General features: G+C 61.3%; 2 protein-coding genes across 2 annotated transcripts; both read left to right on the top strand.

Moving 5' to 3' along the window:
• Positions 1-1,321: 1,321 nt before the first annotated feature.
• Positions 1,322-1,960, top strand: LOC309590409 (noggin-2-like; the record flags this gene model as incomplete). Its single annotated transcript, XM_082311555.1, has 1 exon — positions 1,322-1,960. The coding sequence occupies one exon, from the start codon at positions 1,322-1,324 to the stop codon at positions 1,958-1,960; it is 639 nt and encodes a 212-aa protein (XP_082167681.1).
• Positions 1,961-33,510: 31,550 nt separating this feature from the next.
• NTN3 (netrin 3) lies at positions 33,511-57,504 on the top strand (the record flags this gene model as incomplete). The annotated part of the gene is made up of 6 exons (XM_082314484.1): positions 33,511-34,477; positions 41,275-41,463; positions 48,173-48,322; positions 49,214-49,267; positions 56,827-56,901; positions 57,176-57,504. The coding sequence occupies 6 exons, from the start codon at positions 33,511-33,513 to the stop codon at positions 57,502-57,504; spliced, it is 1,764 nt and encodes a 587-aa protein (XP_082170610.1).
• Between the last annotated feature and the right edge of the window lie 11,248 nt (positions 57,505-68,752).

Here is a 68,752-nt window from a genome sequence, read left to right as displayed (position 1 = left end):
CCCGCTCGCCCCGGGCCGGCGGCGGGGGAGGGCGGCGGCAGGACCCGGCGGCGGCCGCGCGGGCGCGGCTGTCACTCAGCGCGCGGCGAAAGTGACAGCGGGGGCGGGGCGGCCGCGCGCCGGGCGCGTATTTAACTTGGGCGGCGAGCGGCGGCGCGGCAGCGCGCGGCGGGCGGGCGGCGGGCGCGAGGGCGGCGGGGAGCTGCGCGGCGGCGCCGGGCCGGGCTGCACCGCACCGCACCGCACCGCACCGCACCGCACCGCACCGGGGAGCTGCACCGGGGAGCTGCGCTGAACCCGGCCCCGCCGAGCCCAGCCGAGCCGAGCCCAGCCGAGCCCCGCCGGGCCGCGCTGCACCGCGCCGAGCCGAGCCGGCAGCGCAGGGCGCGGAGCCGCGGCTGGATGCGCTGAGCGCGGCGGGGCCGACCGGGCCCCCGGAGCAGCGGCAGCAGCAGCATGGGTCGCCGGGGCTGCTGAACGGCGGCCGAGCCCGCCCCCGCCCGCCCCCGCCGAGGAGCCGCACGGAGCGGCGGGCGCCGAGAGGGACCGCGCCGGGAGCCGGGGCGCGCCGCCTCGCCGAGCCGCGCCGGTGCCGGGACCCCCCCCGCCCCGCCGAGGATGCCCCGGGGGGCCGCGGGCCGCCCCAGCCGCTCGCCATGAGGAGGAGCCCGGCCGGGCCGCGGGCGCTGCCGCCGCCGCCCGCCGCCGCCTGAGCCCCGCGCCCCGGCGGTGGCCGCGCAGGGGCCGCCCGAGCGGGCCGCGGCGCCGTGACCCTCCTCCCCGCCCCCTCGGCCGGCTCGCCCGGCTATAAAGGAGGGTTTTATTCTCGGGCTCCGGTCTCACGCCAAACCCTGTCACACCGTCTAGACAAGCTGTCGTGGGGCTCGGCCCAGCTGTCACCATGGCGATGGAGACGAGTCCGCTGTGAATTTTGGGGGGGGAGCGAGCGAGAGCGGCGGCGGAGGAGGAGGAGGAGGAGGAGGAGGAAGGCTCGGCCGCCGCCGTGCCCTGCCCTGCCCCGCCGCCGCCCGCGGGGGAGGCACGGACCCCCCGGCGCTCTCGGCCGCGGCTGGAGCCGGCCCGGCGGGGAGCCCCGGGGAGCCAGCGGCCGCGGGCGCGGAGCGAGCCTCAGATGCGTCTGTCACACAACGCCGGCCGAGCTATTTAAAGTAACGGGCCTCGCCGGACTTTTGTCTCTGCCTATTTATGAGTCCCCCGGAGCTGGCAGGCGCCGCCGGGCAGCGCTAGGAGCCGAGCCCGCCGCGCCAGCCCCGCGGGGAAGCCAGCGCCGAGCCGGGGCCGGCGGGGGCCCGCCCGGAGCATGACGGCGATCCGGGCGCTGCTGCTCTGCTCCTGCCTGGGGCTGCTGCGCCCGGCGGGCGGGCAGCCCTTCCTGCGGCTGCGACCCTCGCCCAGCGACAACCTGCCCGTCAAAGACATCGTGGAGCACCCGGACCCCGAGTACGACCCCAAGGAGCAGGACCTGGACGAGAGGACTCTGAGGAAGAAGCTGGGCAGCCATTTCGACCCCGGCTTCATGGCCGTGGCCGTGCCGGGGCCGGCCAACGCCTCGGGCGCCGAGGCGGCGGCGGGGCGGGGGCGGGCGGCGCTGCCGGCCGAGCTGCGGCGGCTGGAGCTGGGCCCGCCCCAGGGGCCGCGCCTCAAGGTGGGCAAGAAGGCGCGGAGGAAGGTGCTGCAGTGGCTCTGGGCGTACACCTACTGCCCCGTCCTCTACACCTGGAAGGACCTGGGCGTCCGCTTCTGGCCCCGCTACATCAAGGAGGGCAACTGCTTCGCCGAGAAGTCCTGCTCGCTGCCCGAGGGCATGTTCTGCAAGCCCGTCAAGTCGGTCACCAAGACCTTCCTGCGCTGGCACTGCCAGGGCTGGTCCAGCCAGAAGTACTGCACCTGGATCCCCGTCCAGTACCCGCTCATCTCCGAGTGCAAGTGCTCCTGCTAGCCCCGCGCCGCCGCCTGCCGCCGTTTGGATGAGGTGGTGGGGGGTTTTTTTGAGGGGGGGGTGTTTTTTTTCTTTTTCCCACCCCCCCCAGCGCGGGGTGGGGGGGAGGAACCGGGTTTTGGTTGGTTTTTTGGTTTTTTTTTTTTTGTTTTTTTGTTTTTTTTTTTCCGTTGGACTTATTTTAATGTTATTTTATTTGAAAGGGGAATAAGCGAACCCAGGAACTGCAGGGCAGGCCAAAGGCACAGTAAAGCACTACAATCAGATGTCTATTTTTATACGTATATAGCCTTCTAACAAAAGGAAAATAAAAAACTAAAAAAAAAAAAAAAAGGAAAAAAAAAAAAAGAAAAAATTACCAGCCGTGTAAATAGAGAGATTTTAAAGGAAAGGGGGGAAATCGCAGCTGTTTTTTTATTATTATTATAATTATTATTGTTATTATTATTATTTTAAAGACATAGGACCACATTTTAAACCCATCCCCACAGAACCTGAGCATTTCCCTGCTGAAGGGCAGGGCAGAAATTTCCTGTAAAGATGATTTTATCAAAAGGAAAAGGGGGGGGGGGTAAAGAAAGAAAAAAAAAAAAGAAAAGGAAGAACGGCAGCATCCCCGAAGACGGTTGTTTCTCTGTGCTGTATTTTTTTTTTGTCTTCTTCAGACCTTGTCACTGATGTTTGAACTAATTTGCCAAGCTCTCTAGGTTTTTTTTTTTTTTTAAGTGTATAACGATTAATTAAGGAGGAAATTTTAAAGAAAAGTACAAATCTATGAAAGAGTGGAATCGTTTTGTTGTGTGGGAATACATATAGTCGTGTAGAGATGTTAAAGGAAATTTTCTGTGTACAGTTTATTTATTTTTAACGTTTGTGTATAGGAAAAAAAGCTAGAGATTATGCCAGAAACTATTGGAAATGTTTACTTGAATATTCCTTTAAAAACATATCAATGTAAATATGAGCTATCACTGATCAAAACATTTTTAGCAATAAACTCTATCTTTGAAGAAAAAAAACCCGTGCGGCACCCCAGCTCCCTGGGAGACCAGCGGAGGCTCCAGTTCTTGCTCGTGATGAGTACAGGGCTTTGGCTGGGCCCCGCTGGCGGCAACGGCGAGACGCCCCGAAGGTCGGTACGGCTCCACCGCTTCGCGCCTCTCCGGCATCCCGCTCTGGCTTGTCTTTGCGTATATAACCTGTTGGGGAGAGAAAAAAGACAGGAGAGAAGTGGCTCGTAACGCATAAAAGAGCTGCGACGTCCCGGAGAGGAGGCGTCATCTGAAGTCCTTGGGAGTCTCCTGCTTCGTGTCGCCCATCCCGGGCTCCCGCATGCTCTGCGGCTCTTGGATTCGGCTCTGCCGCTGGCAGAGGAAGCGGTCCAGGTTCCCGCCCCGGCCATCAAAGCGCCTGACACAGCTCGGCAGCCCCGTCTGTGTCAGAACAAACGTTTTTTTTTCCCAGCTGCCGCCACTAGCGCAGGAGGGAAGGATGGAGACGAGCCCCGCTGCCGCGATGGAGCCCCGGGGCTGGCATCGCTCCCCCGCGGCGTGGCCGGGTGCGCGCTGGGGTCAGGAGGAAGCGCCGATCCTGCAATGGCGCTGCGTGCCCTCAGCTTTCCGCCCTCGTGCGCCGGGGCCGGCCGGGACCCCCTGCTCTCCCGCCGGAGCTCACGGAGCCAGGGCAAGGGAGAGACGGGCCGGCTCCGCACAGGCGGGCTGGCCGGGGAGGAGGCCAGCCCTGGTGAGCGGGGGCACTGGCAGTGCAAGCCCGCTCCCGACGGAGATCTGTCTGTCTGTCTGTCACAGGGCTTGGAGCGGGGCCCTGATGGGCTGCCAGGCCATCCCCCTGCGTGCTCCGCGTGGGCTGCCGGTGCTGGAGGGGAAGGTCTGGCCGTTCCCTCTGGTGTCTGAAACGCGCCCGGCATCCCCGAGGAACAAACTGCTGCCGAAGGCCCTTGCCAGCCAGGAGCCGTGCTCCGCCAAGCCGTCTGCGGAGCAGCGGGGAGACCCCGTCCCCCTCTGGCTCGGCACGCAGCAGAGGAGAGCGGCGTGACACCGAGCCCGTGGGAAGGCGCCGGGACCCTCCGAGGGGTCTGGCTCGCACCCCTCCATCTTCCCCCGAGGGGACCGCGCTCTGGCGAGCCCCCCTGGAGCAGGCCTGAAGAGCCCGGAGGTTGCGCATGGAGAGAGGCCAAAAGAGGGAGAGGGCTTTTCTAACGGGCATGGCGGGGACGAGGCGAGGGGGACGGCGGCGCCCAGCAGCCGACGTCCCCGCAGAGCCCTGGGGCCCTCCGCTCAGCCCCGCGCCAGGAGGCAGGTTGGCCTTGCCGCGCGTTCGTCGGCGAGGGACCGGGGAAGGGGGGGACGGCGGAGGGCAGGGTGGAAAAGAGACCTCGGCGAAGGCAATGTGCAAAACATCAGGGGCATTTGGGAGAGGAAGGGGAAAGCTCATTTTGCAAGAGGAACAACATCTGTGGTGTGGGGGCTGAACATCTGTAGGAGGGAGCATGGGGGGAGGGCATTCTGGGAAAATATTTCTGACATAATCCCAACAGTATCTGGTGTGTTGGGATTTGGTTACAAATGGCCCTCTAACGTCTTTGTGCGTTTTGTTCTGCTGGTTCCAGGGGCACACAGAGACCCCTGCTTTGTGCTAACCTGGGAAATAAACCATTCGCTGGGCTCAATGGCTGAGTTCAGTTGCGCGGGGAAGGGGGGGTGGGAACGGGGAAGGCGAGATTTGTGTGAACTCCGGCGAAAACCAGCCTAAAAGCCTCCGTGCCATGTGCCGGGGGGAGGAGGGGGGCTGCCTCCCTCTCTGGGGAGAACTCAGTGGTCCCGCTTGAGATGACGGCTTGTCTGGAGGCGAAAGCATGAGAGCCGAGAGCCGAGGTGCTCGGTGCGGGCGGAGGCCGGGGAGCGCAGGGCGGCCCCGCGGGGCGTGTGCCAGCTCGCCGGGCCCCACGTCGCCAACCCGCCACGGCGCTGGCGTGCGGTCACCTCGTGCCGACACGCGGTCACCTCGTGCCGAGGCACCTCCTGCTCGGCTGGGCCGGGAGGCGATGAGTCGGACGTGTGACGGCCGGGCCGTGGGCGTGATGGCTCGCCTCTCTGCTGAGCCTCAAAGGAGCGAAAGACAAAGGGGAACAAGCCTGGTTCTTTGGTGCGGTTACTTCATTGTCTCCCCAAGCTGCCTGTGATTAAGGGACAAGCTGGGGGGGGAAAGGGGGCAGAACAGGCAGAACCGGCAGAGCCCCGAGCTGTGGTGGGTGCCAACTTCTGAAGACACGGGTCTTTCCCCCTGCACTCTGGGGTGCTGGCCCAGGAGATGGGCCCGGAGCACCAAGGGTGGGTGGCATCCTCTAGGTTGGGTCACGCTTGTCATCACGTCGGCAAGAGACGTGCAGGGCTGTGGCCACACACTGACAGGCGTGTGCACGCCCGCTCCTGGGCACCCGGCCGGTCCCTCCGTTCACTCAGTATCTGCAGGGGGACCGTGTACACGCCCTGCGAAGCCGCAGCGAGCCGCACGCTTTGCAGTCTCCCTTCTCTGCGATGAGTCTCAGGGCTTAAGCAGAAGGTGGTTAGCAGGAGGATCAGCGGTTTAACCCCTTCTTCCTTCGGGCAGGGCAGAGCGGACGTGGCGGAGGAGGCTCCGTGGGACCTGACGGCTGCCCCGTGCGCTGCAGGCACACGTCCGCTGGCACGACGGGGAAGCAAAGGCGGCTTTCCTCTCCACAGCCAGCGCTGGCCAGAGCTCGCCTGCTCCGACGCCACGTGCTGTGCTGGGGCAGCTCCCTTGGCTGGATCGCGTCCGGATCTCTTCCTTGTAGTCCCTACAAAGCCCAGCTTGGAGCAGAGAGGCCCATCTCTTCCTTCTCAGCGTCAAGGCCCTTCTGTCACCTGGCGAATCACTCTCCCGTGCACGAACCCCAGATTTAGATGATCTTGTTTGTCTTGGGAGAAAGTGTGAGCTCAGGATGGCTTCTGACATTTGACTCAGTGGTACGGAGGCACTTTTCCATTTGCCTTTCACAACCCGGTTTGGCTTCGACACCAGCAACAGGTTAACTCTTTTGTCTCCGATGCCAAAGGGTGTTTCATCCCCATTGTCCTGCGCCGCCTCGCCCCATTTAGCTCAGGTCCCCTCAGCTAAGGCCGGTCTCCAGGAATACAGTTTCTGTTGGCGTGCCGACTCTGCCAGGGTGACCCAGATTCACAGGGCCAGAGCTCGCAGATGTCTAATGCCAGCTCTTCAGATATCTGACTCAGGCCCCGGTGATGATCTAAGCCCATCACTCATCATTCCTAGAAAGGCAGGCGAATGGTCTGGAGGCAGTAACTGGCCTCCTCAAACTTCCAAGCCCAGGCTAAACCGGGACTTTCCTCAACATGCAAAATTGTGCTCGTCTCTTCGCCCGGCGTGAGCGTTTGGTGTCACTCGCCTTTGCAGCCCAGCACGGCCACCAGGAGCTGTCAGGGAAAGCTGGTCTCCCTGCACACCCCGCTTGGTCCACTAGCAGGTCCCTGGTGAGCCCATCCCGCGGCCCGCTGCTGGCTAGGAGCTCCAGGGGAGCTGGACCTGCTGCCTCCAGGCGCCCCCAGCTCCTTGTTCATCACCTTGACGAAAACCATGCAACATCGCTGAGGCTGATGGTGCCAGTACAGGCCGGGGTGGACCGTGCTGACCGCAGGCGTGCCCCATGGCGTGGGCAGAGGTGGGCTCCTGTCTCGCCACCTCCCCGGGGCTGTCGGGTGCAAGGGTGGGGGGTCTGCTTCCTCTGCACAAGACCCACCACAGGCTGCCTTTCTCTCCGCTCCTTTGCCGTTCTCCTTAGCTGCCTGCGTCTCCACGTACAGCAAAGCCAACCACATGCCCAGTCGCTGCTCGGCAGGGCTGGGCCTGGACCCCTCGCCAGCAGGCATGTGAAGGGATGCAGGGAGTATCTAAGGCTTTACTCACTGTCACTCCAAAGGTGCCGGACTGCTGGTTCATCTGCAAAAAATGTGCATGAGCCTCCCTTCCCCCTCGGTGATTAAAAACAAACATTAACAGCAGCACCATCCAGGAGACATGGTTGCTCTTCGGCGTTAGCTGTTTGGTATTCTGCTTAAAAATGTCAGACACCCCGTCAAGGAGAAGGGACCACATCATGTGGCGCCTGGGAGCCCAATCAGGGAGGCTGAGCCACGAAGAGCAAATCACAACTAGCTGGGAGGCAGCACTCACAAGCCGACCATTGGCTAAAATGGCTCTTTCAGGCGGCCGGTGAATGAATCCATTCACAAAAAAGCAGGGCTAGTTTGCAAACAGCAAAACAGTCTACATTTTTTTTTTTTTTTGCACTGGATGAGTCTGCCAGGGAGACACCCAAGCCCTGAAGCAGATGTGTGGGACGTGGCTGGTGCAGTCGTGCCCAAGACCGGCGTAGGTGCAGTGAATTCAGGAGGACTGATTCCGCCTCTCAGTTTGCAGGCCTGGCCGTTCCTCCGGAGGAGCTTCAATGCCCTGCTCAGAGAACCTCGGCCTCCTGCCAAACTCCCTGGAGCAGGGCACAGACCACCAAGGGCCCACAGACCACCGTTGGGCTGTGGCAGGAGACCCCGCTCTCCAGCATCACACAGATGTCCTGAAAAGGGAGAGGAGCCCTCGCAGAAGCCCGCTCTCCCAGATTGCCGACAGAGCGTATGATGGGAAAGGCTCCTCCTTGGATCTGGAAGCTGGAGGTGGTGGGTATTACCTTGGGTAACTGCCAGATGTGGAGCCTGGTTCCTGACAGAGTGCTCGGCTAGGTCAGCCATCTCATGTGCCTTGTCACCCACAAACATTGTCCTTGGAAACCAGTTATCTCCCCATGCTGGAGAGCAGAGAGTAAGGTGACCAGCCAAGCTCAGTGGCCGCCCCTGTTAGTTAGGATCTGGACCTTTCCCCCCAGGAAAGTCTTACAAGCCACTACGAAAAGCCGGGGCTTTGGAGCCAGTGCTGCCAGAGCTGCTGGGGGTCCACGGTGAGGACCCTGGGGCTCCCAGGATGGCGATTCCACCTGCTGAGCAGCAGCACGCCCAGTGCGCACCAGGCTGCAGCTCCTCTGTCTCAGCGTTGGCTGCTTTGGAGGCAGCCTTTGGGGCGGTAGCAGGAGGCAGAGCCGAGCAGCAGCAAGGCTGAGAAGGGAAGTAAAGGCTGCATCTCTGGGTGCCAGGGCAGGACAGCCCTTGGGGAGCAGGCTCCCAGTCTGGGGTGGGAAAAAGAGAACGATGATGCTGCAGAAAGAGAGCTCCTTATCGTGGATGCTGGCTCACCCTGGGGAATCACGTACAGGTGTTCAGGTCTACAGGCTTCTCGGAGGGTTGTACAAGAGCCACCAGACTCCCTCTGAGGCTGGCGGTGTCCTCAAGCGTTGCCTGGTCTGTTTCCATCCCATTTACTGCCAAAAGACACTTTCACTCCAGGAGATGGTACTAACAAAGGACTGGGCCTCCAGCCTTGGCTCGGTTTATCTACTTTATTGGGACAGGGACCGTATTTCATCCTGGAGCTGAGATTAAGCACTGAGCTGGACTTGGTGTTCTGCTCTTTGACCGTATTTTAGGAAAGAGCCTACTTTTGCCTCCTCCCCTCCCACCAGGAACTGCAGCCAACAATCCTCTTGGACACCTCTTAGAGCCAGAGCAGGCAGCGTGCGGGTCAACGCGTAGCCGTGAAGCTGGATTCTGCCGCTAAAATGCAGGACGCGGGCGAAGGTGGGCGTAGCGTTGCGGTGCCCGACGGGAGCCCTTGGCCGAGCCGTACCAGGAGCCGCCCTCGCCGGCTGCGGTGCGGTTTCTCACCAGGGGCGCGGGGGCTCTGCCTCCTCCCAGGCGTTGCTCTGGAGGTGGCCCCAGCGGGGCACGGGTGACCGGCGGCAGGCGGCGGGACCCCAGCCGGGCACGGGCAGCGGTCCCCAGGCCGGGGCCGGGGCCCCCCGCCGGGGCCTGCCCCTGGGACGGCAGCAGGGCGGGCGCCCCTCGCTGGGAAGGCCGGGGCGGCCCTGGGGAGCGGCCGTGTTGGGGCTCTGGCCCTCGGCTGGGTCCGGGCTCCAGAGAGGCCGGGTCCCTCGGGCAGCGGGCGCGGGGCTCTCAGGGGAGCGGGCTCGGGGAGAAGGGCCCTGCCCCGCGGGGGGCAGCCAGCGGCCCGCCCCAGCTCCAGGGCTCGCCCGCGGCCCCCCGTCTCCCCGGCGCCGGGGCCGGCGGGGCGGGCAGGGCCGGGCAGGGCCGGGCAGGGCCCACCCCGGGGCCGGCGCCTGGCGCCGCCGCCGCCGCGGGCGCCGTGACCCGGGAGGAGGGCGGCACCTGGCGGCCGCACGGAGCCAGGCGGGCCCCGCCGCCCGCCCCGCCGCCCGCCGGCGCCTCTCCCGCCCCGGCCCTCGCACGGCCCTCGCAGCCCGGCGCCGGGCGGCCGCCACGCCTCGGGGCGATGCGGCGGGTTCGCCAGCCTCCGGCCGTGCCCGGCCCCGGGCAGCTCCACTCCCGGGGCACCCCGCGGGCCGCCCTGGGGGCCTCACGGCCCTTCCCGCTCCCGGGGGCCGCGGGGGGCGACTGGCGGAGCCCCAGCAGCTGCCACGGGGCTCACGGCCTGGCGGCGCGGGGAGCGGCCGGCCTTGGGCCCCGCTCGCCCGAGGGGAGCCGCCGGCGGCGAGGACGCGCCGAAGCCTTTGCCGGGCGATCTGGGAGAGGCGCGGTGCGGCGGTGCCGGAGAGGGGCTCGCCCCGCCGATGCAGCGGTGCCGGAGAGGGGCTCGCCCCGCCGAGCGAGCTGTGCTCTCCGTGGGGCAGCCCGGGGCCCTCGGGGCCGAAGCTTTGAGCCCCAGTTGGACGACACGTGTCGGACACGCAGCAGCTCTCCGGTGATTCCAGCGTCCCACCAGCCACCGCCGAGCCCGGAGGTCCCGTTAGGCCACCCCAGCGTGGCAGAAGCTGCCTTTTCCTCTGGCCGCTGCAGCAGCAGTGGTAGCCACTGGCCAGCAAACAGACCCAAGAAGTCCAAAGCCCTCCACGACTTTCCTCTGGGCTGAAGTGAATTTGTTCTTCGTGAGGAACTTTAGCATGCCTTGAATATAAAGGCTTCCCACGGGGACTGACTAAGCAGCCCTCCATCCTCCCGAAGGGAGTGGTGGAAGAAGCACAACCAAAGATACCCTGCGTAGAAGAAAGGAGATATCCTTGGTGAATGCTCCGAGTGAAGTGGGATTCATCTAGGCCCCTCCATCTCTGTTGCCTACATGCCGAGTGTCTGTACACAGTTGTTGTCCTGGTCCAGGTCCAGCCCTGTTGTCCAGCTCAGTTACTTCAATAAGCCTTCAAATTGCTTAACAAATACCACACAAATGTTTCAACCCTGAGAATTTGTACTCTGGGCTCAAAATGTGATTTATCTTCATCTATGCCTGCAAGATTTATCAGCCCCAATTAAGGGAATGGCTGCGCTCTTGAAAGTGTGGTTCTAGTCAGAAAAACTAACTGGAGTCTCCTCTCAGTGAGTAGGACACATGGCCAAACCAGAAGGGAAAAACTGAGAAACATTTTTCTAAAAAAATCCTTGTGTTTTTTGGTCAAAAATTTTGAAGCATGGCTGAATTTAGAAACATTTGACCAACTCTGTAGCGAGCCAGAAGTCAGGAAGGGAATCGTGAAAATTCAGTCAGGCTTTTTCCTCTGTTCTTTGTCAAAATTTCATATTTTGATGCCATTTTTCATCAAAAAATGCTGGCACGCACTATGCGGCACATCTGCTGCCGAAGAAAGGCCATCTGCAAACTTCCGCCCCTTTGTGATGTGGATGGGAGCTGTCTCTGTGGATGCACACACGCAGGAGAATAAGAGCACTTGTTCGTGTGCTTTGGGCATGGGATGTGAGGACTTAATCCTGGGCGTAGAGGAGCGCACTGCTAAATATGCCAGTAATTTCTGCTGACGAACCCCACAGACTTGCAGTTCCAATCATCACTACCGTGCTTCTTCCTTTCTTCTTGCCGTGACACTGAGCTCCCAAGGGGGGAGGCTGGCTCCGCCATGCCCTGAGAGCCGCTGGAGCAAGGCCAGGAAATCCCAATGCTGCGGACAGCTTCAGAGAACATAAAGTCCATTCTCCTCTCTTAAAAGCTCTTCAGTTCCATCTCCAAGGTGCAGGCCATGCTCAGAAGGACGAGTCCAAAAAAAACAATCTCCAACAGGGTAAAACCTCAAACCAGGCAGAACAGATCAAGAAATACAAGATGCGCCGTTGAATAGTTGTCGCTAGGATCTAGAGAGACCAGCTTCGGAGCCAGACGACATTAAGCCGGAGCCAGGTGACATTAATCCAGAGCCATACTGTTAAATGCACCTTGTTTGGAGGTGAGAAGGCACGGAAGACGGGTGCGGAGACCCGCACCAGAAAGGAACAGCCCCAGGAACTGGATTTGCTCTTGGCAGGAAACTTTTTGAGACCAAACCATATTATTTGTCTATGTGTGCAATTTCCCATCAAATTAAATTGTAGCAAAAAAAGCCCAGCATTCCAGAGGCTTCCTTCAGACAGCATCAGAGCCTTTTGATCCCGTTGGAACCCCCAGACTCTCTCCATTCAGATTATAGTGTCGATGTGGTCGCAGTGACGCAAGGCAAAAAAGGAACGAAAAGCTCCTTTCAGGCTGGATGGTGGATGGGATCCTTTGCCAGTAAGCGCGAGGAGAATGTTTTATTCCTCATCAACTTGCCTGGGTCAGTATGTTTTTCTTCCCCAAAGAAAATCCTTTGTAATTAAGCCTTTCCTGTGCAGTATGTCAGGGTGCATAACAAAAAAGATTTTCCTGCCTGCAAGTAGTGTGCTGTTAGACGTTTCTAGCTATAGCTTTCAGGCTGGAGGTATGGAACAAAAAATCTGACCTTTTATGCCCACCGTCTTTGAAGCTGGGAGGGTCCCGATTTCAACCTCAGCAACAAAGGGCACGAGTAAGTCTTGATTTAAAAGGTCTGAAATGACTCTCATCATCTCCTCTGGCTGCCTGTCTCATCCAGCCAGTCTCACCTCATCCTGCCTCACCTGGAGTCAGGCACAGGCAGCTGGATCCCATCCGCACCGCCGTCCTGGCAAGCCCGCGGGTGAGATCATCTGGGCCAGATGTCCTGAGGTGGAGGCTCGAGGGGCACTACCCCCTGTTAGGACCCGTCTCACGTAGCGCGGCCGTGCAGCTGTGCGGCCCCCCTGCGCCTGACGCAGCCTGGTTGTCGTCCATCCCAGCCGTGCAAGAAGCCATACAGGGGCGGGAAGAAGCCGCAGGGCTGACTCTTTCCCAAGGCTGAGCCAGACCCATGACGAGAGAGGAACCCCAGGAGATGCCCTTGTTTCCCCTACCACCGTTAGCAACACGTTCTGCAGCTGAAGACCTGAGAGCAACCCGGGCCCACTCTCTGTGGTCCCCATGTGTCACCAGTGGCGCCTGGTACCAGCCCTGCCTGTACTCATCGCCTTGGCTACATCACGGAGGATGCCGAGCAGCTGGCATCCTGCTGTCTGTGTCTCGCACACTGCTTGGCACGCAGGCAGCAAAGGGCTGAGAAGCTGTGCAATGACTGCTCTGGGGGGGTTACCTTGCCGTTGCCTTTCCAAACACTTCTAACTAAGAAGAGATGATAAGCCACCGACTGGCAGGTGGCTGCCAGTGAGCAGAGTCCCTGCGCAGTGCTTCTGGCACTTGGAGTGCAGCAGGCAATATGCTCTCCACCAAGGAGCATTAGCTGGCGGTGTGTGCGGTTTTTCCCCAGATGGGGGGTCGATCACAAGTGCAAAAAATGCTCCTGATGCTGCCAGCACCTCTGAGACACCAGATGAAATAAAAGCAGGGTCATGGTATCTGTTATCTCAAGATCTCTCCTGTGATATCTGTTATCTCAAGATCTCTCCTGTGCAGGCAGGCATGTCTGGGCAGATGAGAATGATTTAAATCACACCAACAAACGAGATTTCCTCCTTGCAGGATGCATCAGCTTGGCTACTGCCCAACGTGCTCTGGGAATAGCATCTCAGCATCATAGCCCGGTGCCTTCAGTCAGCGATCTAAGAACTGCAGCCAAGACTGCGCAGGCATCTCCCCAGGGCTCCCTGGGCTTGTCACAGGGCTGTCCCTAGGGTGGCTCTTTGCCCTTGGCTTTGTTTAGCATCCCCAGGCCTTTCCTATAAGAGGAACTGCTGGAAGTGTGAATTTCCATGCCTCAGGCCTGCTCGCTGGAGCATGTGGACTCCAAGAACCAGTGGAGAAAAGCACGAGGTCCCATCCCTTGCTGTAGCTGCAAAACCTGCCTCCTTCTCATTGCAGAGTGTCCTACTGTGGGAATCTGCAGCTCTCCCGTGCCTCCTGGTTAGGAGTAGGGCTGTGGGGCCCTGAGGACCCCTTCGCTTTCACCTGCATGCACAAGGGCAGGTTTCACTCCTATCTGCGCTAGTTCAGCTTTTGGACAAGCCGGGGTACCATCTGATGAGCTGTTTGAGTCCAAAGCCTGGTCCTGGGCTACAACTCTCCCAGGTCTGAGCTGCTTTTGAGACATCTGCCGCCCAGGGCTGAGAAGAGGTTCCCAGGCCTGCTCAGAAGAAAACCATCGCTGCCTGCTTGGCACCGGAGCTTGGACGGGAATTCTCTTGTTTTTCATGAGCAGGCTGAGCGGTCAGCACATACCACGAGCAACAGTCAGAGGAGCAATAAATAGCTTCCCCAGACCAGAAGGAGACAACCTGTTCAGACTGGACCGCTCATCCCCTGCGCCGGGCAGAATGACTATTGCTCTGCGTCAAGGTCTCGTGCGTGCTGGGGGAAGAAAGCCTCCGGCCTGGCCCAGACTGCACCGAGTGGGTCCTCCAAGAGGAGCCATGGTTACTGCTTCGGTCAGCACGTCCCAAGGACGTGGTAGGCAGCCCTCAGGGTTGTCTTTGTTCCAGTGGGACGTTTCACTCCTGCTCCCGAAGCTGTGCCAAGAGGCAGATGCCATCACCGCAGGCTGGCTGTGGACTGCTCCTCCAGGGGTGGTTCCCATTTGGGATCACACCCAACCGTACTCCTGCATCCCAGTGAAAGTCCCAGCTTTGCTCGTTCTCCAGGAAAAGGAGCACTTTGACAACGTTAAGGCTCTGTAACTCATCCCAGGAAAACCCTGTTTTCCCAGATGATGTTTCTTTGTGGTCTTACACCACCCGTAAGAGTGTGGGGAGCAGGAGAGGTCCCAAAGAGTCAGTGCGAGCCCATCACTTAGCGTTCCCCCTTCTCCCCTTCAAGGTCTGCAACAGAAGCAGGCGTGAAGGGTGTTCCTGCTGCTACAGGCCAACATTTCCTCCTAGTCACCTCGTGCCGAGCGTCAAATATGGAATAGCCAGGGGTTGTAAAGTGCTCTGAACCTGAAAAGTGCTAAGAAAATAAAGCACAACACGAGTGTTATTAATAAATGCCAGCCGCTGTTATATAACTCCTAATCATGAGCCGCGTCTTTCGGCCCCCATTGTTCCATTGTCAGGCCCCATTATCTGGGAACTCTTACCCACCGACCACAAGAAATAGCCTGGGCGCTGCGGGTTTGCAAACTTTGTTGTTGGAAAGCTTTTCATGCAATTGTTTTTGCTTTGCGCTGTTGCCTTCCTTATTGTACAGATGTGGGTGTGTATCGCAGCCCACACCCTCTGTCTTTTGCCCCAGGATAACTTTGAAAATGAGCCGATCCATCTCAGCGAGTGTTTTTCCTAAGAATTCTCTTTAAAAACAACAACATCCAAACCAAAAAAACCCTCATTTTCCTGAAGTGAAGCTTGTGCTGCGGAAAGATGCTGGCCTGCGAGCCCAGCAGAATAAAGACTGCACTTTATCCTCAGAAGAGACTCCCCACAGGACTGGCAGCGCCTTAGCCTGGGCCTGAAGGAAGAAGGGAGCATGGGGTAACCGGGTCTCTGGGACTCATTTGGAGCAGGGCATCTCTGCGGTTGCAGGACTGGGCTGCCAGTCCTCCCCTACCCGCCTACGAGCTTTCAGCAACCCCGCTTCAGTGCTTCTTGTCCTGTTTGCCACAGCCCACCTTAAGCTGGGCTTCTGCATGGCGTTTCCACCTGGGAGTCAGCATGAAGCTCATCTGGCACCGGCGCAAGTTTGCGAGCCTCAGCCCTCCTTACGAGCGAATCCAGATCTGTGCAAGAGTTTCCACGCCCCGATGAGGAGTGCGTGGATCTTCGTGGCGCCTTCACGCTGGTCAGTGTAAGATGCACCGGCGTGGGAAGCTCTGCAGGCTGGGTCACGGCTGCTCAGGCTGGTTGGGTCATGGCTGTTCAGGTTAGAAGCGCGGTCATTTCCCAGGGCTCAGGCTAGAACTGACCACACCGAAAAATGGCTTTCTGGTCAAAAGGAAGAATTTTACTGAACTTTGTCTGGGTTTGGAAGAGAAATCATAAATCAAAACCAGAAAACACCAGGCAAAAAGCTTTTGGTATTCAGTTTCTGAGGCCTGTATTTTCTCTACCAACAACATGTTTTAAAAATCAGTGCCTTTTTTTCTTCCTTTCACTGGAAAACCTGAAATGACACAGGAAGCTAAAAATAGTAACAATACCCAACCAAGTCATTGGTGTTTTTCAATCAGCTCCAATGCAAACTTCGGTATTGGCTCGGGCAGGATTTGTTATTTTTCTGACCAGGATCTCTGTTAGGGTTGTGAATGTGCCCAACCCAAAATGGTCTAGGAAAGCCACCGACCCGTTCCTGAATGGTTTTCCCTGGAGCTCATCCAGCGCCTCGCACCTTCAGGCAGCAACGACCAGTAAGCGCAGCGATGCTCTTGGGATGGGGATGGAGGTCAGGAGCGCCCGCAGCAGTGCTGCAGTGTGACGGCGGCGTGGTCCCCAAGCCTGGGGCGGCCGCTCTGGGGTCACCCTCACCAGGAGAGATGGGCTCTGGGACACCGTTCTCACAGGACCGTCCTTGGTGGCTGCATCTCCTCCCCAGATGAGTCTGAGCTCTCCCAGGTGGCCGTCCTCTGGCCCGTCCTGTGTTTTGCAGCCAAGGGCGGGTGCAGAACATGCGTGGCCACCACCGGGCATCTTCTCACCGCCTCCTGCCCGGCCGGTCCCCGTGCTTTCCCTTTAAGAGGGAGCGAGGCACAAGGCACAGAGGTTGTGTGTGCTGCGCGGGGGGCTGGAGCAGCCCAGGAGACCACTCTCCCGGGACCTCTGCATGGCACAGAGACGTCTACCTAACAATTGAGGGAATATTTTCCACCCAAAGAATCCATCTCGTGGTCCCCTCTTCGTTTGTGACACAAGGGAAAATGTGAAGCAGCCAAGACGCGTGAATCACTGTCCCAAACAACATATAATGAACTCATAAAATCAAAGGCAGGGTTTGTTTCAACCCGTGCTGCCAGGGCTCCTTGGACATTGTCTGGAATGAATTTAAGTTGTTACAAAACTCTCTGTGTCTCTGTGTGTCTCTCTTCCCCCCAACCCCCCAACCCGTCTTTCTTCTCTTCCCCCTTCACGCTCTGCTTTCCTATGAGCTTCTTTCTCCTCCTTTCCCTCCCATTTTTCCTCTCCCTCTCCTGCCTGCCTTCTCTCCCTGTTCGCCCTGGTCCCTCCTTCCCGCCCCTTTGCCCCAGCCCTTCCCCCCGGAGCCCTGCTCCCTCCAGCCCTCCCTGTGGCTGGGGGCCGCCTGCCCCCACCACTTCCCAGCCAGACTCATTTCCAGGACCGCTTCGAAGGACGACCCTTCGCTGATTCACCAGGGCTGTAGTTCCTGCTCGCTGCGCCGCCGCCGTGCCAGGGGAGCCCCCCGGGCTCTGCCCCAGCAGGAGCTCGGCCCTGCCATCAGCAGAGGCTGGGTGGAGAGGTGACCTTCCCAAGGGGTGCCCAGAGCCGGCCGCAGAGCAGCAGCACGAACCCCACTGCGTGCGCTCCAGCCCTCTGTAGCCCCAGCAAGTGCCGTGCTGGGGGCTGAGGGCAGGGGCATGCTGGCCCCTGCGGGGTGCCCGCAGTGAGGGGCTTTGGCAACACGGTGGCAGCCATGCTGGGAAAACGCCTGCACACCCCATTTGCACACGCTGGCTTCAGGAGAGCGTCGTGCTCCACCCCGCCGCTGCCGGGAGCAGGGACGTGCTCCGCAGTCTCCATGGGGTGTGATGACACCGGCAGCGGCACAGACGGCAGGTCCTGCCGGCACATCAATTTGACCAGGTGCTCACGCTCCTTCTGCTGCCTCCCAGGAATTGCCTGCATCCCTACGGGCCTGCCCATGTGCCAGCACCCCCGAAGAGAGCAAGGAAGCAGGCACTTAAATCCCACCACCACTTCAAAAACCCGGGATTTGTTTATATCACGCAAGGTGCTGCTGCTGACAACTGAGTGGGCTCTGGAGCCGCAGGCTGCTAGCAGAGACTGCGGGGCGCTGCCCGGGGCAAGCTGGAGCAGCGGCAGGCCCTGCTGCTTTGGGGACCTGGGCTGGCATCTCCGTGCTGCGGCTCGTGGTCCCAGCAGCAGGCCGGGAGCAAACCAAGGGCCCCCCGCACCGTGCCTGATGGAGCGGCAGAGGCATGGCCCGAGCTGCTGAGGCTTTCTGGAATCCCAGCCCGAATCTACCCAAACACTAAAGGCTGAATTGGTTTGGAGCAAACAAGACACAAGCCAAATCTCAACCCCAGCCACGCCAGAGCCAGCCTAGCGAGCTGCTCCCGGCTCACACAGGACGGCCTCCATCTGCCCGGCGGGTTTGTGGACCGCTTCCCTCGGTGCCTTGCTGGGAACACCCCTGCGGCACCAGGAGCGTGCTGTGCTCCGATTGCAACATCAGCAGCCGCCTTCTGTGGTGACCGCCGGCTCCTCCAGCGCCGCGGATGAGGTGTTACCCACCAGCCGGCACGGCTCAGATTCCTCCAGTGCATGAGGACATCGCCTCCGGATCCCTGCAGTAAGCCCACGGTTGCTGGGCACCTGGCTGGAGATGGGAAGTGAGACCAGACAGGAGTAGGGTCCCCAGCACCTGAAGATGCTCAGGTACCTAACGAGGCTCATTAAATAGCAGCTCCTTGTGCTAAAGCAAAGGTTTGCTGCTGACTTCAGGCCTGTGGACAGTGTTTTGGCCCCTGAAAAGCAGCGCCCAGAGGTCAGAGGAGGTGTTTTCCAGGAGAAGCCCCTGCTCTGCATCCACACCGCCCCACTAAGCAGAGGTGCGGCTGGCGGGCGGCCGTGCTTGCCCCAGAGACCCAGCCAGGCAGCGAGCGCGCCGGCGGCGCCCGCGACCACGCGTGCAAGGCACCGCACGGCGCCCTCCCGCTGACGGAGCCGCGGATCCCGCTGCGAGGGCCTCGGGGGACCGGTTCCTCAGGGGTCCGCCCTGCCGAGCCACCGCATCCCGGGCTGCCGGAGCCGCTCCCCGCCCGGGGGCCGAGGAGCCGGGGCTGCGGGGCGGCAGCTGCGGGGGAACGGCACCACCTGGCGGCTGCGCGGCGGGGCCCCGCGGCCCCCGCACCGCACCGGCACCGCACCGGCACCGGCCGCCGCTCGCCCCCGGGGCCCGCCCGAGCCTCGCCCGCCCTGGGGAGGGGAGGCGCCGGCTGCCGCAGCGGTCGCCCGGGGCAAGGGGTGGCCACAGGCCGGACTGCGGGGGGGTGGCGGGACCCTTGAGCCGCCCGCAGGCACAGCCGCGGCGGGGATGCGGGGCGGGGATGGTTAACCCCGGCTGGAGAGGGCCAGGCTCAGGGCTTGCAGCTCAGAAAGCTGCCGAGAGAGGGGCACAAAATCAGTTCCTGACCCCCACTCATAGCTGCTGGCTAGGTCTGGCGACCTGCGGTTAAGCCGGGCACGCTCATGGCATTCGGCATTGCCCCGGGCATGTCTTCGCCGTGGCAGCTGGCGTGAGCAGGGACGTGCCAGTCCCCTCATCGTGGGGCAGGGGCAGCCAGAGGGGGATAACGCGGGGCTGGAGACATGCTGGGAGAGCAGGGCCTGAGGTGCTGCAGAGCTGCAGCTTGCTGGGGGCACGGAGGGTGTCTGGGGAGGTGTTGCACATCTCTCCTGGCCTCTGCACCCTCCTCCCGCAGGATCCCCCCGGCCCGAGGCTGGGAAGGGCGACGGCACCAGCACCTGGCCTCAGCACGGGCTGCTGCAGGTTCAGCGTCCCTCCGGCCGCCCCCCGGCTCCATCTCGCTGGGAAGCTGCGGGGCAGGCTGGCCCTTGCTCTGCCCCAGCTTGGCCGTGCTGGCTAAAGCTCCGGCTCCGGGCCTGACCCGGGCGATGTTAGCGTACAGCATCCCCTGAGTGGGGAGGGCAGGGTCGGGGCAGGGAAAAATCCATGGAACGTCACTCTGCAGCGGTGTTATACGCTGGACGTTGCAGTGATGTTGCACCTTGTTTCTTTTTCCCCAGCCATGTTCCTTGCACACCTTGCCGTCCCTGTCCCCACCGAGCTCCGGCTCTCCTGTCTGCTTATGCTTGGAAACGGGTATTTGTGTCAGTGGTGAAACGACTCGCGTATAAATGAGTGTCGAGCCCCAGATTCTCAGCTTCCCCCTGGCAGGCAGAGGCAAAGGTCTGTGTCCGTCTGTGGTTTTGCCTGTGGCAATGTCGTGCCGATTTTAGGCAGGCTCGTAGGGGCACCCAGACCTGAAAGCCTCGCCGTGAGCTGCCCCTGTGGACCCTGCCGGGTGGCAGAGGAGTCATTAAGGCACAGAGCAGTGCTGCTGGTCGCCAGGAAAGGCCCCTTTGGGCTGCCCCAGTACCCCCACGCGCCCAAACCCCGGGCACTGCCTGGGCCCCAGGGTGGGCAGGCAGCCTGGGAGGTCTCGGTTCTCTGGCCGCACAGAGTGAGAGGCAGGGCCCAAATGCGCCGTGGGTGTGCTGGGCCTGCAGGAAGGCTGGCGGTGAGCGGGGGGCTCGGGGCTGGAGGGGACAGACCCCCGGGCTGGTGAGCCACAGGCGGGTCCCGAGCTGCCGGCGTGGTGGGGCAGCGGCAGGATGGCTCGTGCAGAGCACGCCCGGTGAGGCGGGGGTTCGCACCTCTCTGCGGGCCCCGGGCAGACCACGTTGCAGCTCCTGGGGGCAGCGGGGGTGACCTGCGCGCCTGAACACGGCGTGGGAAGGGGGATGCGTCTGCCAGGAGCCTGGCAGCCCGGCAAAGGAGGCAGGTGAGGTGCCCTTTGAAGAGTAAACGGCACGGAAAAAAGGGAAACGTGAGAATTATGGAATCGCCCTGCAGACAACCCGGTGGCTAAAATGGGATCCTCGTCTCTTACTGCACTGGGGCAGGGGCCTGTGGGGCCAGCCAAAGGAAAGAGTCCTCCCCTCTGGCAGCAAACCTCTTCCCTCTCCAGTGAAGAGATTAAAGAAGGACTCGGGGAAGGTGGTAAGTGGGGTCTCTTCCCTGCCCGCCCGGCGAGGTGGCAGGAGCCTGCCTGGGAACACCACCCTCCCGCCCTCCGAGCCTTTCCGGGACTGCTGTCCGCAGGCCTGATGTCAGGCAAAGCCCAGCTGGGAAGGGCAGGAGCCGCCTCTTGGTTCCCCATTCCCACCGCTCCCTGCACGATCCCTCTTTGCAGGCTGGAGAGCCCGAGAGGAAAACATGAACCTGGGTTTAGCGAACAGGGGGATGCTGAGGACATCAGCGGGGACGGGACGGTCACTGCGGGAGGAACCGTACTGGGGAGACCCTGCGGGGTGTCCCTCGGTGAGCAGCATTACCACGACCAGTCCCGACGCCACCACCCGCCTTTCCGACTCGCCGGGGCGCGGAGGCAGCGGGGGGAAGGTGCCGCCTGATGCCAACACGTCCTCCTTCCCCGGGCCGGGGGCTGCGGCCGTCCCGCTGCGGGCCTGGCAAGCGGCCCGGCCGTGGGGCGCCTGGCCCCCGCATCGCCCTGCCCCAGCCGCCGGCGGGCAGGGAGGCGGCCCGAGCGGTACCGGTAAGGCGTCGTGCTGCCCGGGTGGCGGGGGGACGGCAGCGGGGCCGGGCCCGCGGCGAGCCGCCTTTGCTGAGCCCAGCAGAGGGCAAGCGAAGGCCGCGCATCGCCCGCCCGCCGCCGGGGCCGGGCCGGGGCCGCGGCTCTGCCCCCAGCGAGGGCTCCGCGGGCCCGGCCCCGCTGCGGCGGCTGCGAGGTGACGGACCGCGGGGCGGCGGGAGCGGGGCTGCTCGGCCTGCGGAGAGAGGGCTCCTTGCCGCGGCCGTTCGGCGTGCAACGGCGGCGGTCAGAGAGACGGAACGAGGCTTTTTACCAAGGCCTGTCGTGACGGGACAAGGGGCGGCGGTTTCAAACTGGCAGAGGGTGGGTTCAGACTGGGCACAAGGAAGAAATTCTGCACTGCGAGGGTGCTGTGACACTGGCGCAGGTTGCCCAGAGAAGTTGCGGGTGTCCCGTCACTGGAGGTGTTCGAGGTCAGGTTGGACGGGGCTTTGAGCAACCTGATCGTAGACTCACAGAACCACAGAGCGCTTTGGGCTGGCAGGGCCCTTCCCAGCCCATCCCGTCCATCCCCCTGCCAGGGGCAGGGACAGCTTCACCCAGATCAGGGTGCTCAGAGCCCCGGCCAGCCTGGCCTTGAAGGTTGCCAGGGATGGGGCATCTCCCACCGCTCTGGGCAACCCCTGCCAGTGCCTCACCACCCTCATCATGAAAAAATTCTTCTAATCCGATCTAATGAAAGATGTCCCTGCTGCAGGGATGGACTAGATGGTCTTTAAAGGTCCCTTCAACCCAAACCATTCTGTGATTCTCTATCTGCCCCAGCTGACTCGATGCTGGAGCCACAGCTTTTGCTCCAACAGCTCGTGGATGCCCGTGTCCTTCCAGCGATCCTTCGTTGAACGAGAAGCCTGGCGGGCACCGGACGCTCTGCCTTCCCGTGACATGAGGAGCAGGCATGGATGCGCGCGGAGAATGGGAGCTTGCAGGGGGCAGAGCTTCCTGCAGGCACCAGGCTGACAAAACCACGCTGTGCATTCGCCCTCTCCTCCTCCCAGCCCCCGCCAGTCTGCCCAGGAATTGGGGCGATGCGGTGAGCACTGGGTGCCCCGTTCATGGTAATGCCGCTCACCGAGGGACACCCCGCAGGGTCTCCCCAGTACGGTTCCTCCCGCAGTGACCGTCCCGTCCCCGCTGATGTCCTCAGCATCCCCCTGTTCGCTAAACCCAGGTTCATGTTTTCCTCTCGGGCTCTCCAGCCTGCAAAGAGGGATCATGTAGGGAGCGGTGGGAATGGGGAACCAGGAGGCGGCTCCTGCCCTTCCCAGCTGGGCTTTGCCTGACATCAGGCCTGCGGACAGCAGTCCCGGGACTTGCGCCTATGGTGGGCAGCACCTCTGCTGTCACGTTTGGGTCCCGGGGCGAGGGGGTGCAATACCGTCCTCGGAGCGTGAGAGGAAAGAGCAGCACTGGGACTGCTCTGCACCTCAGGACCACCCCGGAGCAGCCAGGCCAGGCTGGCTCAGCATCACAGCTCACACCCATGGTAGTCCTTGTGCTTTCTGGTGAGGAAAACATGTTCAGGTCCGTCCCTGGGACAACTCCTGCTTTCTGTCACCTCAGGATCGTGGAGCTGTACTCCCTTTTGCCCCGTTGCCTTGGTCATCCCAGCCTGTTCTCAGCCCCGTGCACAAAGTCCCACGCTTCCCTGACGAGCGCCGGCCCCACTCTGCCCCGTGCTCCCACCTGGCCCCACGCAAGGCAAACGCTGGCCCCGCACTTGCTTCCCCTCTGGGGCTGCAGCCGGGCTGCTGGGGCTTTGTGGCTTGTGGCTTGGCCTCCTGGCACGAGCGTCCCCGAGAGAGGCAGCGGGGCTGTGGGACACCCGCAGCATCGGACTTACAGAGCCTTGAGTTCCCCCGTCCGTGGCCTGGCTCTCCTCTGCCCGGTCGCCTGGTGGCTTTGCCCTTGTTTATCCACCTCCCTGCTGCTGGAGTAGGGGGAAAACGCGTTTTGTGCAACAAGGCTGAGAGCGGCAAACAGCATTTCCCCTGGGACTCGTGGCCAGCTGGGCTCTCCTCCTTCAGCAAGCATCTGCCAGCCGGTGCGGGAGCGCTTCCCTGCAACCTGCTGCCCTGCAGCAACAGGACGGGGCAGCTGGGGTGCTCCGGGAGCGGGGCCTCGAATGTAACGGGTGGGCACCATGCTGGCACCTCGCCCTTCTCCCCGCCGCCGGTACCCTCCTGAGTCCTCACACCCCTGGGAAGGACGTTCCCCAGGCCAAGCTGGAGGGCGCGGGGGCTGCGGTGCTGCGAGCAGCCCCCCAGTGAGCGAGGGGATCCAAGTCCAGGTTTTCTGCTCTCCTCCACCACCTCACACAAATGTCGATTAAATGAGTTTCACCTTTTTTCCTGCCCGCTGGCAGGTGGCGGGGCCGGCCCTCCCGGGCAGCCGCAGGCCGCTGTGCGGGGCAGCCTCTCGCCCTGGAAATGCCCCCGTTTCTCTTCCCCCCGGCCCGAAACCGGAGGCCGAGGCCGGCCCCGGGGCAGCAGCAGGGGATGGAGCGGGGACCCCGTCCTCCTGCGTGAGAGGCGGCTGCTGCCCGCCCGGCGAACCCCCCCTTGCTCCGGCTGCGGGAAGCGGCGCCGGCCACCCCGCGGGGACGGGCCCGCTTCGGGCACAGCGAGCCCCGGGGGCGGCAGGTGGGAGCCCGCGGCCACCGGCACCCCCGCGGCGGTGGCCCGGGCCGGCGGGGCGAGCTGCCCGCCGCCGGAGCGGCCCCCTGCCCCCGCCGCCGGCGGCCCCGGGCCGCTGCGCTCGGCGGGGCGGCGGCGGAGGGCGGAGGCAGGGCTGGCAGCGCCGCGGCGGGCGGCGCACACGCACACACACCTCCCTGCATGTGATTAAATGGCTCGAAATCTGCTTCTGATTTCCTCGGGGAGGTGACTTTTCCCTTCTTTTCAACCCGGGATTTATTGGAGCCTTTTTACTCCGCTTCCAGGCAGCGGCCGGGGCTCAGTTTCTCCACTTCTTGCTTTTCTTTTTTTTTTTTTCTTTTTTGTTGTTTTTCCCTTTCCTCTCTTTTCCTCCCTTCCCTGCCGCCTCCCTCCCGCAGCCGGAGCAGCCGCGGGCGGTGCGGCGGAGCGGAGCGGAGCGGGCGGGAGCGCGGCGGGCTGCGGGCACGGCGCTGGGGACCCGCCCGCACCGCCGGGAGCAGCACTCCCGCTTTGCACTATTTCGCTTTCTCTTTTTTTCCCCCTCTTCTCTGGCAATTTGTTATTACTGCGCTCCCCCCCCCCCCCCTCTTCTTTTGCCTTTTTTTTTTTTTTTCCTCTTTTTGTGCTGCGATCAGCCGAGGGAAGGGGGAGCTGCCCCCACGCCCCGCCGCCCGCCCTGCTGCTGCTGCGGCCGCGGCGGCGGCGGCCCCGGCTCCTCTCGCCGCCTCGGCCCCGGACCTGCCGCCCGGCCCCGCTACCTGCCGCCCGCGGTAAGCTGCTCCTCCAACTTCGGCGCTGCCCGCTCTCCTCCCCGCCGCTCCCCCCCTCGTTGCCTTTTATTCCTCCCTCTCCCCCCCCTCCACCCTCCCTTTATTTCCCTTTCCATCCTTTCACCGCCGAAGACGGGACCTCCCCGCGGCGGGGCCGGGGGTGCCGCCCGCCGCAGCCGGGCACGGCCGAGCCCCGCTCCCGGCGCCGGGCAGCCCCGGCCCCCGGCAGCCCCGGCCGCCGCTGCTCCGCGCTGCGGCCCGGCCCGGCTCGCTGCCAGCGCCCCGCCGGGGCCGGCGGGGGAGGCGGGGGTGCTCGGCGCTGTACGGAGCCCCGCGCTGTCGCAGCCCCCCGCCCCTTGCCGCGCAGCCGCCGCGGGGACCGGAGCCTCCCGAGGCCGGGAGCCCGGCGCGGGTGCAGGCAGCGGCGGGGCCCTGCCAGGCAGCTGCCTGCGCTGCCAGCCCCGCTGGCCGGGCGCGGGGCGCACACGTGCTCCCCTGCCCGCAGCGGCCACCGCAGGCCTCCATCGCTCCGGAGGTTTCCAGCAGCACAAAGCCCCGGGCACCCTGGCAGCGTGGCTTCGCCCTTGCCGCCAGCCCAGGCGCGAGGCCGTCGCTGGTCCCGTCCCGTCCCGCTGCCTCCGGGAGACCCCTCTGCGGGGCGGCCCGGGGGGTGGGCTCCCGCTGGAAGGAGCTCCGGCACGGTGTACGCAGCTGCATTGCGCTCCTGGGGCCGGGCAGGGTGAGACCCCTTGGCACCCCGCAGCGCCCTGCCCCACGCCGCAGCCGGGGCGAGGGCCAGTGGTCCCGGCCAGGGCACGTGCGAGCGGGTGGTGGCACAGGGAGAAGAGAAGCTGGGCTGCGTTCGGTGGGTTTGCTTTTGCTTTTCTGTCTCGGAGCTGCCGAACCCTTGTTTCTTCAGAGCGCTGTCCCTCCCCCAGCTTCCCTGGCCCGCCGGAGAGTGGGTGGATGGAAATACCTTTCTTGGGATAAGGAATAACTGGCGCAATGGGGGACGTGGCGCTCGGCAGTCTGCTGCCTCGCTTGGCTCTCGCCGAGCGGGGTGGGTGAGGCAGGCCCCGCGGGCAGGAGCAGGCGCTCCTCCGGCAGCGCGGTGGTCCTGCCGGCTTGCCGCTCGGCCAGGCAGCGCTCGTGCATGGACTCTCCGCTCTCGGGTGAGCTCACCCCGGGAACGTACGGGACGTAAGCCGGGCTGAGCATCCCCACCGCCGGCCGTGCCGTTTGTGTCGGACCTGTAGTCGGGCTGAGACGATACTGAGAGTAGATCTGGATGTGCAAACCCTGGACGGCTGGAAATGGCACAGATCCTTCTTCCCTGGCCGAGTTTGCGGCTGCCTGCTCTCAAAGCCGGGAGAGGCTGGAGCTCCCTGTCGCCAGTGCAGCAGGGATGTGGCTTCAGCCGTGCTCCGAAAACACCCTCTGAGGCGTTTGGATGGATGGAGGGCAACTTTTTTCTTCTTTCTTTTTTTCTGCAATATCCCATTTATAAAACAGAGGGAGCTGCTGTGCTTTTCTGACCACCTGGTCGGGCGCGCTGGTGAGGGGACAGGAGGTCCCGCAGTCCAAGCGCAGGGTGGGCTGCGGGGGTCCCAGCGTCCCTTCCTGCTCCGCCTGGCGTGGAGGGAGGAAGGCGAGCCGGGTCCCCGCAGAGCAGAGGGCAGGGAAGGAGCCGAGGTGAGCCTGCAGCCTGGGGAAGAGAGAAGCCAGGCCTAGGGATGCAGCTGAGCACGCTGTGGCCTGAAGCGAGGAGCCCACCAGAAACGCAAGCTGCTGGGAGCCTGGGCTGAGGAGCCTTGCTGCTGCTCCCTGGGCACCAGCGCGCGATGGCTCCGGCCGGGACAGAGGTCCCGCCTTGGGTGGCCTTGGCAGCTGGCGGAGGTGTGGGTCTGGGCTGGCTTTCCCAGCCCCGAAGGAGGTCAGCGTCGGCGCGGGCCCTGCGGCACGTGCTGAGATGGCTTCGTCTTCCTTCAGCGGGGAAGCAGCCCGCCGTGCCGAGGGTGTCCGTGGCACCTCTGCCTCCTGTTCCCCCACCCTCTTAGTCAGGCCCCGCTCCATAAGGAAGCAATTATTTTGTGCCCCCACGAGCCCCTCCCTGAGCCTGCGCAGGACACTTGCGCTCGGTATGGAAACGCGACAGATTTTCCATATTCCGCTTTGCCCCGTGATGTTTAAAAACGTACGTGACGGCCTCTTCCAAATGCTGCAGACTTGGCTGGCACTCAAGCAATAACAGGCTGTGTGACACCAGGGGCACGAAGTATCGCACCAATAGCCAGAGAGGGGGGAAAAAAATGAGATGTCAAAGTGCAGCGTCTTTCCGGCCCCATTGTCGTGAGCCATCCTCTGCCCGATGTGAGAGATCTTTCAAAGCCGGCCAAATGTTGTCATCTCTGAATACCATTTTAAATATTCATCCAGACTATTTTCAACATCTGTGCCCGGCATGTTGTGAAAAGGCAACAAGGGACGTTATGGAAACCAGATCACTCTATTCCCATATGGAGTGGAAAGGGGTTGAAGCGATGAGGACTTCTGGGCCGGGACCGCGCCAGTTCCGTGCGTCCGCTGGGAGCAGCGGGAGGAAAACCCTCCGTGCCCTGAGGGACGCTCGCGGGAGCACGCGACGGAGGCGAGCGGCGCGGCGGGAGCGTGCAAAGGGGTTCAGGGAGCTGGGGCGGGATTAGAGGTGGGTAAAGCAACAAGTGGAGCAGTAGCAGAGGTTAATAAATAGGGTAGCATCAAGGCAGCCGTGCTTTCTGCTCCTGCAAGGCCAGGGGCTCCGGCTGCCTCCATGAGCTGCTGCTGCGTTGGGAGCACGAGGAGATCTCCAGCTTGCGCTGGCCGGGGGATGCAACACAGTGTTGCAGCAAAACAGATTCAGCTCCGCAGCATGTGGGTGATACCGTGCTTAAATCTCCCTCCCGGGAGCGGGACCACCTCTACCCCGGGCCGCTGGCGAGCGGGGCGGGCGCGGGGGGCCCAGCAGGACGCCCATGCTGGATGTCAGTCCCTCCTTCCCATGGTCAGCGTGGCTTATGAGTTAGTGAAACAAGTGAGCAGGGAAGCATCCGAGCATCCAGCCTTTGACAGCTCCGTGCACATGGCTGAGTAGCCCGGGGACTGTTTGCTTCTTGGTGGATTTCTTTTGTTGTTGTTGTTGTTTTCGATAACCTAGGAAATCTGGGCTCCGTTTCTGCCTTTTGTAACATCAGGCTGCAGCTAATTCAAGCCAGGCCAGATCCTGACCACAGGTATGCCAGTGTAAATTTGAATGGAGTCGCTTACGTCTTGGTTTGGCCCGACCTGAATGGAGTTACTGCTGGCTGATGCCAAGGGGGCTGAGGTCAGAATCTGGCCCATCCTTTCCTGCATGCAGGGTAATTTGTGTGCGTCTCCTGGCACCGCTGGGGTATCGTATGGCTTGTGTAATTCTGGCTCCGGCCTGCCAGAGCGCCTTGCAATATCTATCGCCGGGAGTGCCTGCCGCGGGAAGACGCTGCCCTGTAATTGCCCACGTGAGCTGTGCGTACTTTGGGGCTGAAAGCCCGAGGGGCTGCACAGAGTGGTCGGCTCCGTGGATGTGAGTCTGTATGCGCTTGGAAGCTTCTGATATTTAAATATCAGAAGAGAGGAGGGAGCTTGTAAAGAAAAGCGAGGCATCTCCTCGGTGTCATTAGCCGCATCCCAAGTGGGCACCGCTCGCTCCATTAGCGGCTGGGAAGGCGATTAGCGCTGCCCGCTGCACCGCGTCCCTCCGGCCTCTCCCCGCCGTGCGCGTTCCCTCCTGCCAGAAAGCTGAGACCCGTCCCAGCGCTGCGTGGGGTTTTTCCTTTCATTTTAAATACTTCTCGGTTGTGTTTTTTTGTCCCAGTGACACATGGAACGATTTATCCATGGCCGGAGCACAGTTTGATCCTGATGCATTCTGCTTGTTGGGTGGGGGGATAAAGCATCCCCCAGCTGGCATTGGCGCGGTGGGTGAGGGACCAGTGCCCGTGGCGGGGACCCCGGCAGCTCCCCGAGATGGGTCCCATTCGTGGGGCGGGGGCAGATCTGCAGTGGGTCGCTCCTGCAGCACGCGTGGCAAGGGAGCGGGGATGCCGTGGTTAGAAAAGGCCCGTAACAAGGTGGGAATGTGCGAGGTCTGGTAGCGGATACATCCTGGGTAAGGGACGCGCTCTGGTCGTTCGTGCCCAGTTACAGCTTCTCTGAGCACATCATTCCTCTTCTGCTTTGGGTCCCCTCCTGTCCCCCCAGTGCCCTCCTGCTCAGAGGGCACCTGAGCCGCTGGCGGCGTTTGCTGGGGGTGGCACAGCTTGGGGACGAGCAGTCCTTGCAGATCGGCCCCATCCGAGCACTTTGGATCTGAATCCCCTCAAGTACTCGGGCTCTTCGGTCCTTGCCCGGGGTTTCTCTGCCCGCTGCTCCACGGCTGTGCCATGCCATGAGGAGCCTTTTGGTGCCCCGTGCGGGTGGGTGGCTCCATCCCTGCCCTGTGCTGGCACCCAGAACCTCGTCCCTCTGCACAGGCTGATGCAGCACCTCGTGGGGACCAGGCATCCTCGTCCCCACCAGTTCCAAGTAGGACCACGCACTTTCCTTGGGGGATGGGAGCACCCCACGCACCGTGCTGACCTGGCCCAGAGGAGAAACCCAGCCCGCTGCGCCGTGCCGGCGGCATCGGAGAGGACCCGGGGGAGCAGCGCAGGTCCCTGGCGGGAGGGAGGCACCGTTTCCCTGCCATCCCTCGGGGCTTTTCCCCTCCCCTCCCAGGCAGCGCTGGCTGCTCCGCTTTAGCCATCGCCTGCCCTCTAAACCCACGTTTTTCAGTGGCAGGGCTGCAGCTCATGCCTTCCCCCTCTGCTTTAATTAGAGAAGGCTGCTCCCGTGCCGCAGAGGTCCTGGGATCAAATCTGGCTAATAACCCCCTTCCCTCCCCGCCCCGTGTTGTTCCACTTAATCCTGTAATTACCTCTGCAAAGCTGCCGCTGCCCCTGGTCTGCTGGGTGGTGACCCTGGGCCTGCTGTAGGCACCAGCGTCCGTGTTTGGGGAATTTTGCTCTCTTTGCCCTGGGTCACCTGCTGCACCTGCCTTGTGCATTCAGTTTTGGGGACCAAGCACCCACCCGATGGCTCGGCTTCAGGGGATCCAGAGCTCTGGGCGTGCATCCACACCCGGCATCGCTCTCAGCAGCACTGCCTCCGGGGAAGGCGATGGGAAGGGGAACCCCTGGCCCTGGAGCATCACCCCAACAAGCCTCCCGCAAGGCGGGGAAACGTGGCCGGTCGCCTCGGGAAGCGTGTTGCTGTAAGGAGAAGGGGTGTGGAGGCGTTGGATGCGGTAGCTAATTTTTTTAAAGCACTTCTGAAGCGCTACGGCGGCATGACTTCCTTCCAAACCGCACGGCTGTTAGCATTCCCTGAGCGGAGGAGTGAGGAAATCGCCCACCTCAAAAATGCAGCCGCTTCTGGGGAGGAGCCGGGAGGGTGGCCGCTTCCTCGGGAAGGGTGAGCCCTGCCGCCGCGTCCTCCCAGCCTCGTGGGTGCTGCTGGTGGCCCAGAGCTGTCGGCCACCAGAGAGCCTCGCTGGGGACCCCTTTGGGATGCTGTCCCTGGGAGATGCACCCCATCGCTTACGTCCCTCCTCGCGCTGGATCCGGGTGGGTGCTGGGCTGTATTCGGCGCCAAGGGGCTCGTCCCATCACTCCCTGCTTAGTCAGCAGCGTCTCCATTTGATCTGAACCGGGGGCAGCGAAGATGGGAAGTGGAAAGGGGGGGCAGATGGGGGCTGGGGAGAGAAATACCCACTCCCGGGCCTCTCTGGCAGCTTGCCGGCAGTCCTGGGGTCACACTGAATATGCATAAAAGGGAGCAGATTGCAGCTTGCCCTCCTCTCCGATACAGAGGTGAGGCCCGCGGAGACCACCGGCCCCGGCTCTCTTTCAGCAGGATAATGGGGTGAGCCGAGTGCGGAGCGTGCGTGCCTGTGTGTGGTCTTGCGGATGATAATGATTTCCATTCATGCCCTGCCTCCGCAGCGCCGATGCGCCGCTGGGCGAGCGTTGGCTCCCTGGCGGCCACTCCCCGGCAGGAGCGGAGCCCCCAAAAGCTGGCCACTGAATCTCTGGGCTTGTGCCTTGGTACGGCTGGAGGGAGGGGCAGAGTTTCCCATCGGGGCAGGGAGGACGGGCAGGATGGGCTCGCGCCCCCCATGTGCCCCAAAAGCAGCAGCAACCCCAGCCCGGGTCCTAGACGTGCTGCCCCAGCCCTGCTCGTAACACCTTCGCCTTTGGGCTCTCCCCTGGCCGCTGGGTGCTGGTGCCGTCTCTCTCCCCTGGGCAGGGGTTTCCCAACACCTTCGTGTCTTACCAGGACAGGGAATTGAAAGGCCTTTGCAGGTGGCACACCTGAGGGTGGCCCTACTCATGTCCCCTTGCCGCCGTGTGGCAGAGGAGGTGGTGGGTGGAGGGGACGTCTCCGTGGCAGGGTTTAGCCTTTTCGGTACACCCTGAGTCGCCCTGGGGTGGATGGATGCAGCTGAGACGTCCCCAGGGGTTTCTCCTCTCTGCTCCCAGCACAGAGGCCTTCCCATGGGGTTGTCCCGTGCTACGTGCTGCCCTGGGGCTGGCGGGACGGGAGGTGGTGGGGGCTGCACCCGGCTGGGTCCCCCTCTGCGGGGTGTGCGGTGGGACGGGGGTGACGGGGGGGGTGGCAGCATCACAGGAGTGAAGGAGCTGTGCTGGGCGTCCGCAGGTGTGTGCGCGGCCAGGTCTTGCCAGGCATTGCAGGGGGTCCGTCGGCATTTCGCAGCCTGCCGTGCGGGGTGTGAGTACAGGAGCAGGGCTCTGCCTGTGGGCTGGCAGGGGCTCGGTCTTGCTGCCCGCTGCTGGGCACCAGGCAGATGCTGGGGATGGTCCCGTCAGGATTGCGCTGGGGGAGTTAACCAGGCACTGTCCCGCTCAACAGTTCCCGGACAGGCAGACGCTGGGGAGCTTGCAGCAGCCGCGGCTTCGCCTCCTGCCCCGCAGGCAGCTGCCTGCAGTGGGACCGGGGCTCCCGGCAGAGCCCCGTGGGCTGCCTGCGGTGGGGGATGCTCTTCACCGCCTGGCGCTTGCGGCGCGGTGCTTCCTCTGTTGTGGCGGCTGCTACGTCCCTGCTGCTCCCCTCTCTGCTCCCGGAGCCCTTGCCTGCATGCCACACTCCTCGAGTAGGGGGTTCTCGGTGGTCCAGGGCCAACATCCTTGTCTTGCTGCCTGCCAGCTGCCCGACCACCGAGCCATGGGCTGGCGTGTCCCCGAAAGGCTCCGCAGCACTGCCGGATAGCGGGGGATGCGCTGCTGGGGCGACGCAGAGACCACCGAGGGAGCCGCCGGTTTTTCAGCAGTGAGCATCTCCTTTTCCATCAGCAGAGGATTAAGCAGTGAGGAAGCAGCACGGGGGTGGCAGGGCCAGGATTTGGCCCGGGGGAGATGTCCAGGGATGGGCTGAGACCCCTCTCCCCGCTCGGCGGGCACGGGCTCCGGCGCTGGCTGCCTGCCTGAGCGTGGCTGGGAAGGGAGGAGCTTCCCCCCATTAGCGGTTTGGCAGCCCGGGGAGAGGCAGCTTTCTTCCACAGCCCCAGCTCCTTTTTTTTTTTTTTTTTTTTTTTGCAAAAGGGGAAAAAAAAAACCAACAAAAAAAAATCCCAGATCATTTGAAACGGGCTGTCCCCTTCCAGCCTCCTTTGGCCGGAGTGGGCAGCTGGACAGGCAGGAGCGGTGTTGGGGGCTGTAGATGGGGAGCAGAGCATCTGCCGTGCTGGGTCGTGCTGCCGGCACTGGGCTTGGCTCCCGAGAGTGAAGTGCAAAACCCAAGTCATCCTGTAAGGATTTACTAGTGGGAGACGGGGGGATCCCCTCTGCCTGCCCTGGCGGCGGTGGCTGGGGCGGGCAGCGCTCAGCACAGCCCCTCCAGCCAAGCACATCAGTCGCTCCAGCCAGCTTAGGGGTCTACCGCCAACTGCAGTGCTCGGGGCCGTTCTCCGGTGAATGTGCGAGCCGTGGCCGCTCGCACGATGCTAAGGATGGGGCACGGCTGGTCTGCATCTTGTGGGATGCTCCTGCGGCAGCCAGAGCTGGTGGGAGGGGACGTGACCTCCAGTCCCTCTTCCACCCTGAAAGCCAGCGAGGCGGGAGCTGGGCCATGTCCCCTGGGAGCCACCCAGCATCCCCTGGCCCTGTGCTGCGGCTGCCGGGAGAGGAGCCCAGCCGAGCCCTGCATTCGGTCCTTGCCTTGCCCTCCATTAACAGACAGGCCAGACCCAGACCCGGGTTTCTTGGGGGCGAGGCCAGGATAACCTCCTTTTGCCAGTGGGAATACTCGGGTAGTGTGGCAGTGGGATTTGGAGGGGATCCAGCCCCTGGCTCAGCAGAGCCACTGTGCCCATGGCCAGCGGGATGCTGCGGGGGCTGTGGCACGGCAGGGAAAGTGGTGCTGGGCCCAGGAGCCCCGGGGCTTCATCCTGGTGAGCTCCTGCCTGTTGCAAAATGTCCCCGGCAAGGTGTTTTCACTGCTGCTCCTTTCTCCCGCACTGGCAGGAGCTGTTTCGGGCTGCGGTTGGATAACTTAGGGTTTGCAGCTACTGTTGCAGCTGAAAGGTGTCCCCAGCTCTTCCCCGCCACCAGTCCTTGGCAGCCGTGCAGTGACGGGGGTCTCCGAACCGTGCGTGACAGCTGGGGCCGCTGGCAGGCGTGAACGTTCCTGTTGCCCCTGGGACAGTTTGTAAGAGGCCAGGGAAGGGCTGGACCCTGATTTCAACCTCCTCCTTGCAAAGCTCAGCTCCTTTTGCCGTTTCCCACGGTATTTCGCTCCTGCTGATGAGCAGTGAGGGATTGGTGTGGATAAGGCAGCGCAAAGCAGTCGCCTCCCTGTCCTGCTCCCAGGATGCTGCAGCAGTAGATGTGGGGTGGGAAGGCGGGCTCAGGTCAAGGGCCAGACACAGGGGTGTTCGCCGTCCCTTACCAGCCTCCCCGCATAGGCAGTGCCGCGGCCGTGCTGCTCCCGGCGGAGCTGCCAGCGCCATTCCCTCTCTTTGCTCTCGCCCCAGGGAGGAGCCGCGTCCCTCGCCCCGGGAGGATGGAGGTCCTGCAGCTCCTGCGCCTGCTCCTCACCACCGCCATGCTGGGCCTCTCCCAGACGGTGAACCCCTTCGTGGCCCAGCAGACCCCCCCGGACCCTTGCTACGACGAGAACGGCGCTCCTCGCCGCTGCATCCCTGAATTCGTCAACGCCGCCTTTGGGAAGGAGGTTCAAGCCTCCAGCACGTGCGGGAAGCCCCCGACGCGGCACTGCAACGCCTCGGACCCCCGCCGAGCCCACCCGCCCGCCTACCTGACCGACCTCAACACCGCCTCCAACATGACCTGTTGGCGCTCGGAGACCCTCTACCACTCGCCCCAGAACGTCACCCTCACCCTCTCCCTCGGCAAGAAGTTTGAGGTGGTCTACGTCAGCCTCCAGTTCTGCTCGCCCCGGCCCGAGTCCACCGCCATCCTCAAGTCCATGGACTACGGCAAGACCTGGGTGCCGTACCAGTACTACTCCTCCCAGTGCCGTAAGATCTACGGCAAGCCCAGCAAAGCCACCGTCACCAAGCAGAACGAGCAGGAGGCCCTCTGCACCGATGGCCTCACCGACCTCTACCCCCTCACCGGCGGGCTCATCGCCTTCAGCACCCTTGACGGGCGACCCTCCGCCCAGGACTTCGACAGCAGCCCCGTGCTCCAGGACTGGGTGACGGCCACCGACATCCGCGTGGTCTTCAGCCGCCCGCATCTCTTCCGTGACCTGGGCGGTCGGGATGCCGGCGAGGAGGAGGGGGGCACCGGCTCGACCCCCTATTACTACGCGGTGGGGGAGCTGCAGGTCGGCGGGCGCTGCAAGTGCAACGGGCATGCGGCGCGCTGCGTGAAGGACAAGGAGCAGAAGCTGGTGTGCGACTGCAAGCACAACACGGAGGGTCCCGAGTGCGACCGCTGCAAGCCCTTCCACTACGACCGGCCCTGGCAGCGGGCCAGCGCCCGCGAGGCCAACGAGTGTCTGGGTAAGTGATATTTAATTTTTTTTTTTTTTTCCCCCGGGGCTGAAACCCCAAAACGGGCCATTGGGGGAGGAAGTGATGGGTGCTGAGCCGAAGCGATGGAGCGTGCTTGTCCGGAGATGCTGGGGAGCGTCCCCTTCGCTGGAGGGTTGGGAAAGGCTCAAGCATCTGCCCTGTCTCTGCTGCGGGTGCCCCTCCGGGGGTGCAGTGGTTTGGCCGTGAGCCAAAGCACCAAAACCCTCCGAAAAATCACCGGTGTCTTCCAGCTGATCAGCAAACCTCAGTGTGGGATGCAGGATGCCCGGCTGGGGGTGCTTCCCTCGGGCAGCGAACCAGCTGCCCTGGGCCAGGAGGGAGTCGCGGCAGTGCCCTGCGAGGTGTGCGGGGAGCGGGAGCGAAACCTGGCAGAGGTTAAGGAAATACTTGAGATGCCCCGATTCAGCATTTTATCATTCGCGTTCACTCTGGCATGGTACTTTGCGTGGCGGTTTTAGCTTGTCTGTCCTCGCAAAGGTTTCCATGAGTTAAAAATATTGTCATAAAAATGAAACATTTTGAAAACATCAAACTGGCATTGCTTGGCTGTCCCGCTCGTGAATCTTTGTGGGATTTTGGTGGAGGCTTTTGCCTTTTGTCCTGATTTGGGATGCGGCTGGGGGATGCCAAAGCCCTGTGAAGGTCTGGGAGAGGGAGGAACAGCCTCTTGCTCCTCCTGGACCGGAGCCCGCCTCCCAGGGGGTGGCGGGAGGATGGAGACAAGGGAAAGCCGTGCCATTAATCAGCCCCTGAAAGGCTCGGTGGATGTGCCAGAGGTCAGAGGGACTTGTTAGTATTTGTGATCGATGTCTTGTTGAGATCCCAGCTGTCGGCTCAAATATATATATGTTACAGCAGATTTCTTCTAAGAATGGCTAAAAAGGCAGTGGATTCAAAGCAAGTGCCGGAGCCGATGCTTTACACCACCTCACACCCTGTGGGAATGTGTCAGCCCTTGCGTTTTCCCACTTGTCTCAGAAAGACGAGTTTTGGAGCAAAGCTCGGAAAAATAACCCTCAGCTCCACAGCCTGCTGCCTGCAGCTGCCGGCAGGTCGGGCAGGGGAGGGCTCTGGCCAGCGGCTGAACCCACGGAAGCCCCCTGGGAACAAAGGAGGACCCCGACCCGATGGCTGCCTCCCTTCTGGCACCCCACGCCGCATCCTCCTCGCCGCCGAATCCTCCGGTAGAGCGGCGTGATGGCAGCGAGGGTGGCTCTGCCGGCACAAAAAGGGTTAAACCGGAGGAAGCTCATTTTGGGGGAGCATTCACAGATCTCCTGTCCGTCTGTCCATCTTGTCCATGGCAGGGTGAGGGTCCCTTTCTGCAGGGCTGTGCTCCTGAGCATCCCTGCCCCCATCTGCATCACCCTGTTGGCAGATGGGGCTGCGAAGATAACCGGGGGAGAGCGGAGGAGGCGGGGGCGCGGTCCCTTCAAGCTCCCCCCGACAAGCCCCGCGCACAAAGACCCTTCCCCGAGCTGCGTGTGAAAGTAGTTTTTCCTCTTGATTCGCTCCCCTTCTTTCTCCCTTTCCCCTCTTGGGCTTTGTGCCCTCTCTGAAGGGACCTGAAAGAGCTTCTCCATCACCCGCCTCCGAAGGGCTTAGCGGCTGAAAGCTGGATTAGCTCCCCGCGCCTTCCCCTCTGTGCCTTTCAACAATGACATCTCCCCAGCCAGCACGAACAGACGCAGCAATTAGCACCAATTAAAAGGAGAGGCCGCCCGGGAAGTTCCCTTTGCTCAGCCTGGGGGCCGCGGGGTTTCGGACTCGGTCCTGCGGCCGGGCATCGGTGATGCTGGCTCGTGGTGGTGGCTGGTCGCGCGTGGCTGGGGAGGGGTGAGGAGGAGGAGGGTGGGTGGAGGCAGGAGCTTGGCAGCCCAGAGCCAGCTGAGGGGCAGGGTTGGGGGGCTGCCGCACCCCGAAAGTGGGTCCGGATGGAGCCATGGGGCTGGTACAGCCTCCGGTCGTGTTGGGGTGTCACCTCTTGGCTCTGTGCTCCCCAGCGCCCTGCATGGGGGTTTGTCCCCCTCCAGCGCACGGGAGTCTCTGCCTGCTCCGGCACGGGGACGAACTGACGTCCTGCACCATGGCACGGTGCTGGGACATCCATCCACCCAGCGGGAGGGGAGGACAAACTCTTCTTATTTCACAAGAATTTCTGCCTGTGGCTGGCGCAGGGGAATGCAGAGGTGAAGCAGGCCGGCGACGCCTGAGGTCTGAGCCTCGGCGCGGGGCGTGACCCCACCACGGCTGCCATAGGGTGGCCGCGGGTTCACGGGGACATCACCGTGCTGCGGTGTTATGGGGGTCAGCGTGACTTTGGCAAGCAGGCAGGTTTGGGGATGTTGCAGCTGGGATGGTGACAGTGGATTCGCCGTGCTGCTGGCTGCGCGAGAGGGCCCGGTGCCAGCTCTGTGCCACAGGGTGCGTGGCCCCGTGCCTGCTGGTTAGAGTGGTGCCATCGGTCCACAGGCACAGGGGCCTCTCCCGATACCCCAAAAGGGCTGCATGTCCCACGAGGAGCTTGCCCTGCCAATGTCGGGATGCTCTGTGTACCCTTTGGTGTGCCCTGCCCGAAACAGGGCAAAGAGAAGGGCAGGAGAAAGATGTGTCCCCCCAGCTTTTAGTCCAGGCCAGGCTCAGTGAAGGGTAATTGCAGCAGAGCAGCCGATGGGAGCAGGATCGCCGAAATCCCGAGCCCCTCCAGGTGATGCGTCAGCTTCATCCTTGCAGGCTCGCACCTCCTCCTTCCCACTGCCGCTGCCTGTCCCTGCCTGCCGACGCGGAGCTGCTCGGGGCAGCCCGGTCACCCCCTCGGCAGGCTGTCCCCGAAACACCCGGCCTGGGGAAGGAGGGGAAGCGGATTAGCACAAGGCAGCCACTGGAAGTAATTGATGCACTCGCTGGTAATGCGGGAGCTCTTGTTCCCTTTGTGGCCGCCGCGGCGGGAGCGCTCCCTGGAGCACCGGGATAATGCACGGGGCTTGCTTTGATCCGGGGGGCTCGGCGGGGAAGGGGCTCCGCTCTCCTGGGAAGACCTCGCTGGCTGCCGCTCCCTCCGCTTCGGGCTGGAGGGCTGCGGCGATTGATCCAGGATGCCGGTGCCTGAAAACAGCAACCCCCGGAGCGGTGATGGGATTTAGAGGATCCCGTGTGCTTCCCCTGTGTCCTCTGCCCCTTCCTGTGCATGTTTGCTTTCTTTTTCTGTCTCAATGCTTCCATGCAAAAACGATCTCAGAAGTCCCCCAGCGAGCTGGCCTGGGCTGTTTTACCCCATGGAGCAGGATCTGTGCTGCCGGTGGCCTGTTGGCAGTCACGTCTGCAGCCCCTTCCCTTGCCGCGTCCCCCCCAGCGGGGTGCTCCTCGCCCTCTGCCCAGCAGATGTACTGGACCATCCTGAGTCCCGCTCCTCCCAGGACGGGGCTGGAGTGGCTCAGCCTTGTCCCTCGCAGCCCTGTTCTCGGCTCGCAGCCCCTCGGGGAGGGCTCTCCGCTTCCACTTCTCCTGAAGGTAGAGGAAGAGGCGCGAGCCCCAGCCCCTCTCTCCAAACCCCCTCCCCATGATGGGGTTGCAGTGCAGACGGGAGGGAAGGGGCTTTTCTGGTCTCGGTTCCCGTCCCCGGGGCGGAGGTGCAGCCCCATCCTGCCCCGCCGTCCCAGCCGGGCTCTCCTCCAGCCAAAGCAGGGGCGTAGCTCAAATCCGCTGCGGGTTGGCAGCAGCGGCCGGTCTAGGGTTTCGCTGAGCCGGCTGCCTTCGCTAATTATTCCCAGGGAACTCGTAGGGGCGGTGAGCCCCCCTCCTGCCCTGCGGGCTCCATCGCCTGCCACACGTGTGCCCCGGTGCACGGCGCTGCCCGTCCTGTGCCGGGGTCCCTGCCCCAAACCCCCTCGTCCCATCGCCCCGGGCTCCTCCATCCGCAGCAGCCCGGAGGAGACGAGGCTGTGGGGCGGCCGGGGCCTGGGCAGGGGTTCAAACACCATCAAAAGGGGGACAGAAGGTTGCTTCATTGCAAGGTGTCGACATTTAATTAGTCTATTATTGTAAATTATTAGATCTTGTGATTGTTTAATTGATCATATGATTGTTTAATTGGGCATACTGTACAAGGGCGGAAGCGAGCTACCACGTAATTAGCCCCAAACTGTGCAATTAAATTCTTATTAATACCCCAAACAGCAGGGAACATTCAAGCCTTTAATTAGTGATTAACGGGAGACAGACAGAGCTTGCAACCGAGTCAACGCTGAGGAACAGTGCAAGTATTTAGCCGGGTAAGAGGGGGGGACCCGTCTGCCCGATTAGCACCGGATCGCTGCGCCGGGGGGCGAGGGGACGGTCACGCGTGCTGGTGTGACCCCGTCCCCGAGCAGGGACAGCCACCCGTCCCAGCGCGGCCAAGCCCAGCCAGGTCCCCATGTCGGCTGGCCAGGAGCACGCCAAAATCCTGGCTTGGCTCCTGCTAAGCCAGTGGCCGTTTGCCGACACCCAGCCTGGGCTGGCAGCAACGACCCAGAGTGGGCAGCGTCGCTGCCTGCAGGCAGAGGGGACGATGCTGGGCAGCAAGAGGAGGTTTCTCCCAAAAAGCTGGTTCCTGGGAGGATCTGCAGCATGTTCCCAGGGAAAGGTGGCCCCGGAGCTGACGGGGATGTGCCAGCCGGGAGGGCCCCCAGCCCGCAGCCGGGCCGGTGGTGCCATGAAAAGGCTCCGGCCAGTTACTCTCTCACCAATTAAACTGGAGGCAGAGAGGGACCCGCGCCGACGGTGGCGAATCATTTACCTGACCTTTCTCCGCCGCTGCCCATCGCCTCCCTTCTGGGCTCCCCTCTCCTCTCCTTCCCCAGAGCTCGGGGCTCGTGGGGATGGCCCCGAGCATTCCCAGCGGGACAGCGAAGCTGCCTTTCGGGGTGACCCAACTGCCTTTCAGTGATGCAAGGGAATAACGAGGCTCCTCTACCCTCAAAAAATTGCTCCTTTGCCGCAGTTACGTGCAGTTGCCTCGGTTCAGCAGCACAAACCGCCCGGCTCGTCCCTGTCCCGTTATCTGGTGAGTGCAGGAGCAACCTGGATGTCGGGGTACTTCACCACATCTCTCCTGGCCCCGGCAAAGCCTGGCCGAGCGTCAGCATCCCAGGCTGCCTGGGACCACGGGCAGTATTTGCTGCTCTCCCTTCAGGCGCCGCATCCCAGCACCTACCCCTGTGTCAGAATTTGCCTCAAAAGTCTCTATTTTTCACCGGCACCAGTGAAAAAAATTGAGCTCAAAAGGCACAAGCCCCCGAAGGCACCTACCGCCACGCCGGGGTGTTATTGTGATGCCTGCCATGTGATTTTTACACTAATCTCATAAGGCGCGGGAGCTCCGGGGGGAGCTGAGGTTTGAGCACGTGGTGCTGGCAGCACCGAGGCCGGCACCAACCTTTCGCTCAACTCATTTAAGCCTCCGAAAAGGCGCTTTTTTAGGGCTGGGGTTTGCTCCGGCTTGCTTTCCCCAGCATCTCCGAGGCCGGAGCGATGAGGCGGGAGAGGGAGCGTTTGATCTGCGCGGGCCGAAGCTCCCACCGGCGCTGCCGGCCGGGGGGGAGGCAACTTCACACGACCGCCAAGCCAGGCCTAAGCAGTTAAATCTGGGCTGACACGTTAATGAATTTCACAGTATGCCTGGAAAAACTCTCACCCAACCTCAATTTACCGGCGCGGGGAGGGGGCCGGGGCTGGGGGAGGAGGGCGCCGCGTTTTGCCGACGGAAATCTTGTTCCCATTATCTTTTTGCGAGACTGTTAAGCAGGAACGGGCATTGCTTTGCCTTTTTATCTCGCACACGTGGAATCGGGCGGGGGGGCTGCGCGGTTCCTGCGGCTAATGAAAAAATAGCGTGCGTGTGTGTTTGCAGGAGCGTGCACGTGTGTGTGCGCATGTGCAAGCATCTGTGCACGCATATTCGTGCATGTGTATGAATATGCATGCTTGCACGTGTGAGCATGCATGTTGGCGTGCATGTTTGTGCACACGTCTGTGCACGTGTAATGGTATGTGAGTATTTCTGTGCACATCTGTGCACGTGCACATGCGTGTGCGCACATATGCGTGCACGTGTAATGGTATGTGGATATTTAGGTGCACATTTGTGTGTATGCGTGTTCACACGTACGTGCTTGTGTGCACATGAGCTTGTGTGTGGGCTTGGGCACATTTGTGTGTGCACACACGTGTGCATGTGCATGCATGGGTTGCTATGTGGGCTTCTTTGTGTGTGTGCACATGCACACAGGGTAGAGCCTTAAATATAAGGAATTTGGGGGCTGCATTGCTGATGCTGAGGATGGCACCCTGCGAGGCAGCAGGGGCGATGCCATCGCACCCCCGGCACGAGGCGGGTGGTCCTGCCGAATGGCCGGCTGGGCTCTCTGACCGGAGCCGGCCGCTGGGGAAGGGGCAGGGGGGATGGCGGGGCTGCAGGTGCCCGGCTGGCACTGCCGGACCCCCCGGCTGCCCCCCTCCATCCCACACTCCTCTGCCTTCAGCCGAGCGGTGCCCCGTCCTTACACATGCCCTTTCTCCTCCGCCCTGACCTCCCGGCCCCGGCCCCGTGGGGCGGCGGATGCTGCACATCTGGACGGCACGCTGGGGCCGGCTGTGCCGATCCGTGCCCTGCCCTGCCCGCCCCGCTCCCCCAGCAGCCGCGGAGGGCAGCGGGGCAGCTCCAGCCCACCCAGGGGGGCTCCCGGCTTTCACCTCCAGCCCTCACCTCTCCCCTTCCCTTGCAGCCTGCAACTGCAACCTGCACGCCCGGCGCTGCCGCTTCAACATGGAGCTGTACAAGCTCTCGGGGAGGAAGAGTGGCGGCGTCTGCCTCAACTGCCGGCACAACACCGCGGGGCGGCACTGCCACTACTGCAAGGAGGGCTTCTACCGGGACCTCAGCAAGTCCATCACGGACCGCAAGGCCTGCAAAGGTAAGCCGGGGGGTCTCCGTGCGGGAAGCACCAGTGATATGATCTCTCTTGGTCTCTTTGCTCTTCCCTCCCATCCTTGGGACATCCCTCTGCTCTGCTCGGAGCCCGACGGCTCCCTCTGGCAGCTGCAGGTCACCTCCAGCCTCCGTCACCCTGGTCACCTCTGCCACCTCAAGGGCACCAGGCAGGGACATCGCTTTGAGCCCAGCACCTCCTCGAGGGACGGGGAGAACGGCGGGCAGGGAGCGAGCAGGCTCCCAGGAGCCCCGTCCGTCCCGGGAGGGTCCTGGTGTGGCCGCAGTTACGGTCTCCACAGTCGGTGTTTGGAGGGGTGCTGGGCGGGTGCTGGAGAAGGCGCCTGGCTGGAAACCCGTCTGCTGCTGGTGTTGTCTGGGCCACAGACACACTCGGAAGCGTTCAGGCTGCTTCACAAAATGACCCGTGGTGGCTTCCCTGCCTTGGAGGGCTGGGGATGCTGACGGGGGTTTCCATCTCCCTGCTGGGCTGCGGTGCAGGACCCCACAACGTGCGTTTCAGCTATGGGGTGGCCTTGGGACCTGGTTTTGGGGGGATACTGAGCACCATGGCTCCCGGTGCCTGCGGGCAGGGTGGCTTGTCCCCGACCTGGCCAGGAGCCACGCTGGCTCCAAGACATCAAGCTGCAGCTTGACCTCGCAAGGTCCCCAGCCCATGCCAAACATCATGGGACCTGCACCTCTCCTCTCCCTCCTTGAGCTCCTGGCCAAGCCCATCTGGTTTCTTTTATCTTTCCCTGCGCAGCCCCCTCTGCGGAGCCTTTTTCCTCTGTGAAGCCTCAAAACAATAGTTTCACCAAAGAAGTTGAGATAAGAAAACACCTTGCCCGTCCCCAGGGACTGGCGGGATCCAGGCTGAAACGCCGGAGCGGGCGGGAGGTTGGCCACGGCTGCTCTGAAGCCGGCAGGTCATCCCTGACCCCTTTTTTTCCAGCTTAGCTTGAAAGCGCCTCCTGGAAGGGAGCGCAGCGTCCCTCTCCGGTGCATTGCGCAGCCGCGTGGGCACCGGGCACCTTCGCTGCTGCGAGGACACGATGCTAGCGCGTTTACGTAGGGCCTACAGGAACTGCTGAAGCTGGTTTCGGGCCAATAATGTTATGGCCACAGACCTGAATTGAAGGATTTGGCTTTCGGTGTTCCCCTCTCAGGTGCCTTAGTGTCATTCGTAGGTATGGCTCGTTTGGGTCTGGGATGTAATAGGTAAAATCCCGCCGTTGCCCGTGGGAGCGGTCGAGAGGATGGAGCAAAGGGAGAAGCTTCCCACATTTGACCGATGCTGCGGCAGCAGCGGGAGCGCAGCTGAGCGGGTGCTGGCAGGGGGAGCACTGCCCGCAGCCAGCTCGTTAGCGAATGGCAAGCTAATCATTTTTAATAACCCGAGCAGCTGACTTGACAGGTCCCACCTCGGCAGCCCATGTCCCCGGGGGACCACACGTTGCTTCCCTGCCCCATGGCCTTGGCCGAGCCGTGTCACAGCTATGGCTACGGGCATGGCAGCCCCCCCAGCAGCAAGGGTGTCCCGTTGACGGGGCTCGTGCCAGGTGGCAGCCAGGTCCCAAAGCCGTGCCAGGTGCCGGCATCCTTGGGGTGACACTGGGAGGCACTGGGGGAGAGGAAGAGGAGGAGAGAGGACAAAGCATGCATCCCGAAGGTCTATAGCACAGCATCCTGGGTCGTGTCCCATCCCTGGGAGGGGTCCTGGCTCTGACCGAGGCCAGGGAGAGATGGCAGCAGCCCCCGGCTCCTGCTGCAGCCCCACCAGACTGGGGCAGCTGCAGCAAAATTCCCTTTCCAGTGAGGATTTTCCTCAAGTGCTGGGGCTCACGGGCAGCCCCGGCTCACCCCGACTGGCACCGGGGCTTGTGGGGTGCTGGGGTGGCTCTGCTGCCTCCACCTCACCCCGCATGCTTTGGGCAGCACCCAACCTCCCCACCCTTCCCTGACCGAGGGATTTCTGCTCCCCTTTGGTTCACCAGCTCCTTCTACTTTTGCTACCGAAATTATCTGATAAAATCCCAAGCAAAGTGGAAGCCTTGCAGGCGTTCGCCTCCCTGTGGCACCCGGGGTCCCCAGTGCTGTCTCTGTGCTGGGCATTGAGGTCTCAGTTTCTGCTCCAGCTGGGGGAGAGAGCACTTACCAAAAACATAACAGTAAATAAAGCAAGCAGGATTTGGCTAGGTGCTGGAAGCAGGGAGGAGGGTAACTGAATACAGCCCAGCCTGACGTGTGGGCTGGAGCTGGGCACGGGTTTGTGGGATGGGGGACGCTGTGGGCGCAGCGTTTCCTTCCCGGGCTGCGGCTCAGGTCCCTCCGTTGCCAGGGCTGAGGATGGAGGAAGCAGAGGGGCCCTGGCTGCCTCCATCTGCCTGCGCCTGCCTAATGCAGGCAGCAGCCTGCGGTCTGTCAGGGCAAGTCCTGCTCCACCACCCTCAGAGAGCAGTAGTTGTGGAGCATTAAAGTGGTGGAAAGCATCTCGGGTTCAAGGTGGCTCCTCTGGAGGGGACGGGGTGGGCAAGAGCATCCCGGGGTGCTCGGAGCTGGTGGGACGGGGTGAGGGCTGACGCCGCTGCGCAGGAGAAAGGCCAGCAGCGATGCCTGGGCTGCGGAGGAGGGGGGTGCTCTGGCAGGTCCCCCCTCGCAGACAAACCTCCCTCCCCTGCCCATCCCCGTGCCAAGCCGCGGGCAGGTCTCTGCCAGCCCGGTCCGGGGGTGCCGCTTCCGGAGGGCTGGCAGGGTTCGCCCATGGTTTGGAAACGCTGCGAAGGTTCAGCCCAGCCAGATGAACATGTGCACGAGGGCCGTCCCCCGCTACGGTGCATATGTTGAGGAGGATCTGGCAGCAAAGGCGGTACCCTGGGCCTTGGGAGCCAGTTCCTGGCTCTGCCTCAGGGAACCGAGTTAATAATAAAATCCGTGATGCTTCTGCTTCCTTGGCTGCCCCTCCTTCAGCAAAGGAGAGAGCATTTCCACCCCTTTCTTGTACTTATCCAGTGGTGGATCCGTTGGGATTGGGAGCTCCTTGGAGCAGGACCAGCACCTGGGAGCCTGCCTGCCCGGTGCCATGAATGGGAGCTGGTGCTGCCGGAAAGATATATGAATATGTGGAGACGTGACAGGACAGTTTGGGCTTGGTTTTTCCAAAGATGTGTCCTGTACAAAGAAAAGAAAAGGAAAAGCAAGGCTTGTGACAGCAGATCTTAAAAGCAGGCGTGGAGAAAGCTGCTGCGAACTGACATCTGCAGCTTGGAACGAAGGTCTTTGCACCCACCGCAGCGCTGGTCCAGGGCAGAAGCTGAGCATCCCAGTAAAGGCAGATTTTGCAGGCACTAGGAATAAACTCGGTTCATATTCAGGAGGCAAAATACTAGCCCACAGGCCAGGAACTATTACATTTTATTTAAACAAACCCCAAAGCACATTACCAAGTAACTATCCAGCCGTGGTTTGTCTCTGCTGGGATGCAACATCTTTGAAACAGGCACAAAGCCATCGACTGCAGATTGCACAAGCCCAAATCTCCAGCCAGCAACTGAGCAGAGCCCTCGGCCACCGGCTGGCGAGCAAGGAGGCGAGTGCTTCCCTCCAGCTGCCGGCCCGCCAGCAGCCGGCGTCACCGCTGGATGCTGCGAGACGGAAAAGCTGGGAGGATGGAAAAGGCAGAACAACCTACAGGATTAATTCAATGGTGGTAATTGAAAAGTCAAATAAAGAATGGCTGTGCATTAATCCCTGTAATTTAAACAAAGCTGTAAACCGTGAGCTTTCTCCAATGAAAACTGGTGAAGCAGTAGCAGCTAAGCCTTAAGACGCAAAAATACCCTCAATATTAGGTGCAAGACATGCTTTCTGGCAAGCACAGCTCGATGAGTTAAGCTCCAAGCTAGTGACTTAATCCACCATTCAAGCACTGTGGGCCAGATCCTGGCAACCGGCAGGGCCGCGAGCAGCAGGGCTCGGTGTGTGGGCAGCGGGCATGGAGCTGTGCTGTGCCCGCGGTGCCGGGACGGGGTCCCCCGGCCAGCCCCTCTCCGTGGGTCAGGTCAGGACGAGGAGGGATGGAGATGCTCCAGCTGGAGTGGTGGGATGCGGCCGTGCTGGGATGTGGGACTGGTCGGGGCAAGCAGAGAGTGCTGCCTGGGACGCTCTCCCCATCGCAGTGGGAAGGAGCAATGGGTTTTCGGGGGACTGCAGGAAATCCCACCGTGGCCAGAGGGTGGTCTGGCAGAGACCAAGCTCGTCTCCCAAAGACACCTCTCTGTTGCAGATGTAAGATGAGCAAAATTGCCTTAATTGCTGATCCAGGTAAAACATCAAGAGTCACTGAAAGCCCTCTTGCACTGCATGAAGAGGGATCTGCTTAGATGAATTGGATCCTGATTCTGCTGAGATTTATGTCCATCCATAGACTTTACACCAGGAATACACCGCTGGGGCCCAAGAGATTATCCACAACGTGTGAAGCTAAGCGCTTGTATAAATCTTTGCTGGAAGCGTGCCTTTGGCCATAAATTTTTTGGGGCATGGGCCGTCTGTCACTGCGCGTGCAGAGCAGGAGTGGTGGCTGCAGGGACCTCTGGGCTCTCCCTGCACGGTCGCGTCTCTCAGACGAGCGGGCGTTTGGCAGGGCTTGTGCCCAGCCGCTCTGGGGTGGCTCGGTCTGCGGCGGCTGGCGATGGGCGCTGGGAGCACTGCGAGCACCAGTGGTGGGGTGAGAGCCCCTCGTTCGGGGCAGCACCGGGGCGACGCTGGTGGCCCCGGGCTGCTCTTTCCAGCACGGGTGGTGATGAGGACGGGTGATGCTTCATGCCCAGCCCCGCTAACAGAAACCCAAGCCTTTGCTAGCGGAAAAGAGACAAAGCAATGGATGGTTTCCAAGAGGCGTACCTGCCAGCTCGTCAAAGGCACCTGCTTCCTCCAAGTGCCGCAGGATCCAGCCGAGCCCGCGCAGAAGAGCCCCGTGGCCTAGGCGTGGGGAGACCATCAAGATGCACCTGAAGCAGCTGAGATGTCCGGAGTGCGGTGGTTCAAGAGAGGGCAGTAAGCCCGGTGTTCTCCTCCAGGCGAAGCAACGGTGCTGTTCCCATGGGCCATCCGAGGCCGGCCAACCACGGGACCATCGCTGCCAGCTTTGCTCCTCGCAGTCCAGGGCTGGACCATCCCATGATCTCAGGACCTTTGGGGGTCCCCGATGCCCTGACGGCGGGTGTTTGCAGGAGAGCCGGGAAAGCCTGGCTCACCGGGGAGAGCCGGCCGCCCTGGCAGGAGACAAGCCTGTTGTGGCTGAAGAAAGACCCCGTGTTTCCGACAGCCCTACGTCATGCCAAGACTCCCTCGCTCGCTGCCATTTGTTATCACAGCTGAGCCCCCAAAATATCCTTGTCAGAAAGACGTCCGCTTCCAGTCCCAGCCAAGATCTGATAAGGATGAAGCATCTGGTCCCCATTAGAGGCTGCTCGCTCTGGTTTCTGGCCGTGCGGGAGGGGGCCCGAGGAGCAGTGCCGTGGTGCTCCCACCAGTCCCATCTGGTGAAAATTAGGGAAACGATAACATCGGGGGGCTGCAGGGGCAGGCAGGGGGGGATGTTTTTGTTTTGCTTTGGAATCACGTTCAACTCTTACACTGATGGAGGCCGAGATAACCTCCTCCAGCTCGTAGCCAGTCCAGCCCAGGGCAGGCAGATGGGAAGGTCCTCTCCTGAGTGAGCATCTCCTTCCCACACCCCTCCTCACAGGCAGCCCCTGGTGGGTCCGTCATCCCGTGGTGTGTGATGGAGAGTCACGTTGTGTCTGCTCTGAGGATGGAGACCCAACTTTCACCCGCCTCAGGTGTGGCTTTTCCCCTGGGGAGGCTGTGGTGGAAAGCCATGGGGACATACTTTGGCTGGGGTCTCCAGGAGGCAGGATGGGCACTGAGGCTTATGAGCTTGGGAAGCATCAAGAAGATCCACTTCAGACCTTCCTAAAACCAAAACAAGGACGAAGTTTGTGTAAAAGCTCAGTTCTGGTTCAGCCCCGTGGACTGGAAAGCTCAGAGATGGGGGAGCAAGTGGAGGCATTTTTGCCTTTTACTGCTGCGACAGGAGCATCGCCCGGGGGTTGAGGTGGGGGAAGAGCAGACCTGGGCATGTGTCTGTCCGCTTTCTGTGCCTGCAGTGCCCTCGGTCCCACCCTGGCCATGAACAAGGCTTTGCATGGCCCCGTGTGAGCCCCGCTCCCTTTGCTTGCACAGGACAAGGCTGGCAGCAGGCACGGGGCTGCCTGTGGAAATCCCTCCTCCTGCCTGCACGCGTGCCGGGCTGTGCCCAGAGCAGCTGCCTGCAAAGCGGGCAGGAAGAAACTGTTCTACTGGTGTCCAGACCCTAAATGCCAGCTGGCAGCTGCAGGTGCCTGTGCGAGCTGTGGGGTCTCCGGGGGCTGATCCTGAGCATCCCCTTCAGCAGAGGCTGTACCCCGGCCAAGCCCTTCGACTGCTCGCCCTCCTGCCCGTGCTGCTCGCAGCACACCTGGGGCCATGGTCCGGACCCATAGGTCTTGGCTGTGCCGGGCCCAGTGGCTGCCTTCCACTGGTGCACTGGTTCCTCCTCCTCACCTCGCCGGGGGTGGCATGTTGGGTCCAGTTTGGGATTCGCATTGTGCAGCACCTCTCATGTAACCTTTTCTCTCTCTCCCACTCAGCCTGTGACTGCCACCCCGTCGGTGCAGCCGGCAAGACCTGCAACCAGACGACGGGGCAGTGCCCGTGCAAGGACGGCGTGACCGGCCTCACCTGCAACCGCTGTGCCAAGGGCTACCAGCAGAGCCGCTCGCCCGTGGCCCCCTGCATCAGTGAGTGCCGCCGCGCCCTGCCCCGCGCTCGGGGACCCCCGCCGGCACCTTGGGCTGGCTCGCGGGGGGTGGGAGGCTGGGCCGAGGGGCTGCCCGTCCACGTGGTTGTGCTCCAGGAGGTGGTCAAGGCAGGATGGTTGGGTCACCTTCTGGGGGCACCCATGCTTTGCTCCCCCAGCCCGGGAGGCTCTGAAAGACCCCGTGGGTTAGTGCTTCCAGCCGCCTGAAACAGCTCTGCTGGGACGTGTCTTCAGCTGCAGCAAGGTGCCTCCCTCACCCAGCTGAGCCCTGGGCACGGTCAGGTCTGGGGCAAGGCCAGATCCTGTGGGCAGCGTAAAACCGTGTTTATTGTTGAATTTGACCCAAGCAGCAGAGGAACAACTTCCCACCCTGCTGCATCCGCTGGCGCTGCTGGAGCGGTGGCAGTGGGGGTGAGCTGGCGGGGCTGGCTCCTCTCCCTCTGGTGTTCCCCAGGTTTGGGGTTAGGACAGAATTTCCTCCAGGTTTTGTTGCCAGGAGTCCCGAGAAAGTGTTGTCTTTGCCCACGCTTATCCCTGTGCTGTGCAGCGTGGAGCACGCTCAGATCAGCCGAGCATCCGTTTGTCTGTCCATCCCTGGAGCGTGTGTCCTCTGCAGCAGTGACTTACAGCTCTTGGGGGTTGCAGCGTCTCAGCCTGTCCCAATTTACTGAGCTCAGTTTGGGCATCTCCGGGTCTATTTAATGGCCTGTGATATTCAGGTCAGGCTCATCCCATCCATCTTTCTTAGCGAGCTGCCGGAGTTGACCCACAAAATCCCCTCTGCACCCGGCTTGTGGAGGACTTTTGTCCAGGTGTCACCCCCAGAGCTGGGGACCCCTTTCCTTAAGACATCTCTCCCTTTCTCTTCCAGAGATCCCTGCCATCAACCCCACCTCCCTGGTCACCAGCACGGAGGCGCCTGCAGGTAAGTGCTCCGCATCCCGGGCCGAGCCCACGGCCGCAGCCCTGCCCAGAGACGTCCCATCCCACCTCCCCTCTCCCCGGCACACCAGGGAGTGTTTTGGCAGACAATTTTGGCGAAAAAAATTACTGAGATTTGAAATCCTATGTATTTCTGGAAAGGGACCGACAAAGCTTTATGGAGCTTTCTTGGGGAAAGGGTTTCTCCGTTGCCTCCGAGGAGGAAAGCAGGGATGCAGCCTGCCAGGGCCTCGCCGCCCCTCGGCAGGTTCTGGTAGGGGTTGTGGCCTGTGGCACCTATGGCTCAGTGGGTGCTGGGGGCTGGCTTATTTTAATCGCCTTTTATCGGTGCCAGTGAAAGAGGTTTCTCCTCGGTGCCTTGTACCTCCTCAGGGCCTTGGCTCTCTGAGCAGTGCCAGGGCGGTGGGGGTCCGGCAGGCTGCCGGCTGCCGGCAGGCTCGGGAGCCCTGTGCGGGGCCGTGGGCTGCCGGGGCTCCCCTGGGACATGGGTGACACGGGGCTCGCCCCATCCAGGTCCGGAGGAGTGAAGTGTCTGGGTCTGAGCTGCTTGTCCCGGTTCTGCGGGCTGATGGGACCATGGGGAGATGGGACCATGGGAGGATCGATGGCACTGCTGCTGCCGCCCGGCAGGAGAGCGGGGCAGCTACTTCAGCAGGCTGCAGGCTTTGCACGGGCAAGGGAGGCATTTCTGCCGCTGTCGTTAGAGCTCCTCAAGAGCCGCCCTGGCTTCCCCAGGCTGGAGCAGCAAGGCTCACATCTCCACGCGTGCTGCAGGTTTGCTCGTGCTCTTGCAGAGGCTCGGCTGGGGCCGGGCACTGGTGGGTGCGTGGATGCTGCCTGCACCGGTAGGTTAGGATCCCTCTTCCAGCCCGGCCACGGCTGCCAGGGCCCCACCAAGGTGCCCTCAGCTCTCGCCCTGACACAGCACATGCCGACAGCACCACAGTGGTGCGCCGGCCTCTGGACCCTGTGGCACCGCCGCCACGCTCAGCCCTCCCCGGCGCTGCAGAATGTGGCCCGGCAGATGCCATGCCAGACAGGTAAAGCAGCCGCTTTGCATCTCCTCCCCGTCCGCCCCTCTTCCATCAGCCAGGCTCTGCCGCCTCATCTGTCTTCCTGGCACCTCTGTGCCCTACGGGTGGTCCCCAGCGGCGGGAGCGGATGGGCTGTGCTGATGCCGGGCCAGCGCTGCAGAGGCACGCAGGGCTGTGCAGTCGAGGGGGCCGTAGCAGGGCTTTTGTCTCCCCGCTCTCCTTCCGCACTCCTGTCGGCACCCGAGCATGGCTGTTCCTAGCCATCCCACTGTCTGTCCCTCTGTAGGGATCCCAAGCCATGTCGAGGGGGAAAAGCTGGGGAAAGCAGCAGCCCTTTTCCACCCTTCACCCTGCAGTCCCCAAGACCTTGCCAGCATGGGGGAATCGACATCCTGCACCATCCTCCGCTCCATCCCATGGCTCCATCCCATGGCACGCGGTCCTGGGAGGAGAGCAGGGGCACCTCCAGCTCCCCATGCCCGTATTTAATGAGGAGCTTCCCCGTGCCCTGTTCAGAGCACATCCATCCCAGGGGAGCCTGAACACTCCTTGGAGACCCGGTGTACATCCTTCTCCCCAGCTCTCCTTCCCACAGCCACCTTGTCTTGGGGGTGGAAAATGCCAGCAGCCCCTTCCCCGGCTAGTGCACGCCTGTGATGTGCTCCTCAGCCTTTTGGGAACATCCAGCATGGCCCCTGCATGCACTCGGTGGCCGTAGGAGGGGGACTGGAGCAAGGGGTGTCAAAGGTATGGAGCTATGGAAGGAGTAAAGCGTGCGGATGGGGATGGAGGGGCGAGACGTGGAAGGAGGCTGGTAGCTCAGCTCCTCGCGGAGCGGTGCTGGCCCCCATACGCACGCAGGTCACACGCGTTGGTGCAGAGGCTGGGAGCGCCGCACAGCCTGGCGCCTGCCCAGCGCCCACGGGCGGGTTTCAGCCCTCCCGGCCCTGCTCCGCAGGGGCTCCGAGAAACGGGAGGTGTTAGCGGGATGCGAGTCGAGCAGCCCTGCGTGGATCTGGCAGAGGTTTCGCTCCACGCTGTGGCAGCGGAGGAGGGCAGGTCCTCGGTGGAGTGTGCGTCTTGCACGATGGGACAGCCGTAAAAGCGGAGCTGTCTGCGACGGTAACGCTGCGGGGGAGGCTGCGCGGGCCGGGGCAGACCACCAGCACCTCTCCTGCCTGCCCTGCTTGCCCTGCCTGTCCTGCCTGCTGCAAGGAGGGAGCTGGGAGCACCAGGCTTTGTGAAAAGGAAAAAAAGGGGAGGGGAAAGGGGGATTTGGATGGTTTTATTGCAAACAGCGTGACACATGGAGCAGAGTTAATCAAGGTGACTCCCCTCCAGTGCTTTATAAATAGGAACAGTCTTAGAGTGATGTCTGATATTTTCAGCTGCATAAAAATAAATGGCACTTGCTGGAGACCCGGGTGTTTACTTTGTTTTAGCAGAGCAGGTCTGCCTTAAACTGCCTCTAGTTTTATCTGTGGGTTTGTTGTTTTAAGATTTCTGGCTTCTAGCTCGAATATCTTTACTGCAAAGTGGCTCTCCTCTGCCCAGAGTCTGCGCCGGGGGAGCAGGGGACCCAGCTGGGGTCCTGCTGCCCGCTTTGCTGGGGGAGGATCGGAGATGGGGTAGGTGATCCTGCCTTGCCCACCTCTGCCTGGGGTGCCCTGCCTCCAGCCTGCTTGTGCTGCGGGCAGGGCTGGCCGCAGCGGTGCACCCTGCCCTGCTGCCTGCACCCTGCCCTGCTGCCTGCACCCTGCCCCACTGCCTGCATCCCTGATGCCCCACTGCCTGCATCCTGATGCCCCGCTGCCTGCACCCTGCCCCGCTGCCTGCATCCCTGATGCCCCGCTGCCTGCACCCTGATGCCCCGCTGCCTGCACCCTGCCCCGCTGCCTGCACCCTGATGCCCCGCTGCCTGCACCCTGATGCCCCCCTGCCTGCGTCCCTCTGCCGCAGGAGCCCCCAGGCTCCCCGCGAGCAGGGCGCTCCCCAAGGGGCCCTCAGCCCCACAGTCCCCCCCAGGCAGCCTCTGAGCCCCTTCTCCCCCCACTTCCCCGCCTCCCTCCCTGCCTCCGGCAGCAGGTGCCAGGCTGCAGGAACAGGGGGACATTGTTCGGGCCGCCGCGCTCAGGTGCTGGGCTTCCCCCTCTCCCCGTCCTCCTCCCTGCTGGGGTCCTGTCCCCGGGTGCGTCCGGACTTTTCGCTGACGTTGCCATCCTCTGCGTTGCTCTTCCCAGCTTTCTCCTGCCTTTCCATACCTCCAGAGCCTTTGAGGTCCGGCTTTGATCTCTGCCCAAGCGGCCGCCTGGCTGGGCAGTGAAACATCCTGGGTCCGCTTCTCATAATTCTTATTATTATTATCTTAAAATATTTTCCACTTAGTGGAAAAAAAAAAAAATCCTTGTTCCCCGTTAGCAGAATTAAGAAAACTCATGGAGCGCAAAACAGGGCTTTAAAGGAATTCAAAGTCAGCAGTAAAAGATTTGCAGCCATAACACCTAATTAAGTTACATCTCTCTTAAAACAAAATATTCCTTCTTTTTTTCAAGGCGAGGAGAAGTAAACCAGATGTGCAAACTTGCCGCCTCTCACATGCTCTCCCCACAGAGACGGGGGATGCCCGCGCTGGGCTCACCGGTCGCCGTCCGCCTCCTCCCACGTCGGCGCAGCATCGCCCGGTGCTTGCCACGCTCTGTCCGTCCCCCCGCGCGCCGGCTCCCCGCCGCCAGCGGCCAAGACGTTGCCCACGCGTGGGGTGCTGCTGCCTGCGCCGTGGGCCGGTGCCAGCCCGGCATCAGCAGGCAGCAGTTTGGGGGGCACACGCCTGCGGCAGTCGTTGCCCCTGGTGTCCGTGGAGGGTGCCGTGGGGCGCGGGGGCTGAGAGCTCCCCCGGGACACAAACGGGACCCAGCTGTGGCACAGGGCGGGAGCTCCCTTTTGGAATCCCCTTCACGGAGCAGGAAAGGACAGAGCGGGATGGGTCTGTAGTGTATGCCAGGGATGCAGCAGTGTCCGGGACAGGGATATGGTGTGTTCCAGGGATGCTGCAGTGTCCGGGACAGGGATATGGTGTATCTCAGGGATGCTGCAGTGTCTGGGATAGGGCTGTAGCTCATCTCAGGGCTGCAGCGATGGCTCGGATGGGGCTATAGTGTATCCCAGGGGATTCAGTAGTGTCCGGGACAGGGATATGGTGTATCCCAGGGATTCAGCAGTGTCCGGGACAGGGATATGGTGTATCCCAGGGGATTCAGTAGTGTCCGGGACAGGGATATGGTGTATCCCAGGGATTCAGCAGTGTCCGGGACAGGGATATGGTGTATCCCAGGGATTCAGCAGTGTCCAGGACAGGGATATGGTGTATCTCAGGGATGCTGCAGTGTCCGGGATGGGGCTGTAGCACATCTCAGGGCTGCAGCGACAGCTCGGATGGGGCTATGGTGTTTCCCAAAGATGCAGCAGTGTCTGGGACAGGGATATGGTGTATCCCAGGGATGCAGCGGTGTCCGGGATGGGGCTGTAGCATATCCCAGGGGATGCAGCAGCATCCCGGGGTTTGTGGGTGCACTTTCACAGCCTCGGGCCACGGCAGGTCTCTGCCATCCCTCAGCCCCTCCACGGGGCTCGGCTGCCCCATCAGGCTGCACGGACACAGCAGGAGGGGTGGGCAGGAGGGTGGCTGCGGGCAGAGGCTAAACTTGATCTTCTTTCCGCTGCCCTGCAGCACATGTAATGCCACACTGGGGAGGTTTAAAAAGGAGCTAAGAAAGTGGGGGATCCTCCGCGAGCTGCCAGGGGAGAGGCACTCATGAAGCAGCTTCTCTGATGGCCATCCAGCTTCTCCCGGTGGTTTTATGGGGTGGACAGAGATCGTGCTGCCTCAGGCGGGCTGGCAGGGCAGACAGAGCTGCTGCCGGGCTCCCTGGGGCCTGCCTGCGGGAAGAGCTGCCACCCGTCCCCCGGCACCACCGCGCAGCATCCCAGCGGGCATGGGAGGATGGAGCCGCGGTCCATAGCCATGTCCCGGTGAGCGGCACGGGGCTGAGACCCCGAGCAGAGCCCTGCTGCGGGGGGACCCTGCGGGGACAGGACGGGGTGCAGGGAGAGGCGGTTTGTGGCGGTGCGGGCAGGACCCAGCCTCCCCCCGGCTGGAGACTGAGCTGGGCGGCCGCCCCGGCCCCCACGCCCGCCCCGCGTGCGACGATGGAGGCCATGTGCTCAAAGGCAAGGAAGGGAAATGCTTCGAGTCACTTAGTCTTTTTTTTTTTTTTTCTTTCCAAGTTTCTTACATAAATGGAACAGGAATTGATTTTATATTTGAGGAATGTTCCTCAGCACAAAGCCGAGGTTAAAAAAATCCCCAAACTAATCCCAAATTGTTAATTCCCAACACTATTTTCTGGTTCTTTTGAATCAGTTTTATGATGTTAACCACGAGCAGGAGCCCAGGGCAGTTACCGGTTTTCTTTCTGCTTTTCTTCCATTTCTTTCTTCCCCATCGCTGAGCAAGGCGGGTGGCAGGTTGGCCGAGGCTGCCCCACAGCCCGGTCCCACCACCCATCACCCCGCCGCCTGTGGGCTCAGCACCGGTGTGGCCTTGGCACCACGTGGCAGCCGCCCTGGCCGTCCTCCTGCCCGGCACCCCGGTTCGTGCCACCCTCCTCCACTACGGCATCCAGCGTCCACCAGCAGGCCCGTGGCGGAGCCGTGACCGATGCCAGCTGCAAGATGGTTTCTGTGTCCCTCGGTTGCCTCCTCTCGCTGCCCAGCCCTGCACGGCATGGTGCTGGCAAACTGCCGCGGTGGCATGGCTCCCAACTCTGGCTCCAACGGTGGGGGCACCGCAAACCCATATGATCTGGGATGGGGCTGTAGCATGTCCCAGGGGATGCAGCAGGGTCCAGGATGGGGCTGTAGCGTGTCCCAGAGGGTGCAGCAGTGTCTGGGATGGGGCTGTAGTGTGTCCCAGAGGATGCAGCAGGGTCCGGGATGGGGCTGTAGCGTGTCCCAGAGGATGCAGCAGGGTCCAGGATGGGGCTGTAGCGTGTCCCAGAGGGTGCAGCAGGGTCCGGGATGGGGCTGTAGCGTGTCCCAGAGGATGCAGCAGGGTCCAGGATGGGGCTGTAGTGTGTCCCAGAGGATGCAGCAGGGTCCGGGATGGGGCTGTAGCGTGTCCCAGAGGGTGCAGCAGGGTCCAGGATGGGGCTGTAGCACATCCCAGGGATGCAGCAGATGGGGGCACCTTCAGCGCACAGCCGAGCGCTTCAATGCCCTCAGCAGCCCCCCGCTTGGGGGGGCCCTGCACCCCCTCCGCAGCCACCACCGCTGTCCCGGGGCACGCAGCGGGGCCGGGGCGGCTCTGCCAGCCCAGGCAGAGGGGCAGCGCGGCAGCACAGGGGGGCTGAGCTGAGAATCAGGGCTCACCCCCCTCTGCCAAGTACTAGCTTCGTGCTGCGCCGCTTCTATCGATGACAAATTTGGAACAGGCGGCACAAAGTCCCAGATAAAAAGGAGCTGGGCAGAAAGGAGAGCAGCAGAGCCCAGGGTGAGTTTGTGCTCCTGGGCTTCTTTCTTTCCTCTTTTCTCCTCCCTGCCTTGGCACAGGGCGCTGTTATTCCCCGTCTCCCTCCAGACCCTCGCTCCATCCCCAGTGATCGCTGTGGCAACCCGCAAACAAAGACGACTTCAGGGCCTGCTGGCTCTGTCCTGGGATGCGGGGCCAAGCCAGAGAGAGAACCTGGGAGAGGGAGAGAAAAGAAGAAAGATGGGCTTAGAAAAAACATGCCATTTGGAAAGAGACAAATTGAGATGTTCAAAGGAAGATGGCAGGGAGAAAGAAAGGAAAACAGGGCTGCTTCGGGCAATTGTTGGGATCAAAGCCTTTGGGGAGAAGGAAAGAGGCAATCCCTGCCCTTTCTCTGTTTGAGATGCAAATCTGGGGTCTTTAGAAATGCACAGAAAAAAGCCTCCTTGCGGACATGAGCCTTGCCTGGAGCTGGGGGACGGCAGGGAGGGATGCTGCGCGGGGTGGAGGGCAGCCTGGTGGCCTCCCTGACCGCGCTGGCGCAGCCTGAGCAGGGGATGCTGGGGCAGCAGGAGCGACCTGGCGGAGCAGAGCCGCTTCCCTCGCCCACCTCCTCCCCCGGCCTGAGTCCCCTCCCCTGCTCTTGGGACACCGGTGAGGCACAGGTCTCCGGAGGGGCTGCCCCACGGGGATGATTCCCACCACCATGGCCCCTGGGGCCTGAGTCTCCCCTGGGGATCACAACCCCTTTGGTCTGGGGTCCTTCGGGTCTCCTCCCTGCGGGGCCGATGGTGGCGTTGGTGCTGAGTCCTTTCTTCCCTGTGTCACCCAGGTTTGCGGGGCCACAGCTGTTCTGGGTGACTCTCTTTGGCCACGGCTCTTGCCTGCTCTCCCTGGTGGCCACCACCACCTCACCTGCATTTCTCCCATCTGTCTCCTTCTGCGGCCCCTTGGTGCTCAACCCTCTGTTCTTCTCTGCAGACTGTGACTCCTACTGCAAGCCAGCCAAGGGCAACTACAAGATTAACATGAAGAAGTACTGCAAGAAGGACTACGGTAAGGACCTCCTCCCTCCCTGGGCCATGCTGGGCTTGGCCGCAGAGGCAGCCGAGGGCCAGCCACAGGCTGGCCGTGGATGGGAGAGATGCAGATGTCCCAGGGGATGGGGAGCACCCAGCGCGGAGAGGGGTCTCCGAATCAGCCCTCCCAAAGGTGGGATGGATGAGGCAAGTGGGGCTGCTGGGGACGGGCAGTTCCCGTCACCAAAGCTTCCTTTGGGGAGCAAGGCAAAGCATCCTCCGTCACCGTGCCTCCCCCTCTTTTCCCTCAGTGGTCCAGGTGAATATCCTGGAAATGGAGACGGTGGCCAACTGGGCCAAGTTCACCATCAACATCCTCTCTGTCTACAAGTGCCGCGACGAGCGGGTCAAACGTGGCGACAACTTCTTGTGGATCCACCTGAAAGACCTGTCCTGCAAGTGTCCCAAGATCCAGATCAGCAAGAAGTACTTGGTCATGGGGATCAGCGAAAACTCCACCGACCGGCCGGGACTGATGGCCGACAAGAACAGTCTGGTCATCCAGTGGCGGGACGCCTGGACACGTCGCCTTCGGAAACTGCAGCGGCGGGAGAAGAAGGGGAAGTGCGTGAAGCCCTGAGGGGCTTCCACCCATCCCGTCCCACCCCGCGCTCAGCCCCAGCCCGGCTGTGTGCTGCCAGACTGCGCCCAGAGACTCTGTACATATATATAGTGTGAACGGACTCTTCTGTCTATAGTGTATATTTTGGCAATGGTTTCCCTGTGTGTGTGCGTGTGCACGCATGGGTGTGCGTGTGGGTCTTTTTCTCTATGTGTGTATTAAAAATAACGCAGTAACGACAAACCTTTAATGAGGAGCAAAGCAGAGCGGGATCCCGCGGGTGCCTGTCGCCTGAAGGAGGTTCAAGGGGATTGGTGTCTTGCTCTGGGTGTGCTGTTCGTAGCACTCATTTTCTAGGCTTTTCCCTTTAACAAAGCCTTCTTCTGCCCAGTGTTGATGTCTGCATTGACAGCTCGCCCTTCTCCAGCATCCAGGGCCTGCCTCTTCCTCGCTCTCTGAAAAACGCGCTGCTGTTAGACCGCTCTCTGCCCTTCTCCTTGCCCAGTAGGAGCAGGAGGTCAGAGTCTTCTGTCCTTCCTCCCGATGTGCGTACGGGCAGGCTGAGTGGAAACCACCCAATGCTGCAGAGGGACCAGCCCCAGGAGCTCCACCAGGAAGAAGAAATGAACTTCTGCAAGGCCTGATTGTCTGCTGACCTCAGGTTTACAGGGACGAGTGCTGCCGCCTGGGACAGGACCCATGCGATGCTGCAGTGCCGTGGGGAGGAGTCAGGCCCTGGCAGCAGGTTGGCGGCAGAGCTGTGTCCACCAGGGAGAAAGGGACCGCCTTTGCCACCCCCTGGCCATTACCTATCCTGGTGTATAGTCCAGGCAACCCAACGGGAAAGACCTGGAGACACCCATTTTCCCCTCCCATGTCTACCAAGGCTATATAGCCTGCCCTGCCAGCAGGACCTGGGGTGGAGTGGACAGGCTGGCCGGAGCTATCGTGTATCATCGTCCCTCCATCCAGGTCTATGTCCCTATATTCTCAGCTGGTACCGACTGACATAATTCGACCCGTTTCTGCTGAGCTGACACCAAGTGACCGTCTGCCTTGGTGTGCATCCTTCAGAGCTGGCCTGACCGTGTGCTCTCCTGGGAAGCATTGCTGTGGCCAAGGTTGGCTGGGGAGGTGCACAAGGCAGAGGTGGCAGGAGAGAGAAGAGCTTTCGTTGACCCACCTCTGGTCTTCTATTTCTTCTTCACCGTGTGTTAGTCTCCAGTTCAAACAGACATCAGTATCTTCCCATGTTGAGGTTGTAGCGGTCTTGGCATAATAAACATGAGTAGAAATAATAGGTGATATGACAATAGATATTCCTTTCCCTACAAACCTTGCCTTGCTTATTGAATGGCTCAGCGAGGTATTGTAGCCTACATCGCAGTCTTCCAGTGCTTTAGGACGATGCTTTGCCCTTTTAAGCACACAGCAGCTTGCATGGACTCCCCATCCCACGGATGGTCTGGTGCGTCTGGGCTCCAGCATCCCCGGGTGGTGCTGGAGCCTGCAGCTGAAGAGACTGGTGGAGCACTGTTGGGGTTCAGGACAGGGAGTTTGGGGAGTGAGGATCTAGGCATTGGGGGATGTCTGTGTGGACATGCAGGTGCCCTAGTCAGGGAGCTCAGTGCATTGGTGACGCTGCTGGAGATGCTGGAAGTGGCTTTTCAGAGATGCGGGGGGCCTGCAGTGCCATCTTTCAGGTCCCATGGCTGCTGGGGTGCCTACACAGGGCATGGGCAGAGCTGGGGGGAGGCCAGAAGCTGAGGGGCAAAGGGTATGTGGGACCACTTGGGCTTGGATGAGCTGGTCCTATACCACACTCCTGACATAGACCCTCCCTTCCCTCCTCCATCTGAGCTGAGGGGACTCTCCCATCCCTGGTTCTTCTTGTTCTGGTTGTCATAGGCTATCGGCCTCTGCCACGAGATGGCCCTTGAAGTACGTGGGCCATCCAGCCCTCCTCTTCCTCCCATGGCTGCTTACACCCAGGAGCCCTGGAAGCAGAGCTGCTGCCCTTGCCCCAGGCTCACTCTGACCCCATGCACCCAACAGTCCTCACACGGGAGTCAGTGGTGAAACACCCTTTGGTTGGGCTCGGCCGGGATTCCCACCAGGGTCATCCCCACAGCCCCAGGGGCTGCTCACCATCACCCCGTGGGGTGTGGGGACTTGCTGGCCCCTGCTCTCCGTGGCCACAGCCCACGAAAAAGCAGGGCAGCACCACTGCTCCGTGGGCATGGATGCTCATCCGGGCAGGGCTGCAGAAGGCATGTGCTTTCTCCAAGCAGGTACAGCCTTCAGGAGAGGCATAATGTATCTGTGCTCCCCAAAAAGCGCTCTGCACAGCCTGCTGGGGCAGGAGGCTCCAGGGTTTCCTTTGGCACCTGATTTCTCCTCCCTTGAAGGCACTTAAAACTCTTTGAGGACTTCGGTGTTGGTGGTTGAAGTTCTCGGTTTATCCTCCCAGCCGGCTTGTCCCTCTTGTTTCAGCTCTGCCAGCCAGGACTGCTGGCAAGGAGGGATGGCTCCCAGCCGGTGTCCCAGTACACGTCTGTGTCCCGCTGGGGCAGATCAGACACCGGGACAGGACCACCACATACCCCAGGGGCTGCCGCTGAGGAGAGGAGCTCTCCCCCTTTGGCTGGGGGGTGTCCTGACATCCTGGCCGAAGAACTGGAGCTCGCCGCTCTGCACCTTCACTAAGGCTGCTGCCTGGAAGATGTTTTCCTGACTTCTGCTTGTGTCACCCCAAAAGCCAAAGCAAGAATTTCTCTCTTCTTCCTCTCCCTCTGCCTGGCACAGCCGGCTGGAAACCCTCACACGTGGGTTCAGCTGTCCCCGGGACACCAGGGCTGGGTCTCCTGGAGCTGGGGTGCCAAGCGTGATGGTGGAGGCACCATGGGGCTGCATGGAGATGCTGCTTGTCCTGCCCTGCAGCTCGGGGCAGGGCTCAGCACAGACGCTGCCGCGGGCACAGTTTGGGAGAGGGCTGCAAAATGGGGGGCTGCTGTGCCATCCCCACAGGGATGCTGCTGGGTTGGCTCTTCTGGCTGTGCCTTTCCACGCCCCGCTTGCTGCGCGAGCAGCTCGCTGGGGAAAAGAGGCCCTTCGCAGAGAGGGCTGGCGACATCGCCTCCAGCCTGTGTGCAAGCTTTGCACAGCGCCTGGCACTGCGGTAACTCTTCTCTCTGCATTGAACCAAAACCGGGTACCAAAGGCAGCCGGAGGCGTCCCCAGGTGCAGGGGGGACAACCCCGGCTGGGGCACGCAGCCTGCCAAGCCGTGCCCAACGCCTGCTGCAGTGGGTTTTTGGGGAGAAGCAATGCTGCCCAGGGGGTTTGGACACAGAGCTGCTCCCAGATGCACATTTAAATCCCCACACACATCCACGTGCCTTTTTATCTCCTTTTTCTGTTTGCTTTATAATTTAAATGTATGACTGGATGGGGCAGACCCAGGATGCTGGTGGGATCCTTTGCGAGTCACCCTGTGCAGATTTGGGGGTGGGCTCTGCTGCGCTTCTTGAGGTGCCCTGGGCCTGGCTGCTGAGACGTGCCGTGTAAATGCCATCCCCAGGGTGCCCGTGCGGAGGGACCCGGGCCCTGCAACCTGGTGGCGTCTGTGAAATATGTAAAAAGAAAAGCCAGCGAATGTTATGGACCATAGTGTAACATATATATGTACGTTTGGCGGTTTTATTATTATTTTATTATTACTATTTTTAATAATAAGTACCAACCACCTAATTCTGCGTCTTCTTTGCGTGCATACGCAGTTTGCGTGTGGGCTGGGACGCCGGGGGGCTTTGCCAAGGGGTTTCTCTGTCCCATCACCCCCAGGGTCGGGGCTGTGCTGACCCACAGGGGTTCACGAGCACTGCAGGAGCTTCCCCCCAGCTTTGTATCCGGACGTGAGTGGGCTCAGGACGTGCCACGGGGCCGGCTCTGAGCATCCCCAGGTGCACCAGGGACCGATGGCTCACGGCCCATCGTGGTCACCAGGCTTGGCTCTGCGGTTGTTCGCAGATGGCAGACCCCAGAGAGCTCTGCCACCTCTCCAAGACTGGGTCACCAGCCTCCAGCCGGCTTCTCTGGACTCACTGGACTCATTGGGCAAGGGGGGGCTCTCCCCAAGCCCCCACCCACCTCCACTTGTCTGGCAGCTCAAGCACCTGGAGTTACCCAAAACCTGCAGGGCTTCACAGCCACGGAGGTTAAATAGCTGGGAAAACTCTTCCCGTCATGAGTCTCCAAGGCCTGTAACTGAAAAAAAGAGAAACATTAATGATATTACTTGCTGTTTATGTTATTGAGGTATTGGTTTTGTATACTCATTAATGGCTTATGTAATTATTTCATTGCTGTTCATAACACTAACATTTAAACAAAGTCACAGTTAAAAGGAAGAGCAATCAAGCCAAATTTCCAGTAGGCTTAACTGCTTTCAAAGCTAATTTAAGGGGGAAAAAAAAAAGGATAATTAGCAGTCAAGCAAGGAGTTGCCTTCGGGCCCACGCTGATGCGACGGGAGGCTGGTTGGCACAAGCCCTGGCAGGCTGAAGCTGTGCTGGGGCACATCCACATCAGCCCATGCCCACCCAGCCCCGGCCACCCCCGTGGTGGTGGAGAGCGCTCGTCACCGCGGGGGGCTGCCAGAGCCCGTGGGTGACGCCAGGGCGGGGGGACGTGGGTGGCAGCAGGGGATGCCACGCAGTCCTGGTGCTCGCGGCCAGCAGCCGTAGGCTTTGCAAGGGCAAGAGATGCTGCAGCGCAACCCCACCTTGCCGTGAAGGCGTACGTTTTCCAAAACAGCTCTTCAATGAAAAGAAATATTAATTCAGCAAAGGATCAGAAAAGGCTTCGGCACGCTCCAGTGCACTCCCGTTTCCTAGAGCGCAGATCTCGCCCGCTCCGCGCAGCAGCTGGCTGAGCTCAGGCGTGCGCCGAGAAACGCCGTGCCAGGACCAGCTGCTCCAGGCGGCCGGTGCCTCGTCCCCACGCGGGAAGGGGCAAATGACCACGCACGTTTTGCATCACTGCTTTTTTTAACAGGCCTTTTCCTGGTATTCAGCTGGGGCAAAATGTTTGAGATTCAAAGGCAGCTGAAAGAGAGGCCAAGTTTTGATGTTCCCCCCGGCTTTGGGACTGAATTTTACAGCTGGTTGAAATTTTTCTCATTTCAAAATGCCAATGGACATTTTTCATGGAAACCCGGAATTTGGCCAAGGAAAGAAGCAAAATCTGAGAACACTACAGAAAACTCAATGCTCTTTTTCCGTGTTGTCCAGCCAGCTCCGCTCACAGAAGCTCAGACATCTGAACCCCAACCTTAGTGGACAGACAGACGGGTGGATGGGCAGACGGATGGATGTATACACAGATTATTTCCCATCACTTTGCTCTTGGCAACTAAAGACCATATAAACAAAAATAGACCTGAATCCCACAGCAAAACACCTCCGTAAGATGCAGCACAGTCAAGCAAAGAGCATTTTGCTTGGCCAGTGGGACACAGCTCTGGGAACACGCTGCCTGCTGAGGAGCTGTGTCTCTAAGTAGGGACACAGTCGTGGTTTAACCCCAGCCGGCAGCTCAGCCCCACGCAGCCGCTCGCTCATTCCTCCCCGGTGCGATGGGGAGAGAATCGGAAGGGTAAAAGTGAGAAAACTCGTGGGTTGAGATAAAGACAGTTTAATAGGTAAAGCAAAAGCCGCTCACACAAGCAAAGCAAAACAAGGAATCCATTCCCTCCTTCCCGTCGGCAGGCAGGTGCTCAGCCATCCCCAGGACAGCAGGGCTCCATCCCGCGTAACGGTTACCGGGGAAGACAAACGCCATCGCTCCAAACGTCCCCCCATCTTCCTCCTTCTTCCCCCAGCTTTATACGCTGAGCATGGCATCCTATGGTGTGGGATATCCCTGGGGTCACTGGGGGCAGCTGTCCCGGCCGTGTCCATCCCAGCTCCTCGTGCCCCCAGCCTGCTCGCTGGTGCGGCGGGGTGAGGAGCAGAAAAGGCCTTGACTCTGTGTAAGCGCTGCTCAGCAATAACGAAACCATCCCTGTGTTATCAGCACTGTTTTCAGCACAAATCCAAAACATCGCCCCAAACTGGCTACTATGAAGACAATTAACTCTATCCCAGCCAAAAGTAGCACACCCACTTAAAGAGGCAAGACTTACTTGCTTGGCCCCTTGTCATGGCCTGACGTGATCTCCTTGCTCCCTTGGTGCTCTCTGGTACACAGAGCCCCCTCTCTGCACCCTGTGAGGCAGATCGACGTGGGTCTTAGCAGCGACTCCAGCTGTCGGAGAGGAGTGATGGTGGCCCTGCCAGCCCACCCTTTCCATACTTCTGTGGTTAATAGCATGGAAGAGCGGTGCTTTGTCTCCTGTGGACATGGTGTACTAGGGAACGGTGGCCTGCTGCCATCCCTCAGGTGTGGTGACCTGTCCAACCACTCCGCTCAGTGCGGTGTCCCCTGTCCTGGCAGCCCTCAGGGACCGGCAGGCAAGGCAGCGTTGTCCTCAACAGTGGCCAGAGCCCCACGGCCAGGACCTGCTGCCGAGGAGAACGGCTCTGTGATCCCCCAGGGCCCAAAAAATCCCTCTCTCATCTGCCTTCCCCAACGTGATGAAAAGATTTCAGCTGATCTTCCCGCAGCCCTTCTGCAGTGAGACTGGAGCGCACCAGCTCCCAGCAAAGCCCGCACAGGCTCTGCCGTGCCCTTGGTGCTGCAGCACTCATCCGCCACCCCTTACCCAAGCGTGGCGTTTTACTCGGCACTTTACAACCCTCACAAGCCTCGTTAACCTCCCAAATTTTGCTTCCTAAGCAAACCTCAGCCTCCACATTTCCCAGCCCTTCTCCTGCCCTCCCAGCCCCAACCAAAGCCCTTCCACCCACCCAAGCTCCTGCCAGAGGGGCTGTCGGACCAGGGCAGGAGGAGCTTTTCCCACTCATGACCATGTCAGCCAAGTGTGCAGGGGCTTTAACTGCTCCAGCCGCTCTCATCCTTGCAAAATGATGAGAAATGTGCTGTTCTTCAAAATGCCAAGTGTATTTTTACAAGCCTGGGGGGCATTTATTACGTCAGAGTTAATCACCATGTCATGCATTCGTTTGTTCATTTATTCCTTCATTCAGTCTATCTGTCTCCCTGTTCATCGTTATTAGGGCACAATTCACTGGTTAAACACATGCTCCCCATGTGTGCAGCATACCCAGCACCCGTGTAGGGCTCAGGGGCATGGGGAGGCAGGGGCTCAGTTCAGCATAGCCCAGGGAGCGGGGAGGCAGCTTCCCACGTCGGCCGTGCGGGGGGAACATCAGGAAACCATTAATCGATGGGCTGGCCCGCGCCGTGTTTTCCTAAGGAAGAGCCGAAGACGGGGAACGGCTGGGGTCAGCAGGGCACCATCTGGAGAAACCCATCGGCTCCCTCCTGCCGGGGTTTTCCCACCTCAGGGGCAATGGAGATGATGAGGCAAAAGAGAAGAGCAATCCCCACCAGCCCCCCGGGGATGGAGGGACCCTGCTGCACCCCATGACCTGCATCCATGCTGCGTCGGCCCCCAGGCATCGCTGCGATGTTGCGCCAGGAGGTTTGCCGGTGGCGCAGGGGCCCTGGCACAAAACGAGCATCCCACCCAGCGATGCCGCTGCCCCGGCACAGCCGTGCTGGTCCCCCCGTGACTTGGGCTCAGCATCGCTGCGCCTCCTTCCAGGCTTTCATGGCTCAGCTGCCACCACAACCTCATGCCCCCATTTCATCCTCTGCCATTCATGTCCTCAGCCCGCGAGGCACAGGTCCCAGTGGGATTGCATCCCAGAGGGATGCTATGTCTCCGTTAAGTCAATAACAGGCTGGGACCCTCTGCATGGGGCAAGATCAGGCCCTCACTGCTGAGCCACCAGCCAGCACCCGTTGATATGAGTCCTCTATTTACACAGCCACTGCGAGACTCAAATAAACAGCCGATGTTGTCATCTTGGACAGGACACACTACCCCAAAAGCTTGGAGAATGGGCCTCTCCGCTGTCAAAATAAACACAACCCACCGCTTCCCCCTCGGCACAGCCAAGCGATGGGAAATCATCAGCTTTTTTTATTGGGAGGAGCAGGGAGAGGTGGCACTCCCAGAAGACGGCTGCTGCTGGGGGAGTTCGGAGCAGGGACTGCCCGTTGGAGAGCTGGCAGCAGCCCGCGCCGGTGCAGGCAGCCACCAGCTGACCTTGTCGCAGCGGGGACCACGGTCCTGCTCACAGTGCAGGGAGAGAGGGGATGCAGAGCGGACCCAGCTCAGCACATCCAAGGGGTCCGGAGGCACCAGAGTCAGGTCTCCCCCCAGCACCAGCATCCCCACAGACCTCTGAAGCAGCAGTGTAAAGCCAGGTGCTGCATCCTGCCTGTGCCCTGCCAGACAGATGACAGCAGGAGCAAAGCTTCTCCAATGCTTGCAGCTCCGGGGCTGTGCGATGGGTCACTAACCCGATCTCATGGCCATTTGAGGCTTTTGGTATGTGGTGACTCTTAAGTGTCCCTTCCCAGTGCTGCTGGCTGCCCACGCTGTGATCCCTGCGGCCCCGGGGCCCAGCTGGGACGAGGTCGGTGCTGCTCAGGTCGGTGCCCCGGGAGCCCTCGGTGCTCTCCACGCCGTGACAGCGAGGGTTTGCTCATCTATCAGGAAGCCCAGCAGAGCCCGGCAGGCTCTGGCTTGTGCCTTGAGCCAGAAATTGGGGTGGCTTTGGCCAGCCCACCCCTACGGAGCTTCATACTGCCCCTTTTCCAGCAAAACCGGAGAGTGCCTGGAGCTGGGAGCGAGGCGGGGTGGCCAGTGGGGTGGCCAGGGGGTGCTGTCCCCATCACCAGCAAGGCTCAGCTGCTCAGCAGCAGCCCCGTGGGTGCTGGACCCCACCTCCATCCCCATCCCTCGCTCCAGCGCTCAGCTCCTCACCTTCAAGAGCGATCCCTTTCCGGCAACCTGCCAGCTCGCATGGGGAAATTCCCAGTCTCGTCCGTTATGCAAAATTAGCTCTCAGGGAGCGCCTGGTAAAATCGCAGAGCCTTCGTCTGCTCTGGGCGCTTTCAGACTTTTCCCTGGCATCCAGCGGGATGGCCATAAATCTCCGCTACTGCCTCCGAGTCGAACATTTCCTCCGAGCCCCATTATTAATTTTCTGAAAGATCCCATAAACCCCCAGATGGAAAAATACGGAGATATTTGCACATGTGCCGTAAAACACATTGCCCATCTATTTCAAATGGATGTGGCAATATATAAAACATACTTAGGGCATGAGCCAGGTTTCACGGTATTTAAACAAGGCAGCATGATGTAATTGGAATTTACAGTATAGGAGCAGATTGAAGCTGGGACTTGGTTGCGTACCATATATCTTCGATCTCCTGAAGATTTGGCCTGCTTTATAATGCCAAATGCCTTTTGTACTTGTCACCTATATTTTAAGTGGATGAACAGCTCCTTTCGTGAAATATAACGGTTGGAAAATATATATTTTTTCCATCTGAATTTTGCAGCATCTCTGGAGAGGAGAAATCTGCCCTGTCCCACTGCAAACAGCGTGTATTTCCAGGGATGCAGGTGTCTCAGAGCTTCACTTCCCTCGTCCCCCTGCCCGGATGGCTCCTGTCCCCAGGCAGTGCGGTGCCACAGCCTCTCCTGCCCACGGCCTCGCACCCACCGCAGGCTCTGCGGTGTGGGGTGGGGGTGAGGACCTGCTGCCCACAGCCGCTGTTCCCCGGGGCAGGAGAGGGTGGTGAGCCCCCACTGCTGCTCCCTGATGCTGGGAAGAGCAGTCGACACTCCAGGCACTGCTCACAGGAGTGTGGGCAGGAGGTGCTCCGGGCAGAGAGCAGCCCCTGGAAGAGGTGTTATCATCAGGTCCCCAAAAAAGATGCTCTGGCAAAGCCTGTCAGCTGTGCCCCCACCTCCCTGCAGCCCCTTAAATCCAGCACTGGGGGGAGCAGGGGACGATGGGAGGGTGATGGGAGACCAGGGATGCTCAGAGGCCACAAACAACAGGGCTGTCCCCAAGCCATCCCCATCACCTGTGCAAGCACCCCTCTGCCACCTCTCCCCACAACAGGGCGGGCAGACGGGCACGGCAAAGCTGGGGAATTTTTGGCTCTGGTAGCCCGGTTCCTCCCAGCAAGGTCCTGGTTTCTCATCCCCTCCCCATGCTGGAACATAAAAATTGAAACTTTGCTCATAGATGAGCTGGTGGCTCCATCCAAGCCAGCCCCAAGGGTGGGCTGCGGGCGCAGGGCTGACAGCACCCAGGTCCCCAGCCCGCGAGTGCCAGGGTGCTGTGGGGGCTCTGGGGTGGCTGTGGGCACTCAGCGCGGTGCTGGGGAGCCCACCTGCAAGCCTGGGGCAGTGAGGAGGTGCCAGGAGCCCGAGCCCCCCATGCCTGCCAGCTTCAGAAAGGTCTGGTGGACCTGGTCTGGCCAAACTCACTGCCCCTCTCTCCATGCTACTCTGAGTATCCAGGGGGTTTGGATAAGGAATTTTTGAAAAATTAATAAATCAAGTCATTCCCTTCCGGCAGAAGGAAAAGCCCTCCAAAAAACGTCAGTTAGAAATAATCCAAGTGATTTGTTTGGAAAATTTTGAAGCGCAGGTCCTCCCGAGAGCCAGGATGGCCTCTCGGCCTCGCTCTCCAGAGCCAGGAACCAAGAGCCAAGACCCCGGCTCCAGGGCAGGAAGCCTAGAAACTCTCATAGCCACGGCTCAAGCTGGAGCCCAACGGAGCTGCAGGCCACCTGCAGCTGAGCCAGGACCGAGACCCCACGAGCCCATCTGGAGCCAGATCCGAGCCTCCCCAGGGCTCTCCGGACACGGGGGTCCAGCCTCCCGGGGGCTGGGCTGGATGCTGAGCAGGGGGCCAGTCCGCTGGCTCAGTTCAGGCAAACTGGCTTTTTCAGAGGGTAAAACCAGTTTGATTGGGAATTTTCTAACTAGCCCTAGCTGTTGACCATCAAGCATGGTGCTGGCCACAGCTGGCTGAGACACAGGGGCTGGTGTGTGCTCGCTGCGGGAGTGGAAACCAGGTTATTTCTCCTCGGCAGCCCCTGCACAGGCCATGCCAATAGCAGACCCTGAGGTGCCATCCCACAGGACCTTTTCCTGCTCCACAACCCCACACTTAATTCCTGCTTACGAATGAGCTGAACTGCTCTGCAGAATTGCATTAGCAGTCATCTGTTAGCTGGACAGTACCTGTGGTTTCTCTAGACCTCAA

The sequence above is a fragment of the Platalea leucorodia genome (genome assembly GCF_965183815.1).
Source record: "Platalea leucorodia genome assembly, chromosome: 5".
NCBI classification, from domain to species: Eukaryota; Metazoa; Chordata; class Aves; order Pelecaniformes; family Threskiornithidae; genus Platalea; species Platalea leucorodia.
This window is presented reverse-complemented; position numbering and strand designations above follow the sequence as displayed.